Source organism: Scardinius erythrophthalmus (assembly GCF_964197995.2).
Source record: "Scardinius erythrophthalmus genome assembly, chromosome: 15".
In the NCBI taxonomy this organism is placed as follows: Eukaryota; Metazoa; Chordata; class Actinopteri; order Cypriniformes; family Leuciscidae; genus Scardinius; species Scardinius erythrophthalmus.
In genome coordinates, this window is record NC_138235.1 from 31,950,222 (window position 1) to 32,022,310 (window position 72,089).

The following is a 72,089-nucleotide window of genomic DNA, read 5'->3' on the forward strand; positions in this document are numbered from 1 at the left end:
GTTGTGCTGTATGTTTTCAGGAAACTAAGTTAACAGCCCGCATCTACGAAAGAATGCACATGAACCATTAACGCAACAATGCGTTTTCAATGTTTTTAATGGTTCCATTGATTGTTCCATCAGAACACCAGTGTAAAAACACGCACAACCGAGTAATTTCTTTGCTGTAATGTTTCTGAAGAGCTCTTCAATGAGGTATGCCAATTTTATACACTTCGGATCTAAATATAACAGTGATCTCAATGTTTAATAAAAAAAAAGTAGAAAATGTCTTGAATTCTCTCATTTCATCACAATAATTTAGTTCCTCCTCTAATACCTCTGGTCAAACTGTAGGCTAGACTAGAGCATGTTTGTAGTGCCCCCTGCTGGCTGAGATGGTGTAGTGCAGAACTCCACTGACAGCTTGGCCTGCACTTATTTTCTTTCCCTCTCCTCTCCTGGTCTAGCCCTCATATTTACAGCTCACTCTAACAGGTCAGACCTTATGACCGTAGAATGTTGAGGTTTATCCGGTGCTAAACTGTAGAACATTTATAGAGTCAACATGAACTGAAAATGATCACACAAATGATTGATCCTAGTTGTGACATTTATTCCAGATGTACAAGATTATAGATACTATCAACCGGTGAACATGAACCTTATAAAAAGTCTGACTATTTTGGACATTTCAATGTGTGTACAAATCCCTGAGCCGCACATAAAAAAAAGACTAGGAGAGGATATAATACCTTTTGAAAACCTTATATCATTATTGATTGCTTTTAAGAACCACAGTCCAGTTCTGATGATCAGAAAATCTCTCATATATCATCTCTCACCTATCAGTCTCTGCTCAGCCTGGTGTCTTCTCTTTCTCTGAACTATCTGACACCTCGCATCTCTTCACGCCTGACCAGTCTGTCACCTTCTCTCATAGGAGGAGACGGTTTCCTAATGCATCTGAGTAATGGGATGCATATAAAGTATGAGGAATTTTAAAGAGTGGAAGAAATGTTTTAGCTTCTCAATCAAGAACAATGTTTAAAGCAGGACCAGTGAGGCTGAGAGGCAGAACACTGAGGTTTGTTTTCACAGTCCAGTGCCACTGTGATTAACAGAACTTAATTAAAGTTCACTTCAGTGTTGGAATTGTGTCAGAGCTCTTGGGTGTCCTCTCGCAAAGTGGACCTGGGCTTGAAAAAAAATGCACATGTAAAATCAAATGAAGTTTGCTTATATGTAGCGTATCAAATAAGAAACATATACCATTCAAATGTCAATGGTCTGTTTTCAACATTGACCATCATAATAAATGTTTCTTGAGCAGCAAATCTGCATATTAGAATGATTTCTGAGTGATCATGTGACACTGAAGACTGGAGTAATGATGCTGAAAAGTCAGCTTTGACATCACAGGAATAAAGGACATTTTAAAATATATTGAAATAGAAATCAGTTATTTTAAATTGAGTTATATTTCACAATAGTGCTATTTTTTCCAAATAAACGACAACTTTCTTTCAAACACATGAGAAATCTTTTGTAAAGTGTACAGCTTAAACACACAATCTTTCTCAATTTATATTAAATATTAAAATCCTCTACAACAACAAAACAAAAATGTTGACATGAGGTAGGAATAAAGGATTCACTGGACTGAAAATTAGTAGATTATGAACATAAGAGAAAGTCAACTACTATCCGTTTTATAACATGTATTTCACCTTTATAAGATGAGAAAATTCTGAGGGAAGGAACTGCTGTTTGCTTCACAGATTACACATATTTTGTGCAAATTCAATTTCCATTTAAATTTTTAGTTGAAGAATAGCATGGAAATATGTGATATTTCACACCATCTTCCAGATTACAGAACACTCTTAGAAGAAAAGGCGCTTCATATATAAAATATTGTAGGGGCTCCCATCATGGAATCATTTTAGTTTTAATTAATTAATTAATTTAGTTTAATTAATTTTTTAGTTCAATTAAATGTTATGAATTAAGCAGCTCATAAACATACTTTATTACTAGAAAAAATTTCAATAACCTGTTAGAGATGAAAGTATCATGCACATATTTATCCTTATGCCTTTTTGGCATAAAGTGTTCTTTAAAACTGAGTCAAAAACCTTAAGTTCTTAAGTTCTAAACTTGAGCTCAAGTTCAAGTTCTTGAGTCAAAAACCTTAAGTTCTACAGAGCATCATTTAGCTTTTTTCTAAGAGTGTACATCCCCAAACAGCTCTTTAACTTACCGTCTGACCTATCCATATCCGTCAGTTCAAAGCATGTATTTTTAGAGTGAAATTAATATTGGTCGATAATTATTATTATACATTATTGTCCTCGAGTTTGTAAGATAAATGACTTTATCAGATGAGAATATTACGAATTCGTACCAATTGGTCATAAGATAGCATTGGAATATTATGTTAAAAATTGCTCTGTTATCTTTTGATAACTGTGAAGTCATTGACCCATCCTGCTGCTTTTACTTAACGGACCAAAAAAGAGATATGACAGACTTTCATAACTTTTGGACAGAGGTCAGCAGAGGTCTGGAGGTCATGAAATGGCTCCGGTTTCATTGCCCTTATGAAGCGATGCACTTCCTGAATAATAAGGGTTTAGATCAAGGTCTTTTTGAGAGCAGCTCTGGCTGATCTCAGTGGAGAATCGTTCATGCTGACTCACAGAGACCGCGAGACGACAGCCAAAACAAGCACGACAAAGGCCAGAGAAAACAGAACATTAAAGAGCTATATTTCTGAATGGAAAAGGGTGTTTGGATTGATTATTTGCTCTGTGATATCTTCAAAGGTGTAACTTTTTTAAACATGCTAAAAATGTAAACATTTCAATTGATTATTTGTTTCATTGATGTTTTAGCTAAAAAAGTCATTTTTGTTTGTTTTAACTGACAAAATGACATATAGTCTTTGATTAATTCAGCAAAATTCAGTTCAACATGGTGACCCATCCATGTACAATATCATAAATAATATATACTGTATATACACAGTGGTTAAAGTGGGATTTGGCAGGTGGGGGAATTTTGTGTTGGTGCAACGGGGAAAAATGACTCACTGTGGGACAATATATTGAGTATTGTGGTATAGCAATACTTTTTGGGACAAGTGTCACAATACTTATTTACTTGATATTTTAATGGTTTTATTTTTGGTCCATCTACATCTACACTGATATGATGACAATACTATGTTAAAATTGCTGAACACAACCTTGTTTTTCACAATGTAAATTCAAACATAAAAATGGCTGAAGACAGATAACAGAAATAAATCACAATTGTGTAAATTTGACACAAGCCTACTTCACCTTTCACTTTTAACTCCACTGCAACATCCACTTGCTCTGGCTAGCCTGATCTCATGAAAATGCGTCTCTATTGCACGCATTGTGTTTATCGTGCAATTTATACGCGAAAATGAGTTTTTACGTGCATATGATACGCAGTTTTCGCGTGCATTTGATACGCACTTTATTGCGTGTTATGGTCACCGTGATTTTGCCAAGTAAGACATGTTCCTGGATCAACATATTTTGTTGAACCTGGAATAACATTCCTGCCCCAAAATTTAGTCCTAACCTAACCCTATCCCTACCCCTAAACCTAACCCTACCCAAACTTTTCCCTAAAATCAGAGGGAAATGATAGGTGAATAACACTGATATTGAAGCACCTCACACTGGCTTTAAGCCTAAACTTGACATAAACTGTAAACTTGTCCCTCAATTCTGATTGGTTGATTGGAAAGTTGTTCCAGGATCAACAAAGATGTTGATCCAGGAACAGGTACTTGGTGAAATCACGTTCACCTGCGTGTTATACACACGCACCCCACACAAGACTAAGGCCGCCTTCACACTGGCAGTTGGAATCAGCTCCGATACGGCTTCGAAACGACCGGAAGTCATTAATTTCCTATGGAGATTCACAGACCGCATGCGAATGGGTCCGAACCGGTGTGATGAACAATCGGGTCCGGCTGAAGAGATGAGTCCGGGCTTAGGAGCCAAGCAATCCGATTGGTTCAAAGCACATTTTATGGGTAATCGCTTTAGTGCCTGGTTATAAATCATACAAAATCACTTTATTATAGAAGACGTTTGTAGTACGTTATAATGAGTCATCAATGTATTTAATGTATTTTAAATTATACGTTTCATATACTAGTATTTAACCGAAGCTATAGATTGTGAAATTAAACATTTCACCTGACACTGACAAAATCAACCGTTCTAATCTCTCCGCCATTTTTGTTCTACTCGCTTCCGAAGCTTCCGACGCTTTTCAACGGCACATAGTACGACGTCCGCTGGGAGCGTATTGCGTATTACGGAGCTGATTTCAACTGTCAGTGTGAAGGCGGCGTTAGGGGGTACGATACTCTAAAAAGTTTGAGAACTTAACTGTACAAATGGTAGCTAATGTTTACAAAAATGTTCTCTTTTTCATTTTGGTTGTATTGTGTTTTTATGTGATGCATTAGAACAAAGTGGGAAGAAAACTAAAATTTTCGTTTAAAAGACAAAACCGAGAACACAAATGATCTGACCGTTCAGCCCCAATAAAAAGTTTCAAAACGTATTTTAAACTACTGTGGTGCGTTAACCCTGTTCTGATGACGCAAGAATTGCATCTATGGCAGCTGAGAAGGCCATTGTGTTCATTTTGAAGAATTTTCGGAGCCTGATGAAATCGGTAAAAATACGTGTTTAATACTGCAAAATACGCTTGATGTTGTCACTGCCCTTGCCGTCCATAATTAAAGAGAACATCCCAATCGAGTGAAGGGATTTGTGGAAACTGACAAAACAAAAACAAACAAACGAATAAATAAATAAACAAGTAGGCGTTTCTCTGACTGGATGTTCTTCCTCCATTTTTGACCTATACTGGCATTAAAAGAGGAGTAGCCTATGGGAAATCCAGTTCTCATTAATATTCATAAACTCATTACCATAACCAATTTTGGGCCAGGCTGTCATACAACGAAATTATGAACACATGCATAAACAGGAAACGAAAAATTATTAATTTTATTTTTCTTTGCATTTTTTTTTCTGCATAGGAAGTAAAACTTGAGCTGTATTTTGTCTTTTTGACAAATAATTTTGTCAGATAAATACCTTGACCAAGTTTATGCCAGTTGCATAAATATACATAACTGACTAAGTGTAAATCTAAGTGAGAAAAAGCCTACCCATAAAAACATCACCATATTTGGCGCATAAATTCAGAGCAACAGAGGCTACAGCAGTGGATCACTCAATCCCACAGTACTGACCTTTCTGACAGGAAAGATACCGCCAGGCTACATATCAAACATATTTCACTTCAAACACCCTTATGAAGTGTTAAAAAGCAGTTACTGATTCATGTGAACTTTAACACACACACACACACACACACACACACACACCTGGTTGTTTCTCGCTTTTCAGGCACTGATTGATGTCTAAGGATCTGCTTGGGGTGATAAAGGGAGGACAAACATGATTTATACCATTAAACCCACCTATGGGATGACTGTTTTCCCCCCTGTATCTAACCAACATTAATGTATCATCTTGACCGTGAACTATCTAAATGTGTTCATGTGCATTCAGTACACCTCTGTGGCCAAGCAAACAACATTAGATGCACATGTTGCATGTAGCACACACACTGATGCATAAGTCAATGTCCATCTGAATAGCTGACCTGTTTAACACTCTGGTACTCTTCATGTGTCGGTCAAAAATTACAGATTTAAAAAAAAAAATCATTATTTCAATGAAATTATTGTACTATATTTTAGTTTGATAATGTATTTTATTTAATATTGTATTTATAGGGGATTTTATGTTACAAAATTATACAGTAGCCTAGTTATAATCCAGTAATTCACTTTTTGAGTGTAGACCTGAAAATAAAATTTCTAATTTAAATTGTTATAAATCTTGAATGCTTTGGAGCACAGTCTCTTTTTAAAGTCAGCACTTGAACTTGAAATAAGTTTTTATTTTATATTTATTGTTATGAAAAATGCAACATTTTTACATGAAATATATATTTTCCAAAACATGTTTTACTCTAAAACTGTGTGTGTGTGTGTGTGTGTGTGTGTGTGTGTGTGTGTGTGTGTGTGTGTGTGTGTGTGTGTGTGTGTGTGTGTGTGTGTGTGTGTGTGTGTGTGTGTGTGTGTGTGTTCAGAAAATGCCAAAACCTTTACCATTTTTCAATCTGTCACTGAAACTCATTGATTGAATGAATGAATGAATGAATGAATGAATGAATGAATGAATGAATGAATGAGGCATTTATATAGCGCTTTATATGTACTACTGTACACCCAAAGCGCTTTACAGTCAGAATGAATGAGGCATTGTAATTCTTTTATACTTGCTACTAATATTTATAAAGAATAATATGGAAATTTGTAACTCCACCATCCACTCAAATTACAGTACATCCTCAAAAAGTCTCTTTAACTCACTGTCCATCTCTATATCCAGCAGTTCTGAGCATTTTTTTTTTTTTTTTGAGTGAAATCCGTTTTGGCCAGTATACATTATTGTCCTTAAATTTAGTTTGTAAGATAAATGACTTTATAATATGAGAATATAAGTCTTACTGTAAATATAACATATAGAATATTTCGCATGTGTGGAACAGCATTTCCTGGGTCATTTTGACTCTGAATCAACATGAACCAGACATCAGACCAGTCGTTATTGGATTTTAACTCTGATCGGGATCAACATGACTTTTTCCAATAGGGCTTATTATTAAAGCTCTTCACATGGGGAAATCGTTTAAAGTCGATTTTACATTGTTAATATTTAAATCTTGGTTGAATACAGGATATTGTTAGCAACCTGTAAAACCGGCATTTCTGCATTCACTGTAAATAAACAGGATATTATATGCAGGCCTGCTTTTCTTTGTGCTGAACAGAAGGTGAAGCTGGACAACAGTGATATCTTATCATAGAAACAGGTTTATGCTGACTGTACGGTTTTCCGTCATGGAAGCCGTGCTTAGGCTGTGCTTGGCCAATTCACCACAGCCTTAAAGGAGAACTCCGGTCAATTTTAACATTGAGCTCATTTTTTTGTACATTTGGAGTGCTGTCAATACAGAGAACAACGAAAAAAATCGGTGTTGCCTACACCGAGTTATTCTATTTTTAAAATTTGCACCCTGTTGACTTCAATGGGGCAAGTACTAAACCTGCTTTTAGCCTCTTAACATCCTTGATGTGTCATTACAAGTGCCCAGCTAATGTGAGTGATTCCTTCAGAGTGAACACGAGTGAATCTGACTGCAGTAGATGTGAAAGATATGTATAAAAATGATGTTATTTAAGCCAGCGCAAATACCTGTTTACATCCTGTTTTTCGGTTAAAGTCCAAAGTAGTCGATTGCCGAGTTCACGCGCATAGGTTTAGTTACCAATGATCACGCGCGTGAACTCGGCAATCGACTACTTTGGACTTTAAAAGTACCGAAAAACAGGATGTAAACACAGGTATTTGCGCTGGCTTAAATAACATCATTTTTATACATATCTTTCACATCTACTGCAGTCAGATTCACTCGTGTTCACTCTGAAGGAATCACTCACATTTTCTGTGCACTTGTAATGACACATCAAGGATGTAAAGAGGCTAAAAGCAGGTTTAGTACTTGCCCGATTGAAGTCAACAGGGTGCAAATTTTAAAAATAGAATAACTCGGTGTAGGCAACACCGATTTTTGTCGTTGTTCTCTGTATTGACAGCACTCCAAATGTACAAAAAAATGAGCTCAATGTTAAAATTGACCGGAGTTCTCCTTTAAGAAAACTTGAATTTACAAGTATATGGCTTATATCAATAATGATTATTAAATGCCATTGCAAATAAACATAGCTGATGTAAATGCATCAACAGGTTTGAAATACAGCACTCAGTTTTGTGTCTGTTTATCAATGAAGGAGTTCTTGAAGTTTGAAGACCCTATAGGTTCTGTTGCATAAACTGCTCTAGTCTTAAAAAGTTATTAGAGATAAGAGAATCAGTCAGAATGTTCCTGTATTTTCCACCAGATGTCACTAAACATACATTATTTGCACAAAAATCACCTTTGACACATAATGTATGGTATTTTAGAACTAGACACATTTATAAAAGTGCCTGATTATCACATCGAAAGTTCTTACATTTTAAAATGAAAAAAAAAAAAGATAGATTAGACATTTCTTCTTTAAAGTCATAAACGTGAAATATAAAGTGAATTTACATTTACTTTTTAAGTCGGAAAAGACTGTTTTTTTTTTTTTTCGTTCAGCAACGTTACAAAACGCTCGAGTTACACACTTCAGAGGGGTTCCAGTCGTTGCGTCACATCCAGGGGCCCCTGGGCACTCAGCTAGATGCTGGTGGGCGTGACGTCATGCCCGAAAGTTTGATACAATGCCCTCCATGTTTAGGGGAAGTTGTTGAATTCAACTGACAACAGCAACATGTGACGTACAGAAGACATGTAGATGTTCAATGGAATATGCGTAGTTGACGGGACCGCGTGGGAAGAGACGGCTAGATGAAACAGAGTTGGACCTGTAAAGTTTTTTAGGTGAATCAATGGTTCGTGTAACACCCAACTATAAAGCGGTTTGTTCTCCGGTAGACAAGCGGGCTGCTTCGGATGAAACGTGTATCAGAATTAGTTTTCACGGAGTTGTATTTGGACTGCAAATATGTTGTTTCACTCTAAAATGAGGAACCCGCTGGACAGACGCTTTTAGAATTGTTCTTCAGCCCTTCGCGGACCTCTGTCGCCGGGCGAGAGTCGGGCATCGTCCTTTAGAGGAGTCTCAGAATGATAAAGCCCAAAGTGGGTCGGGTGTTTCTGGCGACATGCGTCGGGTCGTTTTTCATTCTCATATTATACTTCCAGAACATCTCAAGATCAGGTGAGTTGCCTATTACTGAAGTAGCGAAGTCTAATTCATAATGGATTTGTTCATTTGAGTCGGATCTTTTAAATGAGCCGGTTCACAAAACCGGTCTGAACAATTTGTTCGCAAATCAGATTAAATCTGAGCGGAGCGTTTCTCCGAATCTTTGAACCAAGAACCCGTCTCATTCTGACATTTACGATTCGTATGATCCGGTGTCAATGGTTTGACTCGTTAAATCGTATGTCAGTTTTATCAGTTTTATTAAGACCAGATTTGGTTTTGAATTTTATTTAAACATGCTGAAACGCTTTTCAGTTGTTCACTGTAAATGTTATATAGGCTACAGTAGCTAATTTAGGTTCTATCTTGGATGCAGTCAACAAATGAACTGGATTTTCTCATTTAGAGAAAATCTTAAATAATCATTCAGTATATGATGCTTATAATATAGTAATAAGCTATGCAACATCCAATTTCATTAGCAGTTTAACAATGTGTCTGTCATTGGGGCGTAAGCACGCATATCCTACAGAAATGTTCGAATGAGATCATACAAATTGATATCTACTTAAATTTAGTTTGAGATTGAGTAAGGACCATAATATTCAACTGCTACAATATAGTAAACATTTTAATTGGTGTACAGCTAATTCTGTCAATCAGTCCCCCCCCAAAAGAGGAAGTTAGATGCTTGTTTCAACTTGTTTCACCAAGCCGAATGAAGGTTACAAATCAGACTTCTTGTAACAGGTCACGACCACATCCTAAATTAATTCGTTCAGTGATGACATGCACAGATGTTTTTTTTTAACAATAACTGCGGGCAATAATGTTTCAAGTGCATTTTGACCCATAGCTCCTCCCAGGTCTGGACATCCTAAATATCTGGGGTCAGTGCCATCAAGGAAGGTTGTTATTTTACTTTGGTCTGATCAGGGTTATTAAGTGTTAACATAACTACATAAGGGGTGTGTTGGTTAAAGATCTAAGTTGGTTGTTGAATGACTGCTAGTTTGAACCCCAAAAGGGCCAATCCATGAAAAAACAAAGTTTACTGAAGTGCCTTGAAATGCACAGCATTATTCAGTGTGTTATCGTCATTTCCACTGAAACAGGAAGGCAGGGGGGACATATCAAGCAGCTCCTCCCCTTTTTTAAAATAGCGTTTCATTTATATCACAGCTCAGCCAGAGCCATTGAGCTCTGTAAAGCTGCAGTTTCCTAACCGTTTCTCCTCATAATCTCCTCCATATCGCTTTAAAATATAGCATTCTGTGCAGAATTCGATGAGTCTGATTAGTTTTCTGGTCTGCGCCAACTCTCGCATATAATCCCCTCTGTGCCGTCGTGTCTCTGGACTGGAGCAGACTGACTGAGTGACACTAACATGAAACCAGACTTCATTCGCCCCCAATGGAAAGCATATTTACACTGTCTGAATCGTTCCCTATCACCTAAATAGTGCACTATGTGCCATTCACCATGTAGAAAATAGTAATTGTGTGAAAAAATGACAGCCATCAATGTTAGCGTATATTTATAATATGGGGGGCATTTGATTGGACAGATAATCTGATGAAAATCGTGATGTCATCACAACCATTGATTCATGTTGGCGGAAGTGAGGGACTAGGTTTTGAACGCTTATGTCTTCTAAATGCCAATTTTGTCATTGTTTTGGAGCACACTTACTTATAGATAATAGTGAGGCCAACAGATTCATACTAAAAGCCAAAAAAAAATCAATTTTGATTTCATGGGGAATTTAAGCCTCTTTGTTTTAGTGTCCCAGCTGCTTACAGTTATGTAGTTAGTTGAATTTAGCACAGTATCCCTGCTCTCCCAATATTTCTTCACAGTCCACCGGTTGAAAACCAGTCTTAAAGGGAACCAGTGAGATCTTAAGCAATGACTGTCTGATTGAAATAACGATTTAGTGCATTGTCATCACTTCCATTTGACAAGCTTAGGTAGATAAAGTTTAGATAACATAGACATGCATGCCACATAATGGCAGTTCATCAGACTGTCCTCAGAGTGCACATGTGTAGGCTTCAGCCTGTTTAGAACAGCGAACAAAAAAGACTGTTCAAACCCACTGGATACAAAGCAGACGGAGAAAAAAACTACCCGTGGAATGTTTGGAAGGCCCCCACTGGGAGACTCTGGGGCATTCCAAAACCTTTTAAACCTTTCCCCTGATGCCTCAGAGAGAAACAGATCACCTTGAAGAAGGATAGCATGAGATTAAGAGAAGAAGGGGGAATTAAAGGTCAGTGGCTTTGACTTTGTCCCGGAGTTTTGGGATTGGCCTCATATGACCATATCTGATTTTTCACCCACTCATTACTTGCATTCATGAGAGGGTATGGATGGAGGTAAACCTGTGATGCGACAGTAATTTATGAGTATGAAGTCCATCTGGACAAAATCAGAGACAGCATGAAGTGGTGAAGTATGTCACTACAAAATATATCTACGTTATGGTTAGTCTCCTGTGAATTATGAAAGTCTTTGAACATAACCTGGTAGTGATAATAGCTAATATTTTTTTCTATTTATTTTGCAAACTAAACCTCTCCCTTTGCCTGGGAGACATAGACTAGAGCCAAGTTCAGATTGTTTGGTAAAAATGTTATTATACAGCCAAGATTGCAAGGCTGGCGTCAATTTGGCGTTGCCCTTTTTTTTTAAATTAAATGAATAATCCACTTCCCCTGACTAGATTTGGCTCCATTGAACCGTTCTTGTTTAGGCTTGTTAGTATGCAGTTAAATAGCTTCTCAAGAATAGTTCAGGATTTGACCCTTAATAATTCTCCTGCCAGAGGCAAATAGTTTGACTATGGCAAAAGAACATCATGTGATCCTTCATTTGTCTCTACTTAACAGGTGTTTGTAGATGTTCACACCTGCATTATTGAAGACGCTTATCTCGATGGCTCTCATTCACTAATAAGTGCGTACAAATCAGGTGCTCACAGAAACAAATTGCCACCGGATTAACATGTTTATGCACATAGAATTGTTCTTATTCTCATTCAAATGTAGATGAATCCAGGCTATTCTGAGGAAACTTTTAGATAGGCTTAGACATGTGATTAAGCTTAAAACTTATAACTATATTTCTAACTGTATAATTAATATTGTGCAATATTTTTAAAGTATAAGTTTCTATATTACTATATATTTGTTTTATTATTAACATCTTATCATTCATGATTTTGAAATATTTGATTAGTGAATGAGACCCAATGAGTGTGTAACGCAAATGAATGTTAATTCTGTGCATTATTTGTTTAAAGCTTTTCTTGTTTGGCTCATTGATAGATATTCGCTGCGCCACACCTCTTCAGTGTTCACAGGGTCACACACACTTCACAGGAAGTTTGGCTATACTATATACCACTGTGTCCTCCTAGTGGTTCCAGTAAAAAGAGCTGATACAAGTGATCTTAAAAGTAGTGCTCTGTCGGTGTCTTGGCCTAAAACTCGCAGCAGCAATCAGTAATTACCTTAAAATGGATTTTCTGTTTATGTATGTTTCTTCACGAAACCGCTTGGTAACTGTCCTTGTGTGTTGGCGCATTTATTCTGTGATCAAGTTCGCAATAGGAAAGTTGTTTAATTATCGAATATTGAATTTCCCCTCATTCTTCTGCTGATCTGCTTCTTTTTACCTGAAGCCAACATCAAGAAAACTTGTCCATGCAGCCAAAAGGCAATCTGTGAGGTGCAACTAATACAAGTTTAGCGGTTTGTCCATGAGAAACATATGGAGCTCCTTCCCTTTCTGTGCAGTAAGTGCTTGTGAGTCAGTGCACCGATCAGATACTCAACTGGACCTTGGGTGAGCCTTTGTCAAAAGACCTTTGAACATTTTCAATAAAGCGAGGGTCATTTCTTTGCCCTCAGCTCCACTGTGGGCAGTTTGAAACTAAGAAGATGTCTCTGTCCTTATATAGTCCTTTTAAAGGCTTGTTCTCTTCTGATAAAGGGTAATACTGCATCTGCTGAATGTGCAGCAGTTTCATCGCTTATCTGACCACCATCAGTCACTGCTGCTCATGCTGCTGACTTCACCACACGTCACACTTCTTTTTGCTTGTTTAGTTTGACATAGACAGTCTGCTTAATCTCAGTCGAGCGTTTTACTCAGCTCCCTTACAGTTTGCTGCGGTGGTAAAAAGGCATATTTAAAAAGGTAAATTAGTTTTAGGCATTGTTGATTGTCACCATTTTTTTTCTTTTTCTTTTTTATTGCAGCAATGAAATGGGTCACGAGACAGTCAACTAGTTGTCTGACAACCGACTAGTCGACAAATTATACAGGGCTACAGGGTTAATTTGTTCACGGAAAATTTGTTCCGAAGCATTTATACCGCATGCCAGAAAACATAAGCTCATTCTTTTACCATCAAGCAAACCTCCAATGCTCTTACATTGGCCTGTTAGAAAAGTTTATGAAGTCCATTACTCCAGAGGCCTAGAAGCGAATCTGTCTTTGATCCTTGAAAATTGAGTTACATTATGAAGTGATTGAAGGTCAAATTGGATTTTGGATTTGTATTTTCTCCAGTAATGCAGCCTAAATTGTTTCCTAAATTGTTTACGTGTCTTTTACTCATTTCACACCCTAGTTGTAGTGAATTGGAGTGATTATGCTCGCCCAGGTTGGTATCAGCCTTATCGATTTTGGAATAAATCACCCCGGGGACTATAATCCAAGGACTGAAAACATGTATCTAACAACAGATTTGAAGGGGTAGTTCAACTGAAAAGTTGGACATTTTTTACTCCCCTTCATGTTGTTTCTAAAACTGTAGAGCTTTGCTTCTTCTACAAGAACACACACACACAAATAATACATTTTAAGGATGTCTCAGCCTGTTTGTCCATGCAGTGAAAGTAAATGTTTCAAAATATATTTTGTGTTCCACTGAAGAAAGAAAGTCATACAGTTTGAAATAACTTGGGTCAGTAAATGATGACAGAAATTTTGTTTTGGAGTGAACAAACCCTTTGTAATTAGATCCTTGATCCTATGTGCAAAGCATGATACAATTTGCAGATGCTCTCTTGCACAGATAAATAAACTTTCAGCACTTTCTGACTGGCTCCTACAGGCACATGTGTTTGGTATAGCATCATCAGCCAATGCTGGTTACCCATATAATGACATAACTCTGGGAGCCGTACTGCTCTACAGGGCCAAGTTTCCCAATGGACCTGTTTTATATTTTATGAGAAACTGCGCACAAGATGCTTTTGATTTAACGTGCTGCCGGGGCATTGGTCAGTATCCGCCAATCCTTCGCTCTTCCTTTCAGACAGCCAAAACAGATTTTAAACAGTCAGAGATTTGGATGGAATAAACAAATCATGCTAGGTGACTTAAACAGATTGTTTGATTGCCAAACCATGGCACTCGTTTGGATATAAAGCAATTCCTTGATGTAGAACAGCTTGAGGGTTGCAAGTTTGTTATATCTTCTCTTTTGTTTTGGTAATTTTTTCACTCTTCAGGACTAGGAAGGAGAAAAAGAATCCGTGTATCATTCGTTCAATCGTTTTTTGATTTAATATTGAAAGCAGAAAAATGAGAAAACAGTTCCTTTTTCGATTTTTCATTTTTTCCAAAAAAACTAAAAACAAGAACTCAGCTTGATTTTTCGTTTTTCGTTCTGAGGTAGCAAAATTAATAAACAGATGGAAAATTCGATTTCTACACGTGGGCGGGAATGAAACGCCCCTTTCCTCTGATTTGTCAGTCGAAGATCAAACTGTCCCGTCATCAGCTCTTCCTCAGTTCTGCACTGCAGAATAAGAGTCCTCCGTTGTGTGGATTCTTAACGCGTTTATTGCAACTTTTTCATGTTTTCCATCAACGAGACTAACGAATGGCTCGACACACCCTGTACTGGGGAATAGACTTAGACGGGGCTTTCTTCTTTGTAGACCAGAGTTCTCAAGTGCCAGGGGTTTGCTATTTTCATATTTTCCAAACTGTAAAGGTTTTTTTTTTTTTTTTTTTTTGTATCATGAACCACGCTGTGTTTTATTCCTACGTGACTATATAATGCATTTTACTTTAAATAATCTAAATGTTGACTTTGAAAAGTAGGCGCGTCCGAAGGCTATTCACTCTTGGTTCATTTTTGGTGTGCGCCAGAAAGATGTTCAAGGAGACTGAGACGCACTAAAGTAGAAATCATGTTGTTTTCTTTATTTTTCAAAGGCATGACATTTTGTAGTCATTTTGAATAACGAAGTTATTTCCCCTGCTGAGCAACAAATCCAAGTGATGGCGCCGACGCATCGCTCGCTCTCACAACATAGGCTATTATAAGTTCACTTCTGGCATTGCTAACTTGACATCGCAGCCTGTTCATTATTAAAATAAAACCAAATATATAAAAAGTTATCCTGCTTAATTTAATTGGTCTGTTGTACAATATGCCGCACAGTCCTACTTGCAGTTATTCCAAACTCATTTCCCTTGCTGTGAAGATGATGATTTAGCCTATACGTGTATATTGGGACTCGACTGAAGTTTAAAGCCGTCTTTACATTAGGCTAACAGCCGTCATTTACCCTGCATACCGAGCTGATGCAAATCATAAAGTTAGGTGAATTTATATCTACACAGAAGAAAGCCCTGTCTAGTTTATTTCCCAGTACGGGTTGTGTCGATCCATTCGTTAGTCTGGTTGTTTGATGAAAAAAAAGATTAAATGTAGTTGCAATAAACGCGTTAAGAATCCACACAACGGAGGACTCTTATTCTGCAGTGCAGAACTGAGGAAGAGCTGATGACGGGACAGTTTGATCTTCGACTGACAAATCAGAGGAAAGGGGCGTTTCATTCCCGCCCACGTGTAGAATTCGAATTTTCCATCTGTTTATTAATTTTGCTACCTCAGAACGAAAAACAAAAAATCAAGCTGAATTCTTGTTTTTCGTTTTTTTGGAAAAAATGAAAAATCGAAAAAGGAACTGTTTTCTCATTTTTCTACTTTCAATATTAAATCAAAAAACGATTGAACGAATGATACACGGATTAAAAAGGCTGTGTTCTTTTAATAAATAAAGGGAAATTTCCTGCCTTAAATGGAATTTTGGGATTTGGGATGAACAGTCACGGCTCTATGTTAGCCAGGGATAGAATGACACCCTCACAAAGAGGCTCAGAGAAGTACGGTCTTTCTTCACCTTTTCATATCATATGCATCTCTTTCTCTCTTCTCAAATTCATCTTATGAGAGTAAAACCATTGCTATGAATGGAATACTGTACAGTACGACATGCTGGGCCACTATGAGTGGACGTAACTCTATCCAAATCTCTGACTAAGCACATTCTTCATTCTGTAATAGATTTTGCTTTATGACATATCAAGGCACCCACTGGAGTTCTACTTCCTTTAGTGTGCTTGAGGCAGAAAGGAAAATGATTGCTCTAGTCAGATAACTATTCACTTCTGCCCTAAGAACACTTTATGGTAAGTAAAGCTACTTTTTACAGAAACAGGTCGCTGTAGGTATTCATTAGAATTTCAGCATAGGCATTTTAGTAATTTTGCACAGTAATTTAATCAAATCAGTAATTCTAAAGTCATGTTCTTTCTTGTTTAAAAATGTGTTTCCTTCATAGCTTAAAGGTAGGGTAGGCAATTTCTTTTTATATATAAAACACTTTTTGTTATACTGGTTGAAACTCTTCACATCCTGATAGCAATCAATAATAGGAGTCTAAATATTAAAAACATGTACATATTTCTTATGTGGAAGTCTCAGGACCAAAACATTTTCATCCAATCTTTGCATTTGGTCCGAATGCAATGATAGGATGTCCTACCTGCCTCTCAACATATGTATTTCCATACCTCTGTGCACCTGCTCACGCAGACATCACACGTCATCAGCGCGTTTCATGAAGCTATGCAGAGTTGTCGACTGAGTCACCGAGCACCACAAACTAACAAAGTAATCTGCAGCAGTCAGACGGTACAAGTAAGAGCTTGTTATTTCTGGCCTCTCTGAAATTGCCTACCCTACCTTTAACTTTTCATAGCGGCCTTTATTTGGCAGCACCCAGAATTATGAGGTGCTTATTCAGAATGTCCACTTTAATTGAACATTCATTCATATCTGTGCATGTCCAAACAAAGATTAGCCTGGTAATACCAAACTCTGCTACTTCGCTTTGCTTCGCTTGTCTGAAGTTTAAAATCATTGGTTACCCGTAAGCCAATCACATAACGTTTGGTTATGACGTGTGTTATGCGCTGGCTCAGCCGCATCGAACTTCCACTGTAAACACATGTATGATGCGAAAACAGAACCATCGAGCGAAATACCGGAGTGAACATGGCTGTGAACGACTTTTGCAGATTATGTGAAGTAAATCTACGCATCCACGGTACAATCAGCATCTACGTCACGGCTCTCAGCCCGCCCTCTGTTCGTTGATTGGCCGGCTGTTTTGAGGCCGGAGGAAAACAGGGAGATAGGTCGCTGTCTCAGACTGAGTACAGAAGCAAACTGAAATTGAGTGGAAGTACGAAGTCTGACGTAGTCAGGCTAAACAAAGATAGCTCTAAATGACGATTCAATTAAATAAACTATGGTTATAAAAACTATAGACATTAAAAGAAATGTTATGCCCTACAGGATTTTACAGTAGAAGTTTTTTTAAATGACATTAATACCTTTAATCAACAAGGCTCTATCTGACTGTGGATAAATATGACCTTTCATAATGCTTTACAATAAACTCTGTTAGAGAGCAACATACGTAAATGTATCTGTTCAATAAAATTCCTTGCTCGCCTGTTGAGTAATAAAAACGCCATCTCTGCATTGCTTTTACAACATTTCAAATCCCTCAGTTTTTGCCATCTCCTTAAAGCCAAGCCAATGTTGATTCTTGTTTTATTACGGGCTCTGTCGCGCTCTCTTTTTGCCAGCAGACTCTCTGTTCTGCATTTTTTTTAAAGGGGTGTTTCCCCGGAGGTTTGAGATATAGCTGCTCCACGTCAACCTTTTTTGCTCGTTGTGATAACTAACCTCATATACTCAGAGCCGATCCTGACCTCCCTGGGGCCCTAAGCGAAAAAAAATTAAGGGGCCCTCCTACCTGACTCACACTAAATAAACAATAAGTAAAATTTACTTTTTTTTTTATTTCACACGCATATTTTTTAAGTTAATTTCACATATGGAATTAAGTATACGTTACTTAACTAAGTTAGGTGAAAGAATTTTAACTTGGCTTGTAAAAGGTTGGGTATCAATTTAGTTGAAATTTCCTTTGCATTACATTTCACTCAAACAATATAATATTAAATTATACCGCACATTTATGGTATGTGCTTTACTTGGGAAATCCATGTACTTTATACTATAGATATTTTGTGAGACACCATATCTACATGTCAGATGTTAAGCATAATGTGAATGCAGAGACCTCAATACTTGTAGACAATACACAATGCCAATAACATTTGATAGAAAATGAACTCCAAATGTCACAAAATGGCAAGTTACTAATCCTGACAACAAAAGCAATGATAAAACTGTATATACAGCTGGAAAACAGTGAAGAATTAACCTTGTTAATTAATCAAGGTTCACTGCATGATTGGCCCCAAATTATCAGAATTTGTATTTTATTACGTAGATATTTAAGCTTTTGTTTACTTGCTGAGTAATAATATTATAAAGGTAATATAATAAAGGTAATTCCTGATATCAGAAATAGACAGTGTTACTAGTAAAATATTAAGTATTCACACTTCAAATAGAACAAATTGAATTCTTGAAATCACAAATGCATCCTGTGCTGTGAATGAATAAAACTAGCTAAAATTGCCACAGCATGTCACTGTGTTTTAAATGATAACAGCAATACTTAATACTTGAAGGTTATTATTTACTGAGGGATGTGCATCCATATTGACCAGTATGTCCAGTCAATCAACATCTTAATTGCAATAGACTATAAAGCCAATACATTGTTTTCCATCTGGCATTGCAGAGTTGTAACTGAACCTTGACTTGGAGAGTAGATGATCATTGTCTTGTTTTAAAAGTATGTGTGCCTACGCCTATAATGAGGATTGTCATCCCGCTAGTGTAGTTTATTTTGGAAAGTGCGCGTTTCATTTCGTGCACGCGCATATGAACGCATCATGTTAACGTGCGACGCGTTATCTTTTCCCAGCTGCAGTTTATAAACAAGCAAACTCAGTCTACCTGATTGCTGTTCCCACAATTCACTCGCATGGTGTTTTTTCCTCTTTCTTCGTGACCAGAAGGATAGTTCCGCTTCATTTTCTCATTTCTCAACGATGTAGTAAACTTTGATTGACGCGCTTTGACACGAGGGGGAGGCGGGGCCTTGAGTAAATTGCGGGGCCCTACGCAGCTTGCGTAGTGTGCGTATAGGGCGGATCGGCTCTGCATATACTCACACACCAGACACATTTCAAAAGCAGCAGGAGAAACATTTCTCTATTTACAGATATGACGAGACACGCACGGGCGACTGACATGTACGCAATTTCCCATGAAAACCATTCCATCAGATCTCAGATAGGCTTACCATAATGAATAAGAGTATGATAAAAAAAAATTATGATATAGCCTATTGCCTCATTTAAATGTTAATTTTTAATTAAAAAAAATACTTTTTTGAATTAAAAAAAATTACTAGGATCATCTCTTGAAAACGAGATGATGCATCTCAAGGGGTTTATCCTAATAAATAAATTTGAGATACTTAGTGTACCTTTAAATCAAAAGTGACAGAAATGATTTTTTAAATAAATGCTAGTCATCTTCGTTGTTTTCAACAAAGTTAATAATAAGAAGAAATGTCTCTTGAGCAGTAAATCAGCATATTAGAATGATTTCTGAAGGATCATGTGACACTGAAGACTGGAGTAATGATGCTGAAATTTCAGCTTTATATATCACAGGAATAAATTACATTTTAAAATATATTCAGATAGAAAATATTTTAAAAACGGTTATTTCATTATTATTTAAAAAAAAAACTTTTTTCAAAAGAAATAAAAAAATGTAAAGACCACAAACTTTTTGAATGTTAGTGTAAAAATGATACACAATACACCAAGTTTGAGCCCTACCAGGTACAAAAGAGGACACTGACAAACTATAGTAAAACGGTGGAAAAAACAAGGCCAACACAGAAGTCACTAAGTCAGTTTGATCTGCTTTGTGGTTACATCTTATTATATTACTGGAAATTGCATTTTTTTGAAGTAGCGTTTTCTGGGGAAAAGTGTGTGAGACAAAACGCTTATGAACGGCTTATGAAACGCCCTCATTTCAACATCAGACTTGTTTCACTTCTGATGGGTTTCATGACACATATGATGCTTCCTTACAGCACAACATCCAGGAAGCATAAGCTCTTCTGTTTCCAGTGTAGTTTCAACCAGAGAAACATGATCCTCAAAGTCATTTGAATGTGTTTCCAATACCGCAGCCTAATTATATTTAGAATATATGGGCGAGAGCACCAGCTGTGAAGACAATTGAGTAGATAAATCATTTGATTTCGGGAGTAAAACAAAAACTCAAAAGTCACCTCAGAGAACAAAAAACTCTCTCCACACGAGGCTGAGCAGAATTCGATTAGTAAGCGAGCACAGTTGCTGCGCCGCATGAGGGCTTCCTGCCCATTACCTTGCGAACTTTTGATAAAAGCCTGCTGATTTGAGTGTTGTCCTCTGTAAACCATCTCAGGCCAACATAAATGGCCACAAGCCTGTGTAGCATTCCAGCAAACAACCTTTGTTGTTGCCGCCTGGCCTCAGTTGACGTGAGGAACCTCACTCATAGTGCATACTAACAACTTTTAAAAAAGAGACCTCATTGCCCACCTTTGGGAGTCATTTAATGCTTTTTTTTAAGTAGATTGTTTTGAGGAACTCATTTGGGTGATACTGTAGTCTTGTCATCATTTCATTTCATCTGTCTTTTTCTTCACTAGATTACTCTTGTTCCTGTAAAAAAAAGTGACAAGAGGAAGTTCACGTCTTTCTGTGGTTGTGAATCAGACTGCCTCTAACGGCCTCTTGCACACACTTCCTTTTAAAAATGATTATCAGCTGATGTTTATGATTACAAAGCTCTGATATGATTGTACTTTGCATAGACATCAAATTGTGCCGTTGAGTAACATTATATAGCTCCTTTTTTATGCCTTAGTTTGTTTGTACACCATTAGGTCATAAATATGAGCTCTTATGGTGTTTGCAACAGATAGGAGTATTTTAAATATTTTATGTAAAATATGTGCACATGACACATTGAGCTGTGATGCTCACATATAAGGCTTTACGCTAACATTTTTGTGACATTCACTTACACTCGGGTCTATTTGCTGAAAGGCAGACGTTGTTGGGTGGGTGCTAATCATCGGGCGAATTAAGCAATCAGGATTATTAATTAAGGTATATGACTACTAGATGCTCCTGGAAGGTCACCAAGCAACATCTTCATGACTGAATTAATTAATATTCACATGCCTAAATTATACAGGGCTTATTAAGTGACCTAGCTGTTCAGGCTATGATTCAACTAGTTGTTTAACGCTCCAGCTGTTTGATTCAATACTATATTCCAGCAATACCAGAGGCTGGAGTTTCAGGAGCGCATTTCTAGGACCCTAGTTTTATTTATTTTTGGGGGTGACAGCGCCACTAGCCAATTCTACTTTAACAACGGAGATATGATTCAAACTTCAAACAAACAGATGCAAACACTATACATAACATACGGAAATGAGTCATTTATTATTATCTTTCCAGCTTATTTTTAACGTAAGAGCAGGGGCGACTATTTTAAACTTGAATATTTGAGGCTTTTGGTTTCAGCAGTCTCCAGTTATTATAAGGCTGTGCAAAAACAGTTCATTGTGCTGCTGGATGTTGTAAACTGGTATTTGTTTTCAAATTATTTTAATTTATTAACGTACTAATAAACACGCAAGTTTGTAGAGTTTTACCGTTTTGGCTACTGCACATTGTTAAAGGGATAGTTCACCCAAAAACGAAAAGTTTGTCATTTACTCACCCTCAAGTTGTTCCAAAACCCTTTATGAGTTTCTTTCTTCTGTTGAACACAAAAGAAGATATTTTAAAGAATGTTGGTAACCAGACAGTTAACGGTAGCCATTAACTTCCATAGTAGGCTATTAAAAAGAAATACTAGAAGTCAATGAGTGCCGTCAACTGTTTGGTTACCAACATTCGTTAAAATATCTTCTTTTGTGTTCAACAGAAGAAAGAAACTCATACAGGTTTTAGGTGAACTATCCCTTTAAGTGTGTCAGTCACACATTAGTATGTACTAATGAATTGAAGTCTCCCACATACACAGAAAATAGTCTTTCTTTCCAAGAGAACCAGAATATAGTTGCTCATATATTGAAACTAATTAGGTTAAATATTTCAGAGTGTTTACCAAGGGTATGTTTGGGTTAGGGGTTGTTTAGGGCAATAGGCTATATCAATTAAAAATAATAAAATAAATACATAATTGAATAGTAAGTGCTATAAAATAGTATACTGCTAATACATAAAAAAAAAAAAAAAAATGCGGTTCTAGAAATGTGGTCCTGAAACTGTAGCCTGCGAGATTGCAGAAATAGCCTCGTTTGATTGTGAAAACTTATCTTGTTTATAATGGACCTACAATACAAACTAAGCATTTCACTTGCAAATGTTGCATGGTCACTCTTTACTATAAGTGTCAAATAAATAACAAAAATGAAAAGCTGCACATTGAGACTGCTAGATTTCACTGTAGCTATTACATATGTATTTTGTTGGATTTGCAGACTTATATTCATTTTCATTGAATAATGAGGATATATAAAAGCTGGGAAAGCCATCAGTGCCTGCTTTCATAGCACAATTTTTGGTCTGTATATGTACTCAACCCCCTCCCCATTTCCTTCTTTCTGCCTTTTCCATGTTATATCAGGTTTTTTTCCCCTTCCATTTTCCATTTGATCCTCATATGGTCCTTTTTTATGGTCTTTTTGCCACTTTGGTGTCCCACTAATTCTTTTTAATCATTAGAGGTAAAACATTTTTTAACTTAATTTAAATTCAGTTTGCTTAATGTACGGATTATTTATCAGTGTCCCACAATACTATACATTTAATTTAATGTTTTTCTGTTTATTGATAGAAAATTACAAAATAGGTCAAGAAAATGCTATAATTACATACATCATTGTACACATTTTTTACATGTTTGTCCCCCTGAGATTTACGATAAGCATTTTTTGAGGTTTAAACATCTTTCACTGACCATTTCTCGATTTTTTTTTTTAAAGTTTTACTCTACTTTCTCAGTGTCCAGACTTGCTGGAGCATTTAAAGTATCCCTTTGACTTAGCTGGCACATGTGCAAAACCAATCACTTACGTTAGTGCTAAGGGGCCCAACACAGACTGAACTAGTGTGCGTGTGTGTGTGTGTGTGTGTGTGTGTGTGATGGGTGGGAAGGGGTGTAAGGGGGGAAGTGGCTTGGACTGAAGAGAACAGACTGTTCCTATAGAGAATGCAAATGTGAAGGAGGAAATTTATGTCTGATCAGCTAGGTGCAGGAGTCAGAGAAGGCAGTAATTGTGTACCAGCACGATCCCCGCTGCTCCCCATATGCCCAGAATTAACAGCTCTAATCTTTTATAGCTCAATAACGTGATCGTTCAGACAAAGCACTTTGATCTCTGCTCTCGCAACACAAGGTCACGAGTCTCTTAACCCCAAAGAAACTCTCTGGGGGAAATGTAAATGGCGCTCGAACATGCAAAACCCGGCGTCAGAATGCAGGGATGTTGTGGGTGGTTGCCAAGGCATTGCTCTGCGCAAAGACGAGTGGCTATTTTAGCATGTTATCTGGTTTCTAGGTCTCTATGATATTCTGGTCTATTGAAGTTACTATAATATCAGTTAATGTACCCATTGTGTTTTGCTTATGGAGCCATTAACTTTACGTTGCCATTTCTCATCTTTTGCTTTTGTTGTGTGCTTGTAGCTTCTGAACAGATTTCGGGTCAGAACAGTTTCCCAGTTAAATCAGGAAGAAGTCCTTTGCAGACACTACAAGAAAATGACCAGGTATGTATTTTTTTCAGCTGAAATCATAGAAATGTTGTTGACTAATAATTAATTAATATTTATTTATTAAATTATAAAATAATTATTAAATAAGTTATACAATTTATTACATAAGACAGAGTAAACTTGATAATACTTTTGAAAGCGAATTTAAATGATATGATTTCGGTGGATAGCGCTGACTGACAGAGGACGGGGTGCATTTCTCGGACCCCTGTTGTTGAAGGGACAGATTTTAACAGCAGTGGAAGTCGAATTACTAAAATAACAACCTTACATTCCTGGAGGAGCTCAATTCACCCCAATTTACCCCTAACACCATCATCTTATAAAGACACATGCAAACCAACTGACAAAAACAAAATTACATGCATTACAACTATGTCAGTGTAGATTCTGAGATCAAATATGTTTTAGTTTGCGTTTTTCCAAACGTTAAGTTTACTTCCATTACATTTTTGAAGAATGAAAGTGAAAGGGAACTGGGTCTGAAAAATTCCAAAATGGCAAACATAGTATATTCAGAGTAGATCATACGACTTGTCTGTTTGGTACTGACTCGACATTAGGGCTGTGTATTGGCAAGAATCTGACGATACGTATCACGATACATGGGTCACGATTCAATATATTGCAGTATATTTCGATACTGTGCATAAGGCGATATATTGGGATTTTTTTTAAGTAAAATATATTTAAAAAAGACATGAAGTCAAAGAAGTTTACTTTAGGTAAACAATTTAGTACACAGAAAATCAAACAGTTTGGGATTGTGGTTCACAGGTTCTTTAGTGAGCAAATTTTTATATGCTCAAAAGAAAATAGGTACATAGCCCCTGTCACAATACAAAACAACAACGTGAACTGGACGAAAATGAATGAAAGTGGATGAAAGTGAACAAAATGAATGTGTCATATATTGAAATCAAGTTTTATGTGATAAAAGATTTTAAAAGAACTGGACGCGCGAATGAGGCGCACCGCGCCGCACTAAACGACTCATTCTTGCTGCAAGACCTCCAGACGCACGTAAACGCGTCTTTGCATTGACTTAACATTGAAATCACTCGCGCCAGACGCTCTATTCGCGTTTGGTGTGAACGATGCACGCGATTACATTTAGAAATAGACAAGCTTTGTTTCCAAATGCACCAAGCAAAGATATCCTTTCAATTGTATAAACTTTTATAAAACCAGCCAATATAATCACGATAAACACATCCAAAATGAAATATTTAACATAACAACTGCACAACGTCTAATTTGTAAACAAAATGATTTACGCACTAAATCCAGCATAAACTCTGGCACAATCTGCATATGTTTAAACTCTCAAGACAGACGTCACACCCCGAACCTCACAGCAATTGGCTGCCGACTGCGTTTTTCGCTTGATATTTGTATAAAGTAAAAAAAAAAAAAAATAATAATTCGATATTGCGTTTTTGAAAATCGATACAGTATTGCAAAATAAAATATCGCGATACTCAAGTGTATCGATTTTTTCTTACACCCCTACTCGACATAGTGACAACAGCCAATCACATTACTTCTCCAAGTGTTGCATGAACGCAATTGGCTAGCGTCTGCGCTAGGGTATTTGCATAGGTAATCTGATTGGCTGATGCCCGCGTTGGCGCTTGAACATTTTTTTTTAACTTCTTCCACGAGCAACGCCAGTGACACGACGCAACAGAACCCACCATTCATTCGTTTTTTTGAAGCCATGTAGACAGCAGACACTTTTCATTGTGTAACTTTATTGTATGAAAAACAAACAGCCCAGATCTGCTAAACATCTGTTCTTGTGTTTTATGGACAAAATAGTCACACGGGCTTGGAAAGACATGATGTGTGAGTAAATGATGACACATTTTTCATTTTTGGATGAACCATGCTTTTAAAGGTCTGAGTGGAATGTCTAGATAAGGTCCATCTAGTTGAATCACGACCAGCTCATCAAATCCTATTATATTCTTGCCTGTATCAAACCCATCTGTGGATCATCCCCCAGGCAAAACCGTTACCCTCCCATTACTGCTATGTGCCTCATGATTTCACAATAACTTACCCTAAACACAGCATCTGTCTTATCATAAAAAGTCACACAAATGCATGCGTTTACATGTCGTGCAATTTGTGGTTTCCGTAATTGCACTGTTAAGAAATCTTGCATTCGGTTACAGAAGAAAATATTTTCGGTTTAAAGTAATAGTTAACCCAAATATGAAATTCTGTCCTGAACCCATTTGACTTTCATGGAACAAATGGTGACTTTTTTTTTTCATTATATTTCCTCTAATACCACTCTTTCCTGTCCTCCAGCTGGAGAAGTCTGCAGTGCAGGCCACTCTGCAGGGTCGAAGGGAACTCCTGGAGGAAACCTGTCACTCCCACACCCACAAAAGACGCGTACTAGGCCCAGAGGACCTCCGCCACCTCATAGTGGACGATAAACACAAGCTACTGTATTGCTATGTCCCCAAAGTGGCATGCACCAACTGGAAGCGTGTAATGATGGTGCTAACAGGCGATGGGCGCTACCGTGAACCGCTGGCTATTCCCGCCAACGTAGCTCACGTAGCGGGCAACCTGCGTTCACTCTCGGAGTACTCCACGGCCGAGATCAACAAGCGTCTGCGCACATATCTGAAGTTCGTCTTTGTGCGCGAACCCTTCGAGAGACTCGTCTCGGCCTATCGTAACAAGTTCACCCGTAGCTACAACACAGCCTTTCATAAACGTTACGGGACCAAAATCATCAGGAGACATCGTGCCGACCCCCAGGCTGAAGCACTGGAAAAAGGCAACGACGTCTCGTTCGAGGAGTTTGTGTATTATTTAGTAGACCCTCAGACTCAGAGAGAGGAACCGTTTAATGAGCACTGGGAAAGGGTTCACTCGCTCTGCCACCCTTGCCTGATCCGTTACGACGTGGTGGGCAAGTACGAGACTCTTGCGCAAGATTCCCGCTACATCCTGAAGTTAGCCGATGCCGAAGGAGAGGTGAAATTCCCAGCCACCTCCAAGAGCACCAGGACCACGGGCGACATGGCTGCCAAGTTCTTTGACAACATCAGTCCGTTTTACCAGAAGAAACTCTTCAATCTTTACCGAATGGACTTCTTGCTTTTTAACTACTCTGTGCCGTCGTACTTGAAGTTGAAATGAGGGTTTGAGCGTGTTTCAACTGATCCTAAATCTTGCGCACATGTCTTGTGGGCACAGACGTTTGAATTTTGCTCTTGTGTCTGGATTCAAGTGAACTGCCTGGGGGAACCTGTAGAGGATGCGTCTTGAATATGGCGCTGCCCTCGCTCACTTGAAGCGAAATTCAGCACTGTGAACAGATTACTGCTGGCAGGGGTGTTGCCTCCCATCCCAAAAGTTCACAAAATACTGTCTGTAATTCCTTCGGCTTTGGAACCTTTTCACCGAGCTCCAAGTATGTGCCTTTGTCCTTCTGAATGTTGATAAGTGAAGCGGGATTCTTCATCAACGAATGAATGCTATGAATGTTTCATCTTCTTTAATTTTCACCACCCAAATTGATATTTATAGTGTTGTTTACATAGCATATTTATTGTGGATTTTGTTCTTGAACTGGAACCAGCAAGGCCTTAACGTTAATCTCGAAGAGATTCCTTGCGGCTGATCTCAAAGCCTCCTTTCTAACATTCCCTGGATATGACTCCAGACCATAACCTCACTCCCCGATCACAAAGGTAGTTTCCAAGTCTAAATGTAACAAACCGTCAACATTTTCAATCAGATAGCTGGTCATATATCGGAGAGAGTCAGAGGGTAAGGGATGAATTTAGACTTCTCTTGCAGTGGCAAACTGGACAAGGCTGTCTACCTTGGCCGGTTTAGCTAATCCGGAATGAAACGGTGTTCACACAGAGTCACCCCTTTATTTAGCATGCAACGGGCTGAGTAAACAGTGCATAGCTGTGGTTGAGGAAAGGTAGACCCTCATCAGTGCGCCTCTTGTTGAGCTATGGATGCAGGGTGAGGTGCTAACTACCCACTGGGCATTGCAGGTCAAACATCAGCATGATCCTGGGAGGAAACACTCGTCTTATGAATTCGTAATAAGGGTTGAAGTGCAATAAAGGTTTTAGTAAGGTACCAGTATGTGTTTGAGTCAGCAGAAGATTATCTATCCCTTCAAACTCCTAAAGTGTGAAAGAATCAACCTTTTGTGTCTGTGCACTACAACACAGTTTAAAGTCCTGCTAGTTTTCATGACTTTATGAAATGTTATTGTGGTTCATTAGCACTTGGTGGAAATTACATTAATTATTTTTTTCTTTCTTTTTGTCTGCGGCAAAGGCTAATGACTCATTTTTTATGGTTGAATTGGTTATGAAATATTTAGAGAGAATGAGAATGAGTCTGACTAAAATTTGGCCGACAGGCAGACATGTCCTGGTGCACACATTGTGTGCCACATTGCCTAACAAATTTGCTCTTGGAAATGCTTTGTTGGGAAATATTTTCGATCTAGCTAGTTAGTCACTATTTTATTGTTGAACTGGAATTATCCAGAATTTCCTAAGGGCAAAAAGTCTCATCAACAGTTATGCTCATAAATTTGCATTCCCCTCGCAGAATATGCATTGAGAGCTGGTGGGTGTAAACTTTTTGAATTGGATGATCGGGGTAAATTGTACTTATTTTTTTTCTTCGGGGAAACATGTATACATTTCATGTAGCTTTTAAAGGGAAGCATAAAAAATCTTTAAACCGAATCTCGGCTCTTAATGCATCGTTTTGCCATCTTGAGCATCAGTGAACGTTTTCTCCTTCACCTAATATATCACGCCGATATATTAAAGTTGATAAATTATCCTTCGGCTGAGACACTTCTGATGCTAACTGTTCGCTATGATGTTTTTTAATTGCTTGAAATATTATTGGAATCACTTCAAAAAGGAAAATTCAGTACAACGCAAATCTGAGAACATCATTATAATTATGTGCTTGGGACTTTTAATGGTGAGACTTTTTTTTTGTAATCAGGCTCAAAAATGATATATAACATTTGGATTTATCGGCCAATATATCGTTGTCGGCTTTCAAATATAAAGAATTATCGGTATCAGCCAAATTTTTCATATCGGTGCATCCCTAATTATTTTGTTAATATTATTAATATTTGCATCTTCTGCAAGGGGTATATAAACTTATGAGCAGAACTGTAAATGTCTAGTATCATAACACATTTCAACAGATGATATATCTTGTCATTTGAAGAGGAGCATCATGCCTTGATATGAAAGTTACAGGAGTCCCAATGCATTTGTTCTGTCAAAATGACATTATTCTGATGTAAAACTTTGAATGTATTGTAGGTTGAAAATGTGAGTGTAGGAAAGCCTTTCATTGAATGAGCGGAGCTGTTGAGAGTGTGGCAACAGTATGTGCCGTTTGTGATGAAACTAACAGTTTGCACCTGTTTTGAAAGCTTGTGGGCATACATGTGCTGCCTAACTGTGAATCCCAGTATGGAGTCTTGCTTTGAAGGGTAAATAAACTTGTTTTTAATTGTATTTTTGTTTTTCAGTCGACAACAGGGAATACGTCAACCAACGGTGATCATTTCATCATTTCTTCTTATTTTAATTATATTGCCTCTGGTACGACAGTGGAAGTTTTTCTGGACAAATATGGATTTTTTTGTACCGTTTTAAGGACCAGGGGCCTCTTTATAAAACGTGCGTACGCACAGATTTGATCTTAAATTGTGCATATGCTAAAATCCACGCCAACGTTCATATTTATAAAAACGGTCTTTGACGTGGAAAAGTGCTTAGGGTTTGAGCAGATGTCACACTTTTCCTTGGCAGTGAGTCGAAGTACTGCAGGTATTCGCTCGCGATTCATTATGCGCCGTTAACAAGGCAGAGATCTGACACCTTTCAGCTCTGCACAATTTCACGATCATTTGCGATTTATACATATATCTTGGATAAGCGGTATAATAAGCTTCCCGGATAAGCGGTAGAAGATGGATGGATGGATGGACATTTATCTTCTGGAAGAGAGGCGTACACGCGTTTTTTGTGTGTATGCTCATTCTCTGAATCACATGTAGGCACATTTGAGAAATGATCGTAAGATCAAATGTACGACTGTTTCTATGCAACATTTTATAAATGAGGCCCCACAACACTCAAACTGTGGAAGAATCATGTGACTAAGGTTATTATAATTCAGAGTGACGATTTTACAAACGTGTACTGAATAAAACTGCCACATCAACAATATCATTGTTGTCTTCATTGTCATCAATTTATTCAAGTGAACAACCAATTACATTCATTAAATGAGATAGTTATTTTGCCTTTTTCCCAAAGTGTGGTATTTTGAGAGAGAAAATATTTTAGTTGCAAAAAGATTACAAACTGAGAGGTACATTGGGCCCTCTGTAGGCTATATGAGTTGTTGTATCCAGTATAAATATCTAGCAGCAATTATGATCTTGTATATAGTTATTAAAACAGCAAAGGAATGACTTTCAAAAGTTTTGATACTTCACTATTTTCTTTCAAATCAATATTCGTCAGACAAAAGAAACCTCCTAGAGTCATTCAGGGTCTGATATTTTGTAAACTTCAAATTCAATGTATACGTGGCACATAAAGGTTTGTGACACACCTAAAGTTAGACCTTAATATACAGTAATCAGGTGACTAGTGTGTATGAGAGTAGCATCATTGAAGCAACAGGACAACACACCTAGAATATAATCATGTTACAGATCATTAGGTAGTAGTCCATACCTGCCAATGATCAAAAGTGTACTTCATATTTCCAGTCAACTTATCCTGTAAGCACAGAAACAACGTGGCTCAAATTCTGTCTTTAGCTTTGCACAGAAAAGTTTGAATCTCCAAAGCCACTGCAGCCAGCCTGGGTGGCAAAGGTCCCGTGAACAGAGAGGTGTAACTGGAGAAGGAGGGGGTCTAACATTTTATAAGCCGTGCCCCTCCGTTAACATGACCAGACGGAAACACAGGGCCAGGAAACCCGTGCCCAACAGGTCTCCCAGTGCAGTCAGGTATGGGATGGAGAAGTTATCAGGGTCCAGACCTTTCCTCCACATAAAACGCACAATCAAGTCCGCTGTATAAATTAGGATCCCGACCTGTGAGGAAAAACATGATTAAACGTTCAGTTATTTCACATGCAATTCCTGCTAACTTATTACAGACAGATTTTTTTTTAACAAACATTTTAATCTTTTATTAATAATTAATACTTTTGTGCAACATATACAAATCGATTTCGTTTTCAAATAAATATTGTTCTTTTAAACTTTCTATCCATCAAAGAATCCTGAAATTATTTACCACGGTTCCACCAAAATATTAAGCAGCACAACTGTTTTCTATGGACGCTTGTTTCCGGCACAAAATATATTTTTTAAAGAGAATTGAAAGAGACTTTTTTTAAAAATCAGAATCCTGAGATGTAAACTCACAATTCTGACTTCTTTTCTCACACTTGCAAGTTTATATCTCGCAATTCTGACTTTATAGCATGTTATCATTTCTTGATTTATGAAGAATCATGTGACTCTGGAGACTGATTACAGACTGAATTTTTTTTAATGCTAACGATGCTGAAAATTCACAGGAATAAATTAATTTTAAAATATATTAAAATATCAAGCAATTTACTCGAATTGAATAATATTTTACAATATTAAGGTTTTAAAATTGAGCTAGCCTCCGTTTTGTTTGACAATTCTTCGAACGTCAACAAGAAGTGACGTCACCCAACATCACCTTTAATAATACCTCAAAAAGATTTCCAATCTCAAATTAATAATCGGAGACAAAATTGAAATTTGTTACATTTTCAAGTAAAACCCAGAATCAGTCTGTTCATAAACAGACCACATGCCAATAGATTGCATTTGTATCCATATAATAATAATAATAATAAATATATATATATATACAGTATATAAATATAAACTTTTCAGTGGTTTAAAAGTAATTTGTGCCATTTTTACTGTACTTATTTTTGCCAGCACTGGCAGAGCAGAAATGAAACACTTCAGCTAGGTTTGTAAAGTATATAACACTACGGCTCACCTGAAGCAGAGCAGCACTCAGGTAGCAGCAGGTGAATGTTGGTGTGATGGCAGTGTGACCTCCTTGAAGCATATTAATGGCGAAAAGAAACAAGAGATGACCTGGAACCACCAGGAGGAACAGCACCCGCGCTGACTTTGAGTTCACTCCTGAGGAGAAATGGCAGTTATTTTATAGCGATTTCAGTTATTTCAAAATGATCGAGATCGACATTAATCAAAACTAGACTTTTACATTTTTCAAAGGGGTTATGGGTGGTCCCAACTCAAAAGCTCATCTCCAAGTGATATTCTAGGGACTTATTTACGAAACATTCTTAAGAATAAAACTCTTTGTAACTGCTATTTTCTTCTTTATTTCTAACTTAAAGGTGCAGTAAGCAATTTCTGAGAAATACCGTCGAAAGTGGATTGGACCGAGCACCACAACACACTTGTAGCCAATCAGCAGTAAGGGGAGGTGCTCATTAGGGGGAGGTGCCTGTGTTGTGATCCTATTGGGTAGGGGCGTGTTTGTTTTGGTGAATTCAAATAACAATAGCATTTTTAGAAATCACTTACTGCACCTTTAAGGATAAAGTTAAGATGTTTTTGCATTCCCAAAAAGTATTCTTAAGGGATAGTTTTCACCAGTCATAGTTATCACTTCTTAAAACTTATTTGAAGAAATGTCTTAAAACTTTCTTAAGCCGTGTGCACACTGTACGATTGTTGCCACAATTTGGTCGTCTGTGACAAATTTTGTGAATTCTAAAAGATTCCTCTGATCCTAGGGCAAAATCTGTCGTCATTTTAATCCCGCATCTAAATGCCGCTCACGGTCCCTGAACGTGTCACAGATTGATGATGACTCTAACATGCGTACTGTCGTATAGTCTGACATTAATGACAACTGAGATCCTACAGTGTGACATGGCTTACAGCTGGAATCATGTTCATACAGTCTGACAAGCATCAGTCATAAAAGACTATTATAAATCATACAGTGTGCACCCAGCGTTAAGAAACTTTTTGTGAATCTGGACCCTGGTCTGGTCTCTCAATATGGCTTGGGCCTCTCCCTCAATGTGTATGGGATTTTTGTTGTAAAATCACAGTGTAACCAACCACTTCAGAAAATGAATAGAACAGCAAGGGTTTGAGATATCATTCATAACTGTAACACAAATGGTGCAGATGATTTATGCGTGTAAAGTGTAAATATCAGGGTTCAAGTTTGTTCAAATGCCGATCCTGAAGTACGAAGCTTGACTTAGCAAACTCTACTAATTACCGACTTTATCTCAAAGATCTAAAGGAGTGAATTGATCCCAGGAGCACAACCTGAGGAGAAGAATGTGACACAGGGGTTGGGCCAGTGCTGTCTCATCTTATAGGGCAGGACTCCAGGTACGCTCAAGAAATGAAGGTAGGTGGAGATGCGACTGGCCTGGATGGCCACCAGATTCCCCCCTACCCCTGAAAAGTTCAAAACGGAAAGAATGTGAGAGCTTTCCAACCATTACACCATTACAATTCTCATATTCCCCTCATTTCAGATGCAAATGTTAAAACGCAGCATGCGTCTATGGAAGTATGCACACTGATATCTGTCAAATGATACATTTTCAGCATATTTCAGAGTATTGTGTGGACAATTAACAGCTTTTCCACATTTTAGCTCAAGGGTATTCCTTGACGTCAATATCAAACTAGGTAATGAGGTATCAAATTAGTCCTCCTGAATCCCAGCCACCTTGTGTTCCTCATTAAGAGCAGTTTGTCTCTGGACTGAGCTGGAAAAATAGGGTGCCAGATCCAGATAAACAACTATGGAAGACGTCAGGCTTTAGAATCACAGCTTCTACTGGATTAGACCGCTTTTACAACCATAACATGCTCTATTCCCATTGGGATGCGTGTAGTTTCCGCCAACATAGTATTGAGTCATGGTTCGAGAGGGACGGGACATTGGTAGAGCACATGTGCAGCTGAGTAGGAACAGAACCAGCTAGGGGAAATCTAAACCAGATTGCTGAAGTTGACAAATCACCACAAGTGATATTTTACGTAAAACCAAACAAACTCTGCCTCGGCTGGGGTTTTTAAGTCTATTAGTTACACTCCCGTCAAAATGCTTGACTTCTTTCATGTACGATAAAACGTCGCAAGCGAAGAGCCAGTGCTCTGATTTATTGCGACGATTTGGAATGAGAAGGTTTTATTTTGGCAGCAGAGGCCGATCGCCTCCCTGAATCCACGAGTTGAGTTCCAAACACTGAGAGAGATGTGATCAATTTAACTGTAATGAGGAGTAGAGGAGGGAAATGGGCCTTAAATTAAGTTTCTAAACTTGTTTTTCAGGTTTATTGTTACTTTGTACTACTACTGCTGTACATTGAGAATGGATCCGAGTATGTGAAAGGCGTCTTTGCTCAAAGTGTGGTTTGTGTTTGATATTTACTCACCGTTTATGACTGGTGTAAAGACCGCCATGCCCTCAAAGTTGGGATCGCTCACAGTCTTATCAAGAATAAGGCCTCCGAAACTAAAGTTGGGAAGAGTTTCATAAATTTTAAATGTATTAGTTGACCCACAAATAATAATACCTTCATTAGTTACACATCCTAAGAAAAGTATGTTGAATTTACATGGTTTAATCATAGAAAAAAACAAGAATCATTTCAACTTCTTTTATTTTTATATATATAATTTTTGGTCAAGAAAGATAATTTGCTCACATAACTTCATGGAATTAAGTTATTCTAAAGTGGCCCAATTAAATAGCCTTAAAGTTATTTTATTAATTTCAAATGTATTCAACTTAATATAATATTACTGTGTCATATTACTGAATAATATTATACTAGATATTAAATATATAATAGGCCTACATTTAATTTGTTATCTCTATAGAGTGGTGCAGGTATGACATCAGAACCCGGAAGCCTAATTCGCTCTTGTTCCTTCGAGATTTTCCTATGGGGCTTTTCAATATACGAGTAAAATAAAGCCTGTGGTAAACATAACTTGACGATACTCTGATGTTTTGTTCTACAATGTACAATGCAAACACTCACACCCCAAGCTGTCGTATCTAGTTACTTATTAAAAAAGTACGTTTTCAAAAATGAACTGCTTCAAAATTCACGTTTTCGCTGTGGGTGTGTGTAATTTACTTTTTAAGACAAAACGTCTACGTATAGTCAAGTTATATTTACCTCAGGCTTTATTTTACACGTAAAACATAAAACCCCATAGGAAAATCTCGAAGGAACCAGTTGTGAATTAGTATTCCAGCTTCTGATGTCATACATGCACCGCTCTATTCTGACGCATTGATCGAAGAGTGTGTCTCTGCATGCACAGCTGTACCTGCTGATGGACATGGCTACTATAACAGGCTGCCAGCCGGACTTCAGAACCTCTTTAATCTGAGGACTCCGTCTAGCGATGAGCACCCAGAGAGGAATGAGCAGCAGGAAGAAGACACACACCAACGGGGACAAATACCACACATCTGGACACACACAAACATTTTTAGATTACCCTGATGATACATGCAAGTCTTATAATTGCATATTTTCAGATAATGTGCTATATGATTTAAGTAAATGCCGATTTGAAGGGCTCTAAAGAATAAAACGACATCAGAACCACATTCTATAGATCTCTAATGTCTCTAAACAAAACAGAGAGATGATTTTCCCAAGGGGAGGAGATTTCCACTCTTAATCTTTAATCATGAGAACCAAATGTTTAAGTAATATTTTTTGTGCATTTCTACTGCCCTCTTCTGGTACACTTTAAACAGCTCACACTCATTTAGTATTTAGAGGCTCAAATATAAAAAATATGTGATATTTGTAATTGATTTCATCAATATATATTGATCAGTTTATGGATATTTTAAATTCATTTATTTTTGTTTCATTTAGTTCATTTATATTATAAAACCAAATGATTTATGTAATTTCGAATTAAATTCCTAAACGTTTTCCACACTGCTATTATCTAACGATTGTTAATAATGAACAATAGTCTAATTAAATATTAGGCAGTTTTGTAACGATATGTGCTGTAATGCATAAAATAAATATTCTAGCAGTTATTAGGTTACGTGACAGTATTGATGACTGAATTACTAGATGGCCCCATACCTCTGTACTGGAACAATGTGGTGCTGACTCCAGCCAATAGAGAAAGAGTGATGAGATCTCCCAGACTGGCTGCTATCGGGGTGGCCACATTATCAGGGTTGATGCCCACCTTCCTGGAGCCAATGACCACACCAATCATCACCAGACCTGGACACAGAAGAAAGCAGCTGAGTCAAATACTGTATTTCAGTGGTAATGTTCAAAGAAAGATTCAAAGAAAAAAGACAAAAAGATAATGTTGCATCATCCAGAAAGGTGAAAACAACATGAAACCGTATTCTCAAAATATCAAAATGATCCAACTGTACACACATGTTGGATTTCCAAAGGGTTTCCAGTGTTATATATTCTGTAACACTTTACAATAAGGTTCATTGGATAACATTAGTTAACTAAAATTAACTAACAATAAGCAAAACATTTGTTACCGTATTTATTAATCTTTGTTAATGTTAGTTCACAAAAATACAGCTGTTCATTGTTTGTTCATGTTAGTTCACAGTGCATTAATAATGTTAACTAATAAAACTTTTGATTTTAATGACGAATTAGTAAATGTTGAAATTAATATTAACTAAGATTAATAAATGATGAAGAAGTATTGTTCATTCTTGGTTTATGTCAACTAAGGTAGTTGACTAATGTTAACTAATTAACCTTATTGTAGAGTTTTACCATATATTCTATCCCCTAACCTTAACCTTACCCCTGAACACAACCCCTGCAGAAAACATTCTGCATTTCTACACTTTCAATAACATCACTTGGTATGATTTATAAGCTGTTTTCCTAATGGGGACCAAAAATGTCGCCACAATAACAAGAATTTCAGATATTACCATTTTTGTGGGGACATTTCGTCACCATAAAGTGAGGTTTACTAGAACCAAATGCATATACACACGCACACACACACACACACACACACACACACACGGTATTACCGTTTAAAGTTTGGGGTCAGTTGTTTTTATGTTTTTGTCTTTTATGCTCACCAAGGCTGCATTTGATCAAAAATACAGTAAAACAGTCATATAATGAAATATTATTATTATAATTTAAATGAACCGTTTTCTATTAAAATGTATTGTAAAATAATTTATTCCTGTGTTGTCAAAGCTGAATTTTCAGCATCATTACTCCACTCTTTAGTGTCACATGATCTTTCAGAAATCATTCGAATATGCTGATTTGCCAATAAGGAAATATTTCATACTATTCTCAACGTTGAAAACAGTGGTGCTGCTTCATATTTTTGTGGAAATAGTGATAAAAATAAATAAAAAATCAGGATTCTTTGATAAATGTCGATATTGATAGAAAGTTCAAAAGAACAAAATTTATTTGAAATATAATTTTTCGTAACAATGTTAGAGTCTTTACTGAAATTTGTATCAATTGAATGCGTCCTTGCACAATAAAAATGAATTTACTTAAATTCTTATTTTTTTAAACTTCTGAACACATTTTGGTTAATAGAAATATTGCAATTTTATTTTATCCATTGTATTGTGGATTGTGAAGTAATTTTTATTTATTATACGCAAGTTTTTTCCTACCTATGCAGTCTTTTAAAATGGTTTTAGAGGCACAGAAATTTCTTTACATTTTCTTTAGATTATGAAAATCTTTTTTTTTTTTTCATAAAATATACTTCATAAACAATATGACCATAGATATTTTTAAAGAAATGTAAATTGATTTCATGTCATCTTGAAGGAATGAAGAGTGGTGTACCTAAGGACAGCGCGGCCATGAATGCGGTGGTAACACTGCTAGCACACAGGACAGCCGCCTGGTCCAGCTCTACACCCCCTCTGGACAGAGCACCAAGCCCTACGGCCGCCAGAGCTGCCAGGAAGCCCACCACAGTGGCCTGAACCTGAGGAAGACATCCACACAATCACAGATCATATGCCTTCATTCATAATTAAACAGAGATTAAAAATTCATTTTATAATGAACGAGTTCTCATTGGTATTCAAGAACGAGGACTCCTGCAGAATGAAGTCTCGGAGTGATTGTTCATATTCTTATTTATTTAATCTTTAATGAAAGTTTGTTCTGTTAATTCATGTTTGTAATGTCTAATTTATCTCTGACTGGTACTAAAGCCAGTTTCCAGTGTATTCCAGTGTATTCTGATTCACCCACCTGAATAAGAGCAAGATTACAGGTCACCATCAGCCACTGCTGTTTGGGGTCGTCCATCTGTCCAGTGTTAGCCTGAGGATGATGGGAAACAAAACCACAGTGAAGGAAATAAACGCTTGATGTAATACACACTCATGGTCATTAAACACGAAGGTTACAGTTTCAGATAGATTATTAATATTTTTACATACAGCAGTGGAGAGACGAGATGCTAGAGTCATCTCCAGGTTTCCCTTGAGCCCGACCAGAGCAGGTACCAGGATAAACACCTCTGTGATCACCTTAAACACATCCCAATGCTGAAACACACACACACACACACACACACACACACACACACACACACACACACACACACAGCAGATTTATACATCTATAACAGTCTGAAACTGAAAATATACTGTTCTCCATGATATCGAGGTTGACCTGGAACCATTAAAACAATATTTATGAAATTAAAAGAGAAATGTGTAAGCAGGCAAAAAAGTAGACCAAAAAAAAGAGCGATTTTCCAGGTATTTTAGAAAGCACAGTGTTCGGCACACACACATTCAGGTTTTACAACAACAACAACAAAAACAACAAAGTGTAAATCTCATTAAAATGGTCAAGCAATGTCTGCGTCATATCTAAATAATACTAATAATTTAGAATTCATCAAAATTATTTGTAAAATATATTTATAAAATACATCAAGGTGGTATTTATTTAGATTAATGTAGTTAATGCAGATTTTAAAATGAATTAAAAAATAAATAAATAAATAAATAAATCACTTGTGTCCAGACAGGATTATTACAGGATTAACAAGATACTAGGGTGAGGGATTGAATGTACTTAATACAAAAAAAATACAAAAAATAAAAGAAATAACACCACAATGCAAAAATATGTTTCAATACGCAAAAATAAATAAATAAAATCTTCTGATACTAGAAAATTCACACAGTTGAAACTGCATTTAAAATTTAAATCGCTTTCAATTATCGCTACATAATTCAAAGGGACAACAAACACAACACTGGTGCAGACATAAAAAGGTACACAGTAAAATAATAATTCTCATTATCCATTTAAGTCACACTGTCACACTGAAGTCCTGCCCTGAGGTCCATAGATACTTTTCAAGTTAAACAGATACTTTTCACAGAATGGTGCATTGGCTTTCCCACATCACTGCTAATGTGATCATCAGTCAATATTTTTAAACTGAGTGGCGTCTTAATGAAAGATACTATCAGATTAATCCAACTAGGTGTCAGTTTCAGCTCTTTATTCTGATTCTTACAGTCAAAACACAAACTAGTCATCAGCAAAACCATAAATATCATCTCATAATGGGCATGCTGACAAAAGAGTCGAAGTGACTCATCGAACATGAATGGCTTCTTGTGCTGTGCGTTTATATTTAGTACGTGTCAGTATACGAGTTGAGCACTCCTCTCTTCACAAGCCCACTCATCATGCAGTTAAAAATAGCCGTAATGTTTAAATGAACAGATAAGAGACCGGTGCCAGCCAGCCAGCCAGTCAGCCAGGGGATGGTATTTTTACCACAGTGCAGGCTGTTTCGAGAGACCGGTGTCACATCACAGGCCCGTCTTGGGATCTAGCCCACTTCTCCTCTCTCTCTCTCAGTCCTCTACAAACAAGCTCTCATTCTCTCACCCTGTCTATCTCACCTGCCCCCATGAGAATTCAATTAATAGACACACAACACAGTCCATGCCAACAACTGGAGGACATGAGGGACACGAGGAGCTGTTACTGCAAGCTAGCATGTGCTTGCGAAGTGTGCTGATATTTCATGAGATAACTGCATACTGTAGCCTATATATATAACATTAAGTGTATTAACTAGGGGATATTTTGTGTTAGAATGCAGTAGCTTTAGATCTACATACATTTTTCTACATGTTTAATGTAAAGGTGCAATAATGGAACATACAAAAGCAGTGTTATTTTTGTATTATTTACATATTAGTATAGAATTTATTCACATTTTGAACTAGATTTTATTTTTAGACTTTCAGTTTTCATTTAAATTTTATTTTTAGTCATTTTGTTATGTGCATTGTTTGAAATATAATTCAATTATGCAATTGTTATGTGCATAATTGAAATCTATTTCAGTTTTAGGTGTAGTAATACTACTACTTAAATTTAATTTATTTTATTTTAATTTAAGTTTTTTTGGTTTAAATATTTCATCTAATATTTATATTTTATTTTATTGCAACTATTTTTAGGGGGGGGGGTGCTTTCAGAAAGAAAGGAAATAATGTTTTAGCAATGAATTAAGCAGAAAATTAGCAAAATATTAAGTGAACCAGTTTTTAAATAAACTGATAAATTAATCGATGAATTTGAGATAAGTTATTAATAAAGTATGATACAATTTTGTTTTATTTATGCTGTCATGTTATTAAAGCATTAAAACCAGTTAAAGCCATGAATCACAGTGATTTTACCTCTCTTATTATTCTTAATACATTTATTAATCTGGCTTATTTCTTTAAACTTCTACATGCTAACTAAGAAAACACCAAAAAAGTAGAAAAGTACCATGGTATTATGATTTTAGAGACATGCTACAATGGAAATATGATTTTTAGATATCATGATATTCTTGAAGTAACATGAAGATGGTATATGAATATGGTAGTATCATGCCTTTATAAAACTACTGTAGGACTCCCATGGTATTTACACATGGTATTTACATGGTACTCCAAGGCACAAAGTCACAGCACTACCATGGTACATGTCCAAAAATTGTACTTTTTTATACTGGTGAGATATATCAAAGTATAATGGTATTACATATACTTACATATACAGCCAACATTTATCAATACTTTTGGAAAACAACATTACTTACAGTTTGTAAAAATGCAATTTCAATAACATATCAACCAAGAAATATGGCAAATCTAGATTAAATTGCTCATACTTGGATAATGTCCATGACGATACCGGCCGCCACCATCCCCAGGCCGCCCAGCAGATACGGCAGGAAGACCTGCGCAGCGATGATGTACGAGCTCTCCGGCAGAAAGCCATGAGCCGAACGGGTGAGCTTGCAGGTGAAACCTCTGAGCTTCGTCCCCTGATAACAGAGCTCCAGCTCTAACTGAGTGACCACCATCTCTGCTACCCCATTCCCCAACGTAACCGGAAGGTTCAACGAGGGCTCCTGGAAGCTTTTAACACTCTCCTAGATAGCCTAACGTTCCTTTCATAATGTCTCGAAAACTTAAATAAGGAGCTCAAGACAAACAGGCAAGAATATGATGTAGGTTAGGAAGAAGAAAAATAATATGCTGACTCAGACAGATTAAACAATGAGGCAATTTAGTATCTTCAGATTGTCCCACGATAGCAAAGGCCCGACAAGTTGGCTGATGTATATTTCAGTTCTATCAATGCCAACAAATCCAACAGGAATCTTCACATTCAAAAGTCTCCTCTCTCCTGAGTTGGTTCTCTGAGCATCAAAATACAAACTTCAAGACTCGTCATATGCCTGATGAGAGCTGTCTCTAGAGGACTCTTACGATAATTCCAAAGCCGCCGCTTTTTTCACTCGCAGGTCGCTGGAACGTCCATGTACACGCGCGCTACGATCTCCAGAGCGCATCTTCTCTCTGCCACAGGAGTCGTGACTCACAAGACAAACAGTACTGTCTGGCTCGACGTCTCCGTCACCAGGCCTGGTCTAACAGGTCCAGAACGTGACAGAAACACATGTTGAGGCTTTTTTCCACTCGTTCCTCTTCACCCCCTCCTCACCGGTGCATCAGGCCTTTAAACAGTCACTAGTCGCGAGCCTTATTACTTCCTATCAACCATTTCATCTGACTCAGATGCTCAGTCTTGCATCTGTCCCCCGTCCTGCTCTCTGCTAATGTCTCCTCTGACGTATAACTGAACCTGTCTTATCAGCTATGAAAGGGCTGAGTGCTTGGCAGCCGGACGAGAGGGGGGAAAGACGAAGGAGGAGAGCGAGATAGAACAAGTGTGTGTATGAGAGACAAAGAGACAGATTGAGAACCCATGGGGTTGTAAAAGCTGCGTTGTTCGATTACTCACCACTCTACCGCTAGCCAGTGCGTAGAGGACACGTTGGGACGAGGGGCATGATTCAGCTAAAAACAACCCCAGCTCGGTCGTGAGCAGGCACAGTGACGCAGCAAATCCAGACCCACATCACCAACACACACCTCTGAACGCATTCATTAAACACCATCAGGACACAGCATCTCTTGAAACAACGATTATTAGGCAGGCGCTCTTTAAAAGAATCTTTTTTGTCAATATTTACTCGCTCTCATGTGGACTTTTTATCTAATAATTCTGGCCTTATTTTTTGCAAATCTGAGTTTATCTCTCAATTTTGATTTAAAGGGATAGGTCACTCTAAAATGAAAATTAAGTCATAAATTACTCACCCTGTTGTTGTTCTAATGCCGTATGCCCTTCTTTCTTTTATGGACCACAAAAGGAGAATTTGTAAAAATGTCTCCTCCATGTAATAGCAGTGAATAGCGGCCAGCTTCAAGCTTTTTAAAAGAGACAAAAAATATCAGAATGAACCCATGTGACACACGTCATATATTCCAAGTGTTCTGGGAGTATACGATATAAAAATGTTGTTTTATTTAAGGAAAATTCTGACCTTAGCCGTTGGTCTTCAGTGCAAAGCTACGCGACGTGCAAGTTGTGAGAAATCAAGATTAATAAATCGCAATTCTGATTGTTTCTGAAGTCTGAATTCATATCTCACAATTCTGACTTTTTTCTCAGAACTCTGAGTTAACATCTATCTTTTTCAGAATTACGTCTCGGAATTCTGGGGTTACATCTTGCAATTCTGACTTTTTTTCTTGGAAGTTTGAGTTCACATCTCACAATTTGGTCTTTTTTCCTCTGACATCTGAGTTTATTTCTATTTTGAGGGACACCTAATGAAAGGATTCATCTGTATCATGAAATGCACATTTCGTTCAATAAATTATTTGGTTCATTCCATTTTTTTGAGACTTTTATTATGTCTTTTTGTTCTTTTTAGAGCTTGACACTTTTCCCATTCACTTTTGTTGTATGTAAAGAAAAGTTACATTAACATTTTGTTAAACATCTCAATTTGTGTTCCACAAAACAAACAGATTTGTAGTGACTTCAAATTTTTGGTTGAACTATTGCTTTAATGCTTTGTGATAGGAGTGTTTTGTCCGGTCTCTCTCCTTCCGAATGAATTTTAATGACCACATTAATTTGCCTCACACTCTGCTTCCTGTAAGTGAGCACCATAAATATCAGCACTTGACATGCTGGATAATTAAAGTGGGAACATTAATTGCTATAGCATCAACCTCAAACTGTTGCAAAGACATGTCATGCGATAAAACGTTATGCAAAGTGGCAGAAAGTTCTTCAAAAGTCTCTTACCTGCACACTGTCCAGCACCATACCTGCCATCACCATCCCCATCCCAGCCAGCAGGTATGGGATCAGCACCTGCAGGCAGATAGAAATGGCCGACTCATCCTCTATCTTAGCCTGGGCTGTTTTGATCCTCTCCTCCATAGGCTTTTTAGGTGGTATGACGGGTGGCGGCAACAGCAGGTCATTTTGCTCATCTAGACTGCCAGCCCGATCCAAAGCACCCTGCCCCTTCCCTTTCCCCTTTTTGGACTTCTTACGGCCACCTCCTTTCCTCTGTCGAACTTCGTCTCCTGGCATGGTGGAGTCTCCGATCCGCTCCCTCTGAGAAACAGGAAGTCCATCACACAGTCAAAGTCAAATACAATACAACATTTAATTTAGGCCAAAACATTTCATAAGTCAAAATTTCCAAATTTAACACAAATGTATTCATTAAATAATAATAAAATCAGAAAAATAATTTTGAGTGAAAAGCTGAACAGATTTAAGGGGATAGTTCACCCAAAAATGAAAATATCTGTCATCATTTTCTCATCCTCAAGTTGTTTCAAACCTGTATGAGTTTTCTTTGTTCTGTTGAACACATTTTGAAGAATGTCGGTAACCAGACAGTTTCAGCGCCCCATTGACTTCCAAAGTATTTTTTTCCTACTATAAAAGTCAATGGCTATCGTCAACTGTCTAGTTACCTGAATTCTTCAAAATACCTTCCTTTGTGTTCAGCAGAACATAGAAACTCATACAGGTTTGGAACAACTTGAGGGTAAGTAAATGACAACATTTTCATTTTTGGGTGAACTATCCTTTTAAATATTTGGTGATGAATATTTGTTGTTGTTAATTCTGATTCTAGAATGCCATTATAATAATACATTTGTAGCATTATTTACATCAAGAAATGTGACATGAAATATGTTGCTAATATATAATTGTATAAATATGTATTACTATTAAATATATGTTTATATCTTAGTAAAAATCAGAACTTGCTCAACCAGGTTTGATTTGTGTTATTTTTTTTCTTGTGTTAAAATCAATGTGGCTGCATACTCTTGAACCCCACTGTACACTATGAGTAGCCTAACGTGTATTTTAGTGATTTGTCTGTAAGTGAGTTTGAATATAAGGCGGTAAAGCTGCATTAATATTAGCGTTAATAATGTTAATCAGTATTTTGGAAGTTAGCTTTTTCGGGCTACTTTTAAACAGATCTTGTTAGCACTATAATGATCCACAATCAATGTATCAACAGTCTGATCTGAAAGGTTTGTATCACTTCGATCTTTATTCACACCGATGATGATGCTCATGTTTTGGTCCATAAGCACTGATGACACGTTGCCATAGCAATATCAAGTCGCACATTCCCACAGACATACACTGAAGCTTCTCAATCTGACTGATTGTACAAATCTCACAACAACCGTTCCTCTAAGAAATAAATGTATCTCACACGTATACGGATCGAGGCTAAATTGCTATCGACTCACGATATTGACAATGACAGATGAAAACAATGATAGGTTACACACGGTTGATAGGTTGTGCTCCACATCAGCAATAGAAAGCCACGTAAAGAACAGCCTACCGTCTCAAATTAGCCCTTCTTTAGTGTTTATGTTCATCACATTATGTGAAGCTTCGCTATCGATAATGATATTATTCACTGTAAACGCTTAAGCGCGTTGAATCACTACTCGAAACGATAACTTCCTCGATAGGAAACGAATTCACCAATAGTACTACAGAGAAAGCTTGGCTCATGAATATTTATTAGTCACGTGAGGGGACGCGCCTAGAAGGTTTCAAAGCAACGTCTGCATGATGAAATTAATATTAATTCGTTATGTCGTATAATATTTGGCGATTCGACAGAGAAAGAGCCAGGATGTATTCAGTCCATGACAGGTATCAACTAATGTTAATGTTTTATTATGTTAATTCAGACATTAGTTTGAGCCTGAGGTGCTATCTTTCAAGTCGGTGAAACTTCTAACTTACTTCACTATTTTAATTAAAGCGGTTTTTCAATCTAACGTTACGCATGTGTGCTTCTGTCGTCAGTAGCTAGTGGTTTGGATTTTTTTTATTTAGTGACTCGAATCTTTTAACCCCATTCACTAAAATAATTATTCAGATGTATTCATTAATTCGTTCAGTGATATTTTCTGTAGATTACATTTACATAGCTAATTTATGCCAGTAGGTGGTGACAAGCGAAAATAAAGGGTGAGTGAATCGAATCGTTCATTTAACCGATTTGCTTAACTAAGTGTCGTTCAAATCCTTAATGACGCATAAAGCTTTCCCCCAATTTATATACAGCTAACAGTATAAATATATTTAGTAGTTTAATGTTGTTTCAATATATTCTACCTATTTTTTATGTATAGCCATGTTTACATTCATAATTCTTCCGCACTCTTATTTCTCTCCTTGTTTTGAACGACGCTGACTTGCAGACTTGAATAGAATATTATAACATACTAGGCTACAAATATGTTAGGGTATATTAACACTGATCTATATACATGATCAGTTATTCACGAACGAGCTTCGTTCTCACTTGGAGGAAATCGGTCACTTGCTTCAGTGAACGGAAAACATGAATGATTCGTTCGAACCGGATCGCTTTGTTCACTTAAATGATTCATTCAAAAACGAAACAACACTAGTTGTCAGCACTCTAGTCAAAACCCAAATCGAATGAAACTAGGTGATGTTGTTAGTTACACTTCGTATGTAACATTTTATGTATACAATTATTTTATTTAACGTCGTGTGTAAACTTTGATCGATAATTCTTACATTAAAATTTGAACTGCAACTTAATTTTTAGGGATGAGAGATTAAAAGTGCTGTCTACTTCTAGAGTTGAGTATGTAATAATTTGACTTCTCTACCTTTTATTTGCCCACATTGCAGGTGTCCACGCATGCATCTTCCAAAGGTCATGAAAAGTTGCACACCAGGCAGACAACTTATAACTGGATGTATGAATGGTCCATATAATGATATGGGAAGCTGATAACACAAACCAATCCCAAATTCTGCTGCTACGGTGTAAGTACAGCACAGATTTGTCCATGCAAATCTAACACACTGATAGTCTTACCTATCACAATGTCGCAAAGCAAAGGAAAGTCGTAAGTGACCAGCATAAATCTTAAAGGGCACAGAGAATAACAACATGCAGTCGGATTGGAGGAGTCACGGATGGGGGTGGCTCGGAGAGTGTCTTAAATTTCATCCGACTGGCAGTTTAGAACATCCCCCTCCTGTCTGACCAAATCTGCCCTTGACAAGATGGTGTTGACAGGGAAACCCATGCTCCTCTCCCTTCAAAGAACATCCAGTTAAACGGTTTCCATACACATATCACTATCACTTCACTGCCAACAAATTTGAAATGACAGTGTTTGAAGGCACAGGTTTTGAAAAAGGCTTTTAGACTAAATTTGGTGCAGTAATTATGCAAATAGTGTTAGAGCACAGAATATGATGTTGACTGACTGGGTCACTTTACAATGAATTTACCCTGCAGTAATTCTGTTGGTTTCACATCATCTCAAAGGGCTGTTACATAACCATATTTCAGTATTTGTTTATATATATTTCATAACAGTAGTATGCAATGACATTCTTATTTAATTGTTGTCAGCATATGTTGTTATTTATTGTTACAGGAACAAGATGAAGAAGCCAGACGGTTCCAGAATCAAATACAACATTGATTAAGGATCCTAGGATGTGTTCGGAATGGAATACTAGCTCACTGAATACTGCACAGTATACGCTTCAAAAACAGTAAGTACAGTACAGTAAATGTTTCCAAGAATAGCACGTTAAATTATGTCACATGAATTAATCATGTTCCAATTTAATTTTGGAAATTAAATGGGTATTTTGCCAGTTCATATTTCTAAAAAAAAATCTTTATTTTTGGCTGTCACATTAAATAATGAGTGACAAAAAAAAAGGTAAAATTACTTTAGGTTCATCACACATCACATTGGAAATTAAATGACTACAGACTACAGTACAGTAAAGACTATAGTATAGAGCCAGTGTTATTTTAGTATGTTTAATACTAAAATAGTTAATATTAATAGTAATAGTAAATATTTTAATTAGCTTATATATATAATTTTTTAGTTAAGTTCTTGTACTTTTGTTGTGTTTTTGTCATTTTTAATCATTTTTTTTTTCTATTTATCTTTATGCAACATTTCACGTTTTCATTTACGTTTTTTTTAAGCGTATACGTTTTTCATCTAATATTTTATATTTTATTTTATTTAAGCTTTATTTATTGAAAAATATTTTTAATAGCTTTATGTAGTAGTGCATATATTCTATGCATACAGAAACTGTGCATACTGAGCCAAGTATACTAAAATATATACTACAGGAATGGTAGTTTTAGTATGGGTAGTATGCTATTCCATAACATTCTCTAAATATGAGAATGACCTAAATATGTTTCTGCTTCCTGTGTGATGTTACAGTGGTCCACTAGGTGGAAGTAAAGTACAGCAGAACATGTGCCTCTGTGGCTAAATAGAAATAAGCCACATAAAGGTTATTGAGGAGAAACTGTGTTTTAGTAATTAAAAGAACAGTTGGATTGCAGGGTTTTCATGTTGATCAAAAATAGAGCAAAATAATGTGTCGGTGGATGAATTACACACATAACAAGAACTCCTACAATGCCTCTTATGGACCTCTGACATTAAATACCGGAATAAAACGCAGTAAGACAGAAACAAACACACACACACACACACACATACGCTGTAATTATGGGTATGCTGTTGCCTGACAGGAGTGGTGGAAACTTGTCAGAGGTGCTAAATATAGCTACTGTCCCTTTCCAGCGAGACACAGTGGACACCTGTCACACACACGCACACAAACACTTACCCACAATGCTTAACTTTCACATTACACCACCTCCCACACTCTTCCTTTGGCTTCAGACGTCCCAGCTGTTCTCCACTTCATCTCAAACTTCAAAGCGGAAGAAAAGGAGCTAAAATGAAGGAATGTTATGCCTGGAAAAGCGCACTGATTCTGTATCAATCAGTTTGTTTGACAACCTAACGCTCTGTGCTCAGCGACAATTCAAAAGGAAACATATTGCAGGCATACTGTACATTCTATAGCATTTCAAAACCCATAAATGCCCATCAAAGTCATTAATTCAAATGTTGACAAGTGGCGTCTTCCCACTTCTAAAGAAGGAGAAGATGGCTAATTGCTTCCTCCAAGCAAATCACCTCAAACATACCCCATAAAACTGTCACATCAAAAGAAATCACAGTAACAAGTAAACAGGGCCGGTTTCCACAAAAATTACAAGGCAGTGAAGCCTTTAGTAAAACCCATAAGTACATATGTTTAATCTCTTGTGTACTTCACTAACATGAAGAGACTCCAACAGTGGGAATCAACTAGAGTTCCAAGAAACACATAACCCCTAACCTTTCCTGAAATGCAGTAGCTTCGCACGTTAACGAGGTCTTAGCGGGGAACAGATAAATCAAAACTTATAAGATGGTTTAATGCCTTAAACTGAAATGGGATTAGTGTCAACACATTCCAAAGAGCTTATCAGCACCTGCGCCGGGATCGTGTAAAATCCTTGAAACTTTTCTTGCAGAGAGAAACAGCCCCAGTGCATATATTGTAAGAAATATCAAAAGCAAATTTGATCATTGACTGAAGTCTCAGCGTGACTGCGAACACTACATGTTTCCTTCACCCTTAGCTCAGAGCTAATAACAGGTTCTCAAATGACCTCTCGACTCTGCGTTCAGAACGTGGTGATCATATGTCTCTGATTCCAGGCCTCTGAGGTCATGTCAGGAGTGTGACTGACAGCTTTCTACTTAGAGCTCCTGAAGACGAACAGCAAACCTTCAACACACAATTGCTTATAACTTTATTCATTTATTTTGGGCGGCATCAAAACGTTTCCTAATTTAGCAACGACTCTGTTATACCCCTAACAAATATGATGTCTCATGTTCCTGAGCCCTAACGTTCATGAAAACGTGGTTCGATCCAAGAGGGAAGAATCCCTGCCGTGGCACATGCTGAATGAAGGATAAGTTTGGCACATAAGTCTCACTGTAATAGCTGTTAAACAGCCTGCCAAAGAAAATAAGTGCATTCGTGATGAGCAGATTTTGTCTTAAAATAGAATATAATCTTTATTTATTACCATATGAACAAGCCTGTGAGATGTTGCAATAGAATGGTGGCATGATTTTATTATTGGGACAATTCCCTTGAGGTAAACCTGAGGTTAAGTGCCTTGCTCAAGGGCACAGTGCTGATGGCTCTTGGCTTGCTCATTATGGGGAATAAACCAAGGAGGTCTATAATACACTAAGTTATCTGATACGGTTCCCATTCAACTCAGCTGCAGTCATCAGAGGGAGGGCTCATGGCCCCCTTGAAGTACGCAGCCTAGAGGACGCCATCTTTGTTTCATGGCTACTCGCTTCCAGAAACATGTGACTGATCACTTGTCAAAAAGAGTCCATTTGATTAAGAGCCCTCCAAATAAAGCATCTAATATAATTAAATATTTGTGTGGCTTGAACAAAAGCAGTTACTTTAAAAGGCCATTAAACATGCTTTTTGACAACATAATGGTGTAGTAAGACATCCACCAGTAGGGATGAAGGTGTTGACGCTAACTAGTCAATAGAGCACAACAGTGACTAGACACTTTTTCAGTGGCATTGGTTCCCATTTTTCCCATTCATTTTCTCCATAAGGATTTAAACAAAAAAATGCTTTAGCTCTTAGCCATGAACCAAACCAATCACCTCTGAGAATACTCACAACATTAACTGTTTTGAAGCAAAAAAAAATCAGCATATACATATGCAATGCATGAAAATCAGAAAAAGAGAAATGTTCAAAACTAATGTCTTCTATGAGGGAATGAACAACAATCCAATAAAGCACTGCAAATTACATTCTTGAATTAAAAACAATAGTACAAGTAAAACTGATTTATTATTCATAATTGATTTTTAGTAATTTATCATAAGTATAAACAATATATTTCAAATCAGCATAGAAGAAGGATTATGTGACACTGAAGATTGAAGTAATGGTTGCTGAGAAGATTTACCATCACAGTCATTTAAAATAGCTTTTTATATACTGTAGGCTATATTTTAAAATGTAATAACATACAAAACAGCTATTTTAAATTGTTATAATATTTCACAACATTACTGGTTTTACTCTATTTATCAAATAATGCTGCTTAGTTGAGACTTCTTTCAAAAACATAAAAAACAATCTCATCAGCCCTAAAAATTGAATGGTATTGTATGTGTATATACAAATAAGAGAGTGAAGAATGTAGGAATACTGGCTTGAATATGTCAATTGTCATGGGATTGCTTTCTCTTTAGGATTCATGGGTAGTGTAGTTCTTCACCTAAAAATTCTATATTAAATATGATTGTTTTTTTTAAATTACTCTGAATTATGGCTTCAACAGAACCACATAACATTGATTAATAACCTCCAATCTTATGGTACGTCTGTCTCAAAAGGTTTGTATATAATCGTTAAAATTGATTTCTCTATGAAAAAAAGAATGGGATTTTTATTTCCAGAACCCAACCCTAGATTGTTCCAGTTACACACCCTGCATTTTATCCACTACAACAAAACACCACCCTATTACTGGCTATCTTTTAAAACTAAATGTGTATTTAGTTCATGCATTATGCATGGATTCACCGTTTTCACACCATTACCAATATGAAGCCCATGGGGAGCAATTTCCGACTTTGTGCACTCCAGATCTTTGCAGACAGTGTGCAGAGTTCATTACAATAAAATAATCATCCTGACTATGCTGGTCGTGATGTTAGCTGCAGGATAAATGCGGTGTAACTGCTTTCCACCCCACTCCCACATTTCTTCGCTTTCCCACAGCGCGCTTACTCTTGCTTAGCGTGCTCAGATCGGCCGCAGCTGTTCGTGTGGGTCTCCACCCTCTCCAGCAGAGCTCGATTACATAACGTTACAGAGTGATTGATGAGCTCTCAGATTTCCTCTTACTGCCAAGTGTCCATTCTCTCTCCTCTGTCCAGTCTTAGTCTGCATAAACGTTCCCGTCTCTTTTCGCTTTCTATCTCAATCTTTACATCTTCAGAATAGGACAAAGAAGAGGCAGAGAAAATCCTTCAGAAACAGAGATGATAAGACAGTCTGCTGGCAGGGCACAAGTGCAAATCTGAGTCATCCAGTTTTATGAGCTTAATCTCATTCATGTCACAACACGCACCGAGCTGATGAAATGACACATATTGCACTTGCAGCAAACTGCACTCTTAGCACACAGAAAGGCCTCCTTTTTGTCTAGCAAATGTAATTCTTGCATTACTACTCCCTTGTCCACGCACTACTGGGTTTTCTGCAACAACCCGAAGTATTACTCAATTCTGATATGTGGCTTGACCATTAAACATCTGTTATCATGGGACTTTCACTCTTATCAGAACTAATGTTTGAGCATAACTGCAGCTGAAAGAAACGAATAGACTTTGCAAGAGAAGAGACATGGAAAACTTCTGTTATAAGTTTCATGGGAATAGTGAGCCGTTCTTTCTTTGACGTCACGTCATTGAACAGGAGACTCGCGGAGCAAGCTTTAGTGCTTTTTGGGGAGTGTTACGGCACTCACAGGTGTAGACAGACATGCTCCCTCTCAATCAAACTTTCAGAGGACTGTCATAATGTACTCTGTGCACTAATAATGAGAGGTGACAGCTGCTGATTAATATTCAATGTTTGCCAAGGCAGTGTTACTATTACTTTAGCTCATACTGAGAGGTAAGGGGTTTAGGGGCCGATCACACAGAGCACGATTTCCAGTCCACTGCACTACTTTTCCATTGTTTTTTATGTAAACACGCTAGGTGGACGTGTTTGACCACTGTGCTCACGTTTTGCGTCTTTTGCAGCATCTTTCGCATGACACAGCATTCTAAAAACGCAGCGTTCATGTTAAAAGAAGTTCAACTTAAATGTCTCATTCCTCTTCATTCTGTGTGAATGGCCCTTAAACATAAATTACATTACGGCACATAACTCACACTGCGCCGTTTGAGCTGTGCACATGATCAATACCTCAATTACCCAGATAGTTGTCTGCTGTTATTTATATCTTCATGATATTTCACCCAGCAGATCATAAAATTGGCAAATACATCTCATTAACACGGCCATCGAGGGATCAGAATATCATATCATTATACAGTTTTTGCTTGAGTGTAAAAAAAATAATAATTAAATGGTCCAACTGTGAGACATAAAGTCACATTGTGAAATATAAAGTTGCAGTTACATTTTTATTTTATTGGTTTACTCAGAGGCAGCTGGTGGCCTCAGTGCTATTTACATCTTCAAGTTATCAGACATATAATTAATAAAAATGTTTTTGCATGGGTAAGCAGCACTCACGTTTTCTGATTTTCAGCAGTCAAATTTATTCTTAACCAGCTGCACTGTCCTGGCCAAAGGTAGTCTTGTGTAGTGAAGTATTGCAATATTGTAGTATCTTTATGGTTTAAAGGAAGCTCTGTTGGAGTAGATAATCCCCCAAAAATTATTTTAGATACTGATGATGGCACATGAGGAAAAGCTCTCTAAATGTCACTCTAAAACTTCCTGCCTGAGGTTACAGAACAACACCGCAAAACCTTAGAAAAAGGGAAAACTCATCTGGAACATCTTTGTGCTGCAAAACGGCTCTAAGGTCTCTGTATGTGAGACTCATCCACCGCATATTTTTGCAGAATCTTTGAAGTTACTTTGGTTTAAATATCTTAAAATGATTGGCTACTCAATATTTAGTTTCATAGTCTCTGTATTTTGTTGAGAAAAAGCAGATATAATCACAAGAACCTCTTCCATCTGCAAATCGTTCTCTCTAATATCCTTAAAATGTGTGTAATTTTTTTGCTCCACCAGCAAGCAAAACATTTTCCCAACAGAACTGAAAAAAAAAAAAAAAGTTTTCAAACACTCCCTCATCTTCCATTGTAGTCCAGGTCACGCCATTATGTCCATCCCAGTCGAGCCACCCAAGCACATTTTAATTGGTGCTGCTAAAAAAAAAAAAATTATACACTCCACATACACACACTGAACAGTTTTCATAATTTATCAAAAATGTCATGTATTGTTCAGTGAAGTTCACTAAAGAAAGTTAGATTCCTGCTCACTGAAAAATCATAGTTTTCATCATTTGAATGTATAGCCTTCAGCACATGATGTAACAGCACAGACCAGGTCTGTCATTTATAAAATAGTCTACCTGTTTGTATATTAGTACAGTATTCATTTAATCTAATTCATTTGCTGTTTTCATGATCTTTCATCTGCTGCATTAAAACAACAGTTGTAAGCTGCTGTACCCTTTGAATGTCACCACGGAGGCTGGAAAAACCTGTTCTTCATTTGATAAACAAACAGGCCCAGGCTAGCTGAAGCATCCGACCATATCATCTAATCAATTGTTTGAAAAAAAAAAAGATTACACAGAAAGACAGTTGCAGATTAAAGAAAACAATGTACATGTCACAGCTTACACATAAATATGTCAAAAGCATCCAACAAAAATATCCAGTATACTGGTGTCAGCCAATTGTGTGTGTGCACCGTCATTCATAGAAGAAGCAGGCGAATGGCAGAGCGCCTCTATCTTCTGCTTGTGATTTGCTACAGTCATTATGACATTAAAGCAGGCTGGAGGCTTGGCCACAGCCTTTCTTGGAAAGGAAACACCAGCGTCCTCACACTCTTAAAATGGAGGGGAAACACAGAGAGAGGTTTTGAGCACACGGAAGGGTAACATTAACCAAGATATGCAAGATGATGATGGTCCCTGGAACAGTATTTCTGGCTCCATCCAACGGCTATTACATAAGTTACTCTGAGTGCTGTTGTACCCCCTTTGCTAGCGCTGTGTGTATGAACATTACTGTACAGCTCTGCAAATGCTCTTGGGATCAAATCAAATGACTCTTAGTCCTTGACCTTCATCCATAATGGTTGTATTTGTTCAGAATCCATAGGATCAACGGCCAGCAATCACTCATTTGAATCAGCCTCACTATCGGTCCAAACCATCAGTGTTGGACATCAAAATTACATACAATCTGGTGTAGTTTTAGGCCCAAAGCAGCTAATGCTGGCTCTCCTCATGCATACACATCTGGGCTCCATCACAGTTCTCTTCTGGCCATATGGGAGTGTTTAATTTCTCCCTCTCTCTCTGAAAGCAGGAGCAGCAAGAAGGTCTCACTAGATCAACTGGTTCCAACCATACAGTAAGATGAGCTCTCTGGGACCAGTGCAACCATAGACTATAGACAATGTCCCAGCCTCTGAGAAGCTATGAAGCCAAATGAATTGAGTCGGCTGATATTAATACAGTATAGTTTGTGTATAGTTTTAGTACCTGATTCACAAAGGGAATCGTGCAGATCGGTTAAGGATGCAAACGGGCCCAGATAATCGTTTGAACGCAATGCACAAAAAACTGTTATTGCAAGACAGAGTGTTTTTTATATATATATATTTGAAATTTACAGCAAGTCTAATTTACATAGAAAGCATTTTTCTGCCTCAAATTAAAAAATAAATTGTAAAATAGGAGATAAAGTCACATAATGAGCTATAAAATCAAAACTATGAGAAACAAAGTAGCAATTCCAAGTTAAAAAAGTCCCACTGTGAGATATGTCCCAGTGTGACAACGTTATATTATTTCTCACAGTGTATATTTATATTTCACAATGTATGAGATATAAAATCATTCTGAAATAAAGTCTCAATTAAGGTGCGTTCACGTATGGAAGCTTGTTTTTGCCACAGAATAAAACATTTTAAAAGATAACTGTGACTTTTTATCTCACAATTGCAATTCTGACTATATTTCTCAGAATTGCGAGATATAAAGTCAGAATTGCGAGATATAAAGTCAGAATTGCGAGATATAAAGTCAAAATTGAATGATATAAAGTCAGAATTGCTTGTTATAAAGTCTAAATTGCGAGATATAGACTCACGTGTTATAAAGTCAGAATTGCAAGAAATTCCTCACAATTCTGACTTTTTTTCTTGCAGTTGTGAGTATATCTCGCAATTCTGACATCTTTTCCCAGAATTGTGATATAAACTCGCAATTGCGAGTCCAATTTTAAGGAAAAAGTCAAATTCTGACTTTTTTCCTCAGAATTTCCTCAGAACTCAGAAAAGACTTTATAACACTCAATTGCGACATTATATTATGCAATCATGACCTTATATCTCCCTATTGCGTGTTATAAAGAAAGAAAGTCAGAAAAGTTTATTTCTCACAATTCTGACTTTATAACACGCAATTGCGAATTTATATCACACAATTCTGACTATAACACACAATTGCGACTTTATGTCACGCAATTCTGACTTTGTAACTTGCAATTGCGGCTTTATATTACGCAAGTCAGAATTGCGAGATGTAAATTCGCAATTGTGAGAAAAAAAGTCAGAATTGTGAGATAAAAAAGTTTATTTTTTATTCTGTGGCGGAAACAAGCTTCCATATTCACGCCATGTAATTACCGTAACGATTCTTAACTGTAAAAAGCCTTCAAGTGCTTGTAGAACTCGCAATTACAACATTTAAACGTTTAATTTTCTGAGAGCTACGACTTGTACCACCTGACCACTGCAGATTTGAGGTGTGTTCATCTTGAAACGGTGTATGACATCAAAGTACGGCAAGAGTGATTCGAAAGCATACAAAGCTTTATTTACGGTAATTACTGCATGGCGTGAACGCAGCATTGCCTTTTTAGCTTTTACTATGAGGTGGAAAAGAGCTTCCATGGCAAGGAAAGTGTTTATGCTTAAAGAAAAGTATAGCACTTTTTAGGTGTAATTAGTCTGATTAAACTTCATTATCAGTGGTTAGTGCATAAGATGCAGGTTTTTGTGCTGATATACCACATGCAAAAGTGGCAGTAGTTTACTTAATTTTCTCTGAATGATCTAATCGAGACTCTATTCTAATTGAGTCAAAGCTGCCAAATATATCTACAGTCAGTTCACAAAGTAAAGTGTCAATTCAAAGATGTCCTGTAAAATTTCACACACTTTAACAGTAATTTCTCAAAACCTTGTTGCTTGGTTTAAGTTCAAAGTTCATATACACAATCAATGATACTTTGTTTGCCTCATCATCCGACAGTTGTCTCAGTGGGTGCTGGGAACGCCATGGCCCACCGTAAGCTGAATGTGATCGCTGTGCTTGAAAATGAAACATCATCAAGGTTTCTCATGAATCAGGCTACACAGTTGGCGCTTTGGGTTCTGTGACTTGAGTCTATGATAGCATTTCCCAGGGGCCAAACCTGCAGAGTGAAGAGAAAAAAGAGCCTTTAACCGGAGGACTGATCTCTTCTGTGAAAAAGTCAAGCTCAATGGAGTGATATCAGTGCAGAAAGCACACCCATGTCCCACTCCAACCTAAGCAAACCTATGAAATAATGAGGTACACAAGCCAAAAAACGCTGACGCTAAATGAAAAGGGGAAGAGAGAAAAGATGCAGGAGACAGATAAAAAGCAAAAGTCAGGAAGGCGAGCTGCCAGACCTCCTGAAGCCAAAAGTTTAACGCTTCTGGAAGCTTAATAATGTCACCTTTCAGAAAACTGTTAACAACAACTGTTCTCAATCAGCGGGGCGGTGAGGCAGCATTTGAATTAACTTTAATTGAAATAGCGCTCACATTTGGGTTGACCCGCAAAAGACTAGTAAATAGTGTGGCAGAGGAGTTCGAGGAAAAAACTGTACTTTACAACAGTTCAAAAACAAGATGATTTGACGCCAAGGGTAATGAAGTGAAAGTGTTAAGAGTCCAGAGTGCTTTCGGAGCTTTAAACAGCGAGGTGTATTTAAAGAGGTGTTTCAGAAACGGGGCTCTTGCAGTGCTGTGATAACTATTTGGCAATTTAAAAAAGAATGTTCAAATTAATTTAGAATAGAAATACATTCAGTAAATGACTATTACAGAAACTCTGCATAGAGAACTGATTGTTGAAAACAAAATAAAATGAAAATATGACTAAAAGGATGGAACTTGTTTTTGCATTTAAATGTACACTGTAAAAAAAATCGGTTACATTTACGGTAAAATACCGGCAGCTGTGATTGCCAGAAATTTACCGTAATAAATATGGTAGCAACATTTTAGATTTTACAGACTTTACTTAAATTTACAGTATTTAGCCGTAAATTTAATTATATTATATAATGTTAATTAATTGATCTATTGAAGTATTTATATCTGTTTTGTACCATATAATACATGGACAACCACTAATCACAGTGAAGATGAAAGTCACATGATGAATTATAGATCATTACAAGCAGCTCTTTCACAAGAAAGTTAATACTAACATATAGAAGCTGCACAGTGCCATTCATGATACAAACACTAAACACCATCATGGTAACACACGTGAAATTTTAGAAATGCAAAAAGAATTCATTTAACAACATTAAATGTAACATAAAACCCTAATGTACATAACTGATAAGAAAAAACTAAGAAAACTATGAAAAAACAGTTATTTCAACAAAAATACATCAAATGTGAAGTGTCACGCAGGGAATTGTGGGAATGTCAATTTACGTTTTTTCACTGTAAATTATACAATGACTTGTTCTTTTTCACTTCCAAAAACTGTAAATTTAACGGTATTTTACAGTAAAATTACATTAAATGTACCGTTAGATCTATCACAGTTGTTTACCGTGTATAGTAAGGAAACTTTCTCTTAACCAATTAACAGTTTTTCACTGTAGCATTTTTACAGTCTTTGACCGTTAAAATCACGATAATTTTTATTATTTTTGATCTTTTTTACTTGTTTGATCTTTTTGACTATTTTTAAAGACAAGATACATTTACTGAATAAGATATTAAGACTTTTCTTAGATCTTAACTATAATATAGACTATACTATATACACTTTTTTAAAAGTTTTAAAATTAATACTTTTATTCAGCAAGAACACATTAAATTGATCAAAAGTGACATTTAGAATTCTATTGTAAATAAATGCTGTTCTTTTTAACTTTTTATTAATCAAAGAATACTGAAAAAAGTATCACTGTTTGCACAAAAATATTCATCTGCACAACTGCTTTCAACATTGATAATAATCGTAAATGTTATCTGAGCGGCAAATCAGCATATAAATGAGTGAAAGGATCATGTGACACTGAAGACTGGAGTAATGATGCTGAAAACTCAGCTTTGCATCACAGGAATAAATTACATTTAAAAATATATTCAAATACAGAAACAGTTATTTTAAATTGAAATAATATTTTACAATATTACTGTTTTTCTGTAATCAAAGCAGCCTTTGTGGAAATAAGAGACATTCAAAAACATTTTTAAAAATCTTACAGACTTTTTTTAAACTTACTTTTTTTTAAACATTTTTAATATAAACAAGTTAATAACAAATAAATCTGCCAGTGCAGTAAGACAAAATACATTTACAGTACACTGTATTTAAGATACAATCAATAAAAGAGATATTTGAGATATTTCTTTATATTTTTTTAGCTATTTTGAATGTTTTAGATATTTTAGTTGGACAGTTAGACTAAAATACTTATTAAGACTAGAATTTTTGCAGTGTAGAACTAAAATACATTTTCATTGGACTTTTAAAGATGTTTATTCTTCTTCAACTTATTGAGCCCTTGTAAAGTTTCATGTGACAATATTGCTTGTGCTTGGTTGAGCAGCCTCACATTCCATGCAATCGCATTATCGTTCTTAGAAAAACGCTTACAAGGAAGTAGGCCTACTTACTAGTATTTGAATTACTGCCAAAGTGTGGCTTCAGTCTTCAGGGTTTAATGGGGAAATGAACATAATTTGCTATGCGAGTCATTGTTTTACTAGTAATATTATGTAATGATATATAACACATAGTAGCAGCATGATAAAGGATAGAATCATCTGAGAAGTCATTTAATACAATCATTAAAATGCTGAAACGCGTGTAATGTGGGTCTTGGGAACCAGGCATTGATCTTCTGTTCGTTTACCATCTCTGAGATATTTGATATGGATACTTGCTAAAAGACGAAAAGGTCTTAAAAAGAAAGACATTTAAAAGAGTGATATTTCAAGTATACTGTATCTAAAGTGAAACACCTGGTCCATAACATCGCAGTAAAGAAAGAGGCTCTGAAGGGTTGTTTCTCCTCAGAGATGCTCTTCTCTGGGTTTCTTGACCTCCACACAGAAGCCTGATGAGATTTCACTGCCTGCAGTCCAGTCATCTGAAAACAAGGATCACACATGGTTCACAATTTGACTAATATCTAAGCAGGATGGTCACATGGAGTTGTTTTCACTACATGGTGTTTTTTTCAGTAATACAATGTTTTATTTTGACATGTACTATGTTAATAAATACATAGTAAGGTGTATGCTTTTTTTTTTTTTGACATACTACAGTAATACAATGTTTTATTAGAACATTGTACCACCATGTTTGTTTTTTGGACGTACTATGGTAATACCATATTTTTAGACATTTACTATAATACCATGTTTTTTAGGACATGATACAACCATGTTTTTTACATTTACAATACAGGTTTTCAGATATGTACTTCGGTAACATCAAGTTTTTGAGGTCATGTACCATAGTATTACCATGGTACTTAAATTAGTATTACTATCTGATACTGTATCATGGCACCACCATCGTACTTTTTTGGACATGATAAATCTACTGTATTACCTTGCACAAACCATGTGAATATAAGTAAAAAACTTTCACTTAAGAATAAACTTCTGAACCCACACCAGCTGAAATTATCCTTCCCCCAAACCAAAAAGGTTTTTTTTTCAGCTGGTTCTGTTGTTCTCCTTGGTCAGTCTCTCACCATCTCAGGTGTCATTAGCTACTCGCTCTATTGTACGTTTCTTTTTATTTTCTCTGTAATTCTGTTTACAAAACTGCCAAAGCCACAATTGCTAGGAGACCCATTGTCAAGATTCCTGCTTAAATTAAATGGTGCGGCACAAAAAAAGCTTCTCCTGAAACCTGTGTGTGTGTGTGTGTGTGTGTGTGTGTGTGCGTGTGTGTGTGTGTGTGTGTGTGTGTGTGTGTGTGTGTGTGTGTGTGTGTGTGTGTTTTGTTTCACCCCCACACATTCTTATGGAAGTCTCTGGCGGAATATCAGCCCTGCTCTGCCAGCTCTTGTTCTTTTAGCTTTTTTTGCAGCAGACGATTCTCTCTGTTCACAATCTGTCTCTCTATATCCCTGCAATGGTCATTAGGATCAGTATTACAAAATACAGAATGAGGATTCAAAAGTGAGGGATGGAAATCAGTTTAAGCGCGCTGTTGCGTGACTGTAGAGAACGGAATGATAGAGACACATGGTGGGTATCTGGCTTGGATCTCTTTTTGTTGACTATAGCCTGACATATGATGTTCAGTATTATTGTTTTTTTTTTTTTTATCAATTTATTGTGAGCAGCTCGACTGAATTTGTGGAATATTTTGTAACAATGAACAGCAGCACATTTGTAATAAAATGCATCTCTCAGAAGTAAAATCATGTACATATGTATCAGTCTGACGGTTGATCAAAGATGAATGGACACCATCTTATGTGCTGAAAAGCAAAAACATACTTTACAGATGATGTTGTGGCGTTTTTGCAGACAGAATAACGTGTCCTTTGTCTTAATGACACATGAAAATACAAGTTCATCTCTCATTTGCAGGATGATGAATGGAGCCTGTCTCGTTAAATTCTATCATTTAGCCCTGAACACACTACAGAGGTTTAAACCTATTCACAATTACAAGCACGAACACAATAAAAGCTAAAATGTATTGGTCTAAAAAAACCACAAATGCTTCGGCTGCTGGAATTTATCATTCATGACCAGATTTCATTTGGAACTGTAGAATATAATCATGGCATATTTTCACATTTCTCTCCTTATATAATGAATACATGCACTAAAAATGACCAATGGTGCATCACAAATGCTTATGAAACAGGATTGTTTTCTCGCTCATTTGCTATATATTAAGTGTCATCCTCACAATTTAGACACACTGTATGGCACACAATTAATATTTTAGTAGACACATAAAAGTTATGAATAGCCCGCAAAACATCATTAAAAACCAACATGATATCATTATAATTCGTATAAACGTCTATATAAAGCATGGTTCTCGCAAAGGACCACTGAAATGTAAAATATTATTTACAGCATCAACAAATTTACAACATCAAAGCATAAACTTTTATGTATATACATACTATAACTATAATATACTATACATGTAACTTGTCAGATGTACAAAAGTTTGTATATCATTTGAGGTTAATGCAATGTTGAATTCATGGAATTAATAGGTTCAGTAAAAGAGTGAAACATGTTAAGTTCCAACTTTCGCCCAATCTACCTTTTCTTTCAAAAATATTGGAAAATATTGTTGCATTTTAGGTTCGTGCTCACCTTTTAAAAAACAACTTGCTTGGAAAATTTCAGTCCGGTTTTTGTCCATTGCATAGTACAGAGACTGCCATGGTAAAAGTTGTTAATGATTTGCTGATGGCAGCTGATTATGGACTCTTAATTATACTAATCCTACTTCATCTAATTTCTTTTAGATAGATTATTCTCTCACCTGGTTTAGATCTTATCTCTCTGGGCGCACTCAATTTGTCCATCTTAAAAATTTCAGATCATACTCTTCATCTGTTACCACTGCTGTTCCTCAAGGCTCTGTTTTGGGCCCTCTTTTATTTATCATTTACCTACTATCTCTTGGTTATATTTTTAGGAAATATGGCATTAGTTTTCATTGCTGTGTAGACGACACCCAGCTCTATTTGTCTTCCTAGTAAAATTCTACTCTTCTTTCTTCTTCCCTCTTGGACTGTCTAGAAGAGATTAAACCCTGGTTTCCTGCAATTTTTTGTTGGCACTAAATCCAATTTGGCAAAATCCAACAGCTTTTCACTTTCTATTGCTAATTCTATAATCTCCCCATCTCCTCAGGTTGAGTATGGGTCTCGTCCTTGAAAGTACTTTGTCTTTTGAAACGCATGTGAACAATGTTACTCGGTCTGCATATATCCACTTACGGAACATCAGCGTCTTCGTCCATTTCTCACACCCAATACCACAGCCATTCTTGTACACACTCTAGTCACTTCACGCATTGATTATTCTAACTCTCTCCTATTTGGGTCACCTCATAAACTTCTTCATAAACATCAGTTGGTCAAGAACTCAGCTGCCCGTATAATTACTTGAACCTTCTCCCTTGAGCATTTATTTCCGGTTCTTTATCATTTTCACTGGCTTCCTGGTAAATGTCATGCTTACATACTAGTTTTTTAAGTCATGTTGATGATATTTAATCACCAAAGAGATTGTAAAAAGTTTTTTCATAGTCATTTCAAGATGTCATAAAATTTCGTTCAGTGCTGGGCTGACCGTTTTGATGTTTCTTGAACACATTACACAAGGTCTGCACATTAAATGTGTAGAAGAGTCTGAGAGAACAAAGTTTTTTTTTTATGAAAAAAATTAATTGTGCCATGTTCTATTTGTTTAGAGGTATGCAGTTATGCAGAAAAATAAGATGTTATATTGCTAATGATCTTGTTAAATGCACATTACTTCATTAAAATACATGTGATTAACACAAAAATATTGTACAGAAACTATGTGAATGTGTAGGATACTGTGAACCCCAAAAAAGTATGTGGAACCAGTGTCCATAATTCAATTGAGTAAATCCAATGAATTTTTGAAGCTATAGAGTACAAGATTCAGCTTCTCACTTTTAAAGCTCAATACAATCTTGCACCCTCATAACTCTTGCATATCGACTTGCTTCATATTAACATCCCAAAACGTAGGGTGTTCAGCTGTGCTGCTCCTTGTCTTTGGACTGCACTTTTAAATCATGTCTTAAAACTTATCTATTTAAATGAGCTTTTTCTAATCAATTTTAAATGATCTAATATCTAATTATCTAAATTGATGTATTGCTGTCTTGTTTTTTATGACTTTCACTCAACTGCACAGTGTCCTTGGGTGACACTGAAGACTGAAGTAATGATGCTGAAAATTCATCACAGGAATAAATTACATTTGAAAATATATTCAAATAGAAAACGTTACATTATTTGTAATAATATTTCACAATATTACTATTTTTACTGTATTTTTCATCAAATAAATGGAGCCTTGTTAAGCCTAAGAGAAAAAAAAAGATCTTACCTAATTTTCAATGGTAGTGTATGTGAAAACACTAAATATTTTTTTTTACAAATATGAATACGAGTTCACCCTGTAAAAAAACATTTAAAGGTATTAATGTCAAAACCATGAGTACATTAACATATGACCATCCAATCGCCCTCCCGCTCGTCTACATGTACATATCAACGCTATTCAGTAACTGCCCCAAGAAGGTAGATCAATCATTATTCGGCAGGCACATGATTCCCCTACATGTATGGGACCTGAATACTGCCATCTTTGCTCATAGGCACAGATGCAGGTTTGTGATTGCCAATGGCACCACTCATTTTAATCATTTTAATCTTGTATCCACATATCAGATCTACGCAGAGAGCTTATTATAGTGTGTGGTAGGAGTTGAATTTAGTCTCATTTACACCAACTCACATAAGTCAAATTGAAATGCTCGCCTGCCATTTCCCTGTTTTGTATATTCAACCACATACAGTGAATATAAGTGGGCAGGGGGTCTTGCGTGATTGTGGGGGCTCAGGAAACAGCACCTCTGCCTCAAGCCATGCTGTGCTAAGCAAACACATAATGAAGTTATGCAGCCTTAGTGTTTTTGAGGACTGCAAGCTTTCAAACCACAGCTCCGTTACTGCGCCTGGCGGCTTCAATCCAGATGGATACAGTAAAAGCACAGAACTCATGCACCGCAAATCAGAATTTAAAACCCCATCAAGATAAATTACCATGTTTACTAGGTAAGATAATCCCCGGGTACAGAAAGAGTTCTCTTTCCGTCTCTATGGCCAGGCCTAGATAGTTTTGATCTGGCTCTATGGACCAAAAGTCATCCACAGTGGAGACAACAAGCAGTGCGTTTACATGCACTCTCATAATGCGATTATAATGGGATTTTGGCAATATTGCGATTAACCTTTACCTCATGTAAACGCAATACTTTGATCAAACTAATGCAATTAAGCTCATAATCGTAGTAACCATATTCACATTAAACTATGTGGCGTACACCGATTTTAATCGCAATAAACAGGCATGTGAACACCTTGGAATGACATGAGTGTAAGTAAATGATGACATTTTTGAGTGAAACTCTTTTAATGTAAACTGATTGGAAAGGCAGGAAATTACTTATATTCAGAGCAGTGACATGCAGCATGTTGTTACTTAGATCGTACCTCTTGCAAAAGTGGATGGGAAGCTATGTGCCTTCAGACTTTTCATGCTTAATAAAAAACATAGAGGATGATCCTCAGACCATAATCACATGCTTTTTGTATCACAAACTGTCCTTCTGTCTTTCGACATGGTACAGTGACCACACTCTTTCATATTAAAGGCCTGAAACCTGGGAATCAATCTTGTGTCTCAATCATAGAAATGATGCCAACTCCATTAGTAAGGTTTTAAACCAGCGGCCCAAGGCTTGCTAGTTCGGATTGAGTCCCTGTGATCCTGGCATGGGGTCAGAAAGCTTGTGGAAACAGTGGAGGGGGGAGAGTGCCAAAAGAATGCCGCTCTGGTATCCAGCCACTCTTATCAGCTGACGGTCACACCACTGTGACTCAACTGTGTGCGTCCTTACATACTGTACATTAGTCAGGTACTAGACACATGTGACTGCACTCAGTCACATTGACAGGTATCATCAATCTTACACAGAAAAACAAACACTATGTGTGTGTATATATATCCATACATATACAAATAAATTATTCATTCAAATACATTTAACCTGATAGGTCATGAATTCTGGGGTGATTCATGAGTCTTTCTGACCAATTCACTGAAAAGAGTCCGCTCATTTGCATAATCTTTGAATCAAGCTTTACTGCTTGCACTAAATGTTTGCATTGTTTTTCCATTGGCAAAAGACTCTAGACATCATTACATTAAAAATGAACAAACTAAACACCTTTAAAGTCATTCGGTTGCAGTGTAGTTGTTGCTTTAAATGGAACCAGTACAGAATGAGAACCGAATTGATTTCCCAACCCTACCCTGAACTCCTATTTTCATGTGGCCTTGGGTGCAATTCCTGGGTGCACACCTTTTTGAAGAACAGCTTTTAAACCAATCAAACAAGCCGGGCTCTCACGTCAATGGACTGTGAAGCACACTAAAAGCTCAAATGTTAAAAACGCTCTCAAACGTACACAAACTTTCACAGAAACACACATGATGAATTTTCTAGTTAGTATTTAACCAACATAATAGAATGATGATTACTATGATCCATACAGTAAGCCTCATTCCTGCTTAATTGGCTCCATACCCACCGGTGAGGCTTACGAGCTGTTTTACCTAAACACACTGCGTTCAGCCAAGAGCAATTACTGCTGGGACAGTTTAGGCTGCAGGGACTCAGTGGGGAATGGTGCAGCACTAAAAAAATCCCTCAACTTCAATTTAAGAGATGTCGTGCACCGTAGGAAGTGGAGGCTTAGTTTCAGAGTGATTATTTGAACCATACTGAGTTGTTGTAAATCATGTGTTTTCAAACAGATTTAAATTAGCTGTATTTCAATTCCTTTAGTAAGACTTCACAGTGTTAACAGTAGAGTAGAATTTAAATGTCAAAAGTAAACATTTGAAAATTATGAAATTGATAAGTCTGAAGTTTCCAACAAACATTGAGGAGGAGTAAATCACAATGCTAAAGATATATAAATGGCTTCTTACCACACTCCGGTATTCTGAAGAATTCCATTGGAATACTGGGCGGAACTATCGGTTTTGACTGACCAATGGCAGACGGCGGTAGTGATCGTAAAACATGTTTGAAAATAATCCTTATTTTGCAATTCTGTTAGTCTTTAGGTGCGCATAAATTGGCACATTTAAATTGTATATTGGAAGTATTCAATAACCTTAAACATAGTAACGAGGTTCATCTGTTTTCATTTTGAATACATGTGTTCAAATTGGTTTATTTTTGGCATTATCCTAATTTGCATACAACATACTACTACTCCATGCTATGTGTACTATAATATGTGCTATTATATACTTCACTGGTGACAAGATTAAACACTTTTATGTAGTATACAATATACCAGTAGTGGAACAAACTATCATGTCACAACAATTGCGTTTATGCAAGTGCACTGGTGGTGGTTGAGGAGAGATCCCCTGATATGATTGTAAAGTAGTACATACACTGTAAAAAAAAAAAAAAAAACGGCAATTTTCTGGCAGCAGGGGCGCCAGAAAATTTATGTTAAAAATCGGAAAAATAAGTAATTTCTTCCCGTTGTTTTTACGGAAAAAAACTGTATATTTAACATTGGATTTCAGTAATATGATATCATGTTAATTTACCGTCCTATTGAAGTATTAATATCTGTTTTGTACACTGATAACCACCAATCACAGCAGTGATGAAAGTCACATGATCAATCAAAGCTCAACACAAGCAGCTCTTCCACAAGAAAGTTAATACTAATATATATAGAAGCTGCACAGTGTCATTCACACAAACATTAAACACCATCATGGTAACACATAAAACACAATTTTAAAAATGCAATAAACATTAATTTAACAACATTAAATGTAACTTAAACCCCTAATGTACATAACTGATTAGAAAAAAACAAAGAAATCTATGAAGAAACAAACATAGTTATTTCAACAAAAATACATCAAATGTGAAGTGTCACAGGGAATTGTGGGAATGTCAATTTACGGTTTTTCACTGTAAATTATACAATGAGTTGTTTTTTCACTTTAAAAACTGTAAATTTAACGGTATGTTACAGTAAAATTACATTAAATGTACCGTTAGATCTATCACAGTTATTTACCGTATATAGTACGGAAACTTTCTGTTAACCAATTAACAGTTTTTCACTGTAGCATTTAGTCTTTTACCGTTAAAATTACGATCATTTTTTACAGTGTATGAAAGCGCTATATAAATGCTTCATTATTCATTCATTCAAGTGGCTCCTCCTTGTACCACAACTAAAGCCGAGTTCACACTGCACGATTTTTGCCCCAATTTTCACTCACCGACAGGTTTTGCGAAATCGCCAACAAATGCCCGAAATCGGAGGCAAATCGGTGCTCTTTCACACGAGTGACAATCACGCAGTGTGCATTATCAAAGACGCACACGCCCGTGAGATATTTGGCATGCCAGAATATCAGAAAGCAAGGCTTCGGCTCCTTCTCTGTCTATTTGGACCCAAGAAATGGGGGAAAGTTTAGTCGAACTTTGGACCAAGCTTCTTGCGGGCTACATTTTTAATAACTATTCCGGTCTCACTCGTGATCTTGTGTTATTTCCTTATCACTTCTCGCGTGTGTTTGGTTGTGAAATGTAGTTCGTGGACCAGTCAGAGTTGTAACCCTGTCGCCGATCCATCCAACAGTGATCTGACGACTTTGAAAATCGTGCAATGTGAACTCGGCATAAAGCATTATATCCGATTAGAAGTCATCTGGAGTAAGAAAAAAAATATTGAAAAGGTTATAAAATAATTGGTGAATCTGACATCTTGCTAGGAGCTGTGGATTGTTCCATTATATCAAAATGGAAAAAAACATGCCACAACCCATACACTATTAAAATCAGGCACTTCTACCAAACTGCACAACTGAACAAGAAGGGCAATTGTCAGTGAAGTGACCAAGCAGCCAGAATTCTTTGGACAAAATGGAAGAAACTGTGGATGTCTGGACAATCTCTCAGCGTGTCAGAGATTTGGCCTCCATGTGCGAGTGGCTAGAAGGAAGCCACTGTTAAAGAAGGCCAACATGAAGTCACTCAGTTTACCAGAAGACAAATGACTGTACATTTTAGCACTTTGTATCGAGAGAAAAGCTCCATGTGGTGCAATCAAACAAGCAAAAAATATTTTCAAACAAAAATGATGTCCAATAATTCTGTGTAATTCCCAGTCATTTAATTAAATCTAATTAAAATATGTTCTGGTATTATCAATGAGCCCAAGTAAGTTTAGATCAGAAAGAAAAATTCAAGACATCAAGGATGTTAACCGGTCACATTCAAAGTATTGGCGAGTAAATAATTCTGCAAAAGAAAAAATTTAATTCATTCTGAAGAAAAGTAGAATATTAGCTTCCAATTAATTTGTGACAACAGTCAACATTTTAATTTCTTGCATTGACTATAAATCCAAACAAACTTTGGTCATCAGAGATCTGAGGTTTCAGTCATTTTAAATGGCTGAAATGGAGTGGTCTTGTGCGTTGATTCAATTGCCCAAACATTTACAACAACTTAAAGTAATTTTTAAAATGAGCTTTAATGTAATGTCCCTGGTATTGACGTCAAGCCTAAAAGTCCCTGACGGAAATTGTGCGCTGTCTGCCCTGTCCCAGACCTCCAGACCTGCATTTCCTCTTAAGCCGTTGATGATGGGCGAGGCCGGCAAACATACACAAACCTGCCTGAGGTGTTAAAGAGCTGCTCTCACTCACCGCACACACTGGCCTGAAAAAGTAGCTTTTAGCATTAACACTCATGATTCAAGGCTCCTATTCAGCATGTGTAAAATTAGACCCCATCATCACAGAGATACAAACGGCCAAGTCACAGAAGTACTACGGATATTTCCAGTCCCTCTGACCCTCTCGTGCTTGTGTGTAAAACACCCAGAGCCGTGTGCAAGTATGTCACATACCTGCACTATAAGCGGAAAGCACACCTGTCTGCCCCTGAACACGGTGCATCCCGCCGCAGAGGAAGTGCATGTTAACTCTTATGGTTGCTGACAGACTTCTAGAACTTGCCTAAAGTTACAAAAACTTGCTGGTTTTTTTTGTCCTTTTTTGTGTTTACCTAATCTCAGATAACCTCAAGGTCTGTTCCAAATGCAAATGCTGAGCAAGCAACGTCAGCCCAAATCAACATTCACAATAGCTGCAATATCGTGAGCAAAGATCAGCAAATTATTTCTTTTTTGTTGCAATTTTGTTAAAATACTATTGCCGTTTTTAGAGCCAATTAAATGTAAGCAATTTCTCTGAAAAGTGTAAGCACTTTGGAAACATTAATTGAGCATCCTGACCAGTCCAACACAGCAACAACAGCTCAAAGGCAAATGGGAAACCTGTTTGAAAACCAAACTACACACTTCAGATGTATGGCTAATCTATGGTATATTTGCTATGAATGCTGCATTCAAATCATGTCAGAATTACAGCAATTACATGATTCCAGGTTGTAAAAACCATCCACCTCTTTATCAAACTCATAATTACAAATTAAGAAAATAAATATAAACTCAAACTTCTCTCACATGAACATTGCATTGTAACGTCATGTAATAAATATCCAAATTGACAGCAAACTTAAGTTAAAGGCAATTTAACCAAAGCAGGACATGAATACATTTTTGGAGTTATGACTCATGGGTGTTCACAGAAACATCTTAAACAGTTTTATTTGTTTTGCACTTTTCACAATCCATGATGTTTCTAAAACAAACAATTTCTGAGGATGTGAGAATTGAATTCAGACATGGCATGGATGCAGAATATGGTCAGCTTATCAAAGTATGCTGGCTCATCCAACAGATAATAAAAAATAAAATAAATGCAAAAATGTGTACTGTACTGTTTATTCGAACTCCTGGGGTGTTTTGAATCAGTCAATCTGTGTGTGTGTGGGGGGGGGGGGTATGGGTGTGTGTGTGCACACTGTAAAGACATGGTGAAAGAACTCACTGTTTCCACTTTTATTTTCCACTGAATAAACAAACCTGTTAAGGGCAAACATGAACCTCACCTTCAGAAAAGCACAGCATGAGGCTTTTGCATTCATGAAGAAAAAAAAAAACTCATCTCAATCATTCCATACAGATTTTAGCCGATTATATGCAGGACTATTGAATTTCCGCTTGATATGCATTAATGAACAAAACTGAAAATTAATGAAAAATGCATGCTTTTTTTCTCTGGCAGAGCACAAGTGACATACAAACATCTACAATCTGCTTTACATTTGCAACAAATATCCCTCTCAAAAACACAAAGCTATAAAGCTCGCTTTGCATGCGTTTAAGCGCTCCCCGTTGAGTACATGTGCGTGTGTGTGATTGAAAAGCAACCATCGTGCAAAATGTTCCCCTGTACAAACTGCACACAGTGGGGTCTATACATTCATAAAAGTTCTTTGAGAGGGCAGAGAGCACAACTTTACCAGCCCAACATGCAGAGCACGTTTTTATACAGCTTCACCTTTGGCTCATGATGAGTTGTTTTGCAAAAAGAAATGAAAAGTGAATGTAAATAACATTACACAGGCCTCATGTCCCTGAACTCATAAATTACTGTGAAAAGCAGCACTTTATGGGCATTCTTTTGGCCTATACAAAACGGCCCCCATCCACCCTAACATAGAATGGGCCTCTTTTTCTCTCGCTCTCCTTCCAACTGTTATGTAACAGGGATCATTATCAGCTATCTTTGAAGTGAAGCGAGGGAGGGGGCGGAGCTTCTCTAGACCCTCAGTTTCATTCTTGTTTATGGTTACTGTTGTCACAGTGATAGTAGAATCCGTCTACCGGGTCTTTAGTGGTTTTATATCCTTGTGTTTTTGTGACTGGTTCTCTTGGGAGATTGGGTTTCTGTGTTGTTTTTTCTCTGTACACCACTGTAGCTAACAAACTTTCTCTCTTCTCCCCACTCTTTCCTGTTTTATGCACTTCATATTTCCATTCCACACTTCAGTCTTTTTCCTAATCAAAGTTTAATGAGTGGCAGAAAGGAATTAAAAACACACACACATTCT

The 72,089-nt window shown here is 36.9% G+C and overlaps 2 protein-coding genes across 4 annotated transcripts; one reads left to right on the forward strand and one right to left on the reverse strand.

Moving 5' to 3' along the window:
* Positions 1-8,432: 8,432 nt before the first annotated feature.
* LOC308703339 (carbohydrate sulfotransferase 11) lies at positions 8,433-30,365 on the forward strand. Of its 2 annotated transcripts, XR_014031704.1 has the most exons (4): positions 8,433-8,950; positions 24,018-24,100; positions 26,426-27,825; positions 29,670-30,365. XR_014031704.1 is itself a non-coding variant. In XM_081386744.1 (3 exons), the coding sequence occupies exons 1-3, from the start codon at positions 8,857-8,859 to the stop codon at positions 27,269-27,271; spliced, it is 1,023 nt and encodes a 340-aa protein (XP_081242870.1). In that variant the 5' UTR covers positions 8,460-8,856; the 3' UTR covers positions 27,272-30,365. The 2 variants fall into 2 exon arrangements, 1 of the variants encoding a protein (XP_081242870.1); XM_081386744.1 differs by having other exon boundaries at positions 8,460-8,950; positions 26,426-30,365.
* An 8-nt stretch (positions 30,366-30,373) lies between these two features.
* LOC308703338 (solute carrier family 41 member 1) lies at positions 30,374-47,093 on the reverse strand. 2 transcript variants are annotated; one of them, XM_081386742.1, is made up of 11 exons: positions 47,064-47,093; positions 43,952-44,269; positions 38,692-38,799; positions 38,501-38,572; positions 38,084-38,228; positions 36,347-36,493; positions 35,562-35,706; positions 34,655-34,734; positions 33,531-33,665; positions 32,209-32,357; positions 30,374-31,253 (listed from the first exon to the last, which is right to left on the reverse strand). In XM_081386742.1, the coding sequence occupies exons 2-11, from the start codon at positions 44,243-44,245 to the stop codon at positions 31,080-31,082; spliced, it is 1,449 nt and encodes a 482-aa protein (XP_081242868.1). In that variant the 5' UTR covers positions 44,246-44,269; positions 47,064-47,093; the 3' UTR covers positions 30,374-31,079. The 2 variants fall into 2 exon arrangements, with proteins under 2 accessions (XP_081242868.1, XP_081242869.1); XM_081386743.1 differs by lacking the exon at positions 47,064-47,093 and adding an exon at positions 45,537-45,667.
* Positions 47,094-72,089: the final 24,996 nt, after the last annotated feature.

Bases quoted from the DNA above. Each gene is read 5' to 3' on its own strand.
- LOC308703339 (XM_081386744.1), top strand. From the start codon at position 8,857: ATGATAAAGCCCAAAGTGGGTCGGGTGTTTCTGGCGACATGCGTCGGG. The intron at 8,951-24,017 runs GTGAGTTGCCTA...GTGTGCTTGTAG, and splicing joins CCAGAACATCTCAAGATCAG to CTTCTGAACAGATTTCGGGT. The intron at 24,101-26,425 runs GTATGTATTTTT...CCTGTCCTCCAG, and splicing joins CACTACAAGAAAATGACCAG to CTGGAGAAGTCTGCAGTGCA.
- LOC308703338 (XM_081386742.1), bottom strand. From the start codon at position 44,245: ATGCCAGGAGACGAAGTTCGACAGAGGAAAGGAGGTGGCCGTAAGAAG. The intron at 38,573-38,691 runs GTATGTAAAAAT...CATCATCCTCAG, and splicing joins CATCTCGTCTCTCCACTGCT to GCTAACACTGGACAGATGGA. The intron at 34,735-35,561 runs GTACAGCTGTGC...TCCCAACTTTAG, and splicing joins GTAGCCATGTCCATCAGCAG to TTTCGGAGGCCTTATTCTTG.